Source organism: Aegilops tauschii, chromosome 5 (assembly GCF_002575655.3).
Source record: "Aegilops tauschii subsp. strangulata cultivar AL8/78 chromosome 5, Aet v6.0, whole genome shotgun sequence".
Lineage (NCBI taxonomy): Eukaryota > Viridiplantae > Streptophyta > Magnoliopsida > Poales > Poaceae > Aegilops > Aegilops tauschii.
In genome coordinates this window covers 226,028,947-226,101,035 of record NC_053039.3, presented here as the reverse complement: position 1 = coordinate 226,101,035, position 72,089 = coordinate 226,028,947, and the positions used below count along the sequence as shown (strand labels likewise).

Below are 72,089 nucleotides of genomic sequence, written 5' to 3'. Positions count from 1 at the left end.
GATGACGATGAGGATTATGAGCCTTCTGGGACAGAGCCCTCTTGGGCAAAGAAGATCAAGCGCAAGATGAAGAAGCTCTTCTGCATGGAGTCTCATGGTCAGTACATGACTCATGTGGCTGAGAAGAAGGCCAGGGGGCGTCACAAGGAGCTCATGCATCAGCTCGGTGCGACCATTGTCAGTGGGTCTGAGGGCCAGATCACTGAGGAAGAGGAGTGGATTCAGCAGCACTGTCCGTGGACCGATTCCGACACCGAGCAGTTTCCGACTGAGGATGGCAGTGCAGATGACCCTGCGAGGATGTGATGAGAGAGCTCCTCAGTTTGCTTTCACCTGGAGCCGTAGCATCGCTCTTTGCCCTTTTGGTGTCTCGATGCCAAAGGGGGAGAGAGCTTAGGGATTTGTGCTTTATGGTGTCGTCGTTTCGTCGTTTTCTTTGTAGTGTCGTTGTGTTTTCTCGCCATTTGCTTTGTTTGGTTTTGTGCCAGTGAGACCTAAGTTCCAGACATATGGCGTAAGACATATGCTACCTTATCTTTATCTATGTCTTTCTAGTACTTTGGTATCTTATGAGTTGCTCGTCTATCCTGTTATATTACCTGCTCTCATGTATCCTATGCTTAGGTTGTTGGACTATAAAATATAGGGGGAGTGTTGATCCTAATGTGTGTGTCCTACATTCCAAAGGCACTACTAACTAGGTGCACACATTCAGGGGGAGCCCGTCTATATTTTTAGTTCTAAGTATCTTTTCTTTCATGATATATCCTTGTGCAAATCCCAGGTTGTCATCAATCCACCAAAAAGGGGGAGATTGTTAAGGCATATCTCTCTAGATGTAGTTTTGGTGATTGATGACAACATGTTTGCGGACTAATCGTGTGCTTTGAGCATTTCATAGATTCATCCTTTGGCATGAGACGATTTCTTTCCCCTCGGAGTGTCATTCAAGACGGTGTAGCTCTTTCGCTTCTTTTTGGTGGACTAGTTTCGTAGGAGTCACCGCACTATCAAGAGGGGGTCCGCTTTGGTAAGGCTAGGGTGGAATCAACACGTACACATCCTCTTTACACCCTCTGAGCCTTTCCGCTTCATTGGAGATCTTTTCCCCCTTTCTTTGGGCTGTGTCTGGTCCCAGCGGTAGTAGCGCTTAGGGGTCACAGGCGACAGTACCGCTCCGCAGCGGTAGTACCGCCAGTGGGTCCTCAGCAGTACTACCGCTGCGGTACCAGGCCCCTACCGCGTCGACTCGAGGGGTCATTTATCATGTCGGATTGTGCGGTACTTTGCAGCGGTAGTAGAGCGGCAGTGCCGCTCATGAGCGGTAGTACCGCCCTACCACCGCGGTAGTACCGCTCAGGTCCGTCTCTCTCCTGCCCTCCAATCTTCACGGTAGTACCGCCCGGGGGAGCGGTAGTACCGCTGTTCTCAGCGGTAGTGCCGCTGCCTCCTGCGGTAGTACCGCCCTCTGCGGGGCTGTTTTGGGGGTAACGGTTGGATTTGTTCCCCCCACTATATAAGGAGGTCTTCTTCCCCAAAGTTGACCTACCTCTTCCCCCAAAAGCTCCATTGTTGCTCCAAGCTCCATTTTCGCCCGATCTCTCTCGCTAGCCAATCAAACTTGTTGATTTGCTCGGGATTGGTTGAGAAGGCCCCGATCTACACTTCCACCAAGAGAAATTTGATTCCCCCCCTTATCCCTAGCGGATCTTGTTGCTCTTGGGTGTTTGAGCACCCTAGATGGTTGAGGTCACCGCGGAGCCATAGTCCATTGTGGTGAAGCTTTGTGGTGTCGTTGGGAGCCTCCAATTAAGTTGTGGAGATTGCCCCAACCTTGTTTGTAAAGGTCCGGTCGCCGCCTTCAAGGGCACCAATAGTGGAATCATGGCATCTCGCATTGTGTGAGGGCGTGAGGAGAACACGGTGGCCCTAGTGGCTTCTTGGGGAGCATTGTGCCTCCACACCGCTCCAACGGAGACGTACTTCCCCTCAAAAGGAAGGAACTTCGGTAACACATCCTCGTCTCCACCGGCTCCACTCTTGGTTATCTCGTCCCTTTACTTTCGCAAGCTTACTTGTGTTAAATCCCTTTCTTGCTTGTGTGCTTGTTGTCATTGCATCATATAGGTTGCTCACTTAGTTGCATATCTAGACAACCTACTTTGATGCAAAGTTTAAATTGGTAAAGAAAAGCTAAAAATTGTTAGTTGCCTATTCACCCCCCCTCTAGTCAACTATATCGATCCTTTCACTTTGGAATTGACAGCTTCCATAATCACAACACAACGATACTTGCCAAAGACAACAACCATATCAAGATCACAAAGCATTGAGACAGACATGAGGTTGTATCCTAAGGACTCGACAAGCATGACTTTGTCCATGTGTCGATCCTTTGAGATCGCAACCTTACCTAGGCCCAATACCTAACTTTTGCCTTTGTCAACGAAGATGATATGCTTCAGATGCGATGGAGATAAGGGAGCATCCATCAATAGATTCTTGTCACCAGTCATGTGATTTCTACATCCACTATCGAGGAACCACTCAGTGGCTTTGGGTTGATCATCCTGCAGATGAATTAGTGCATCTTACGAACTCATATACTTCATCAGTGAAGAATATGACATCACAATTCATCAGATCAATTTCATCAAGTAATAGAGCAGATAAAGCAATATGAGGACGTGAGAAATGAAAGTTCATTTCTTCATGATTAGCCTGCGTCCTTTCAGGCATACTCAGGTCTCCAGTAAATTCTTCAGACGTTTACGTACGTCTGGAGACCTGACCCTGCAGAAGAAATTAGTTCTTTTTCTTCACCACCCACATCTGAAGGGGTGGCAAAGAGTTCATCACTCTGCGAGCTCCATACGAGAAGGGTGCAATAGAAGCCAGTCCACTTCGTTTCACATAAGAGGAGTTAGGGTAAGCATATGAATAAGCAGAGAAATTCTTCGAGGACTTATGAACATAATGGTTAGAAGAATAATTCTCATATTCATAGCCCTTAGCTCTTCCCTGCGAAACAGAGGGGTTAGCACGATGATGATCATATGAGGACTTTGATCCTTTTGAGGAATTTGATCCACGTCAGGAATTTGGTCCGTATGAGGACTTGGATCCATATAGATCTGGGGTTCCTATTCTTCACAGGTGGTGTCATGAGGACATTCACCTGAAGACTTTCAAGGCACCGTTTGGGAACCCAGATTTTCTTCATAGGGGAACCATTCCTGTAGTTAGTGCCAACATATCTAGCAAATACTTCACCATTCTGATTTTTGAACAGTTTATAGTTGGAGTCAAATGACTCATCAGAAGAATGAGGAGATTCACATGTAAAGCCAGATAAAGTAGATGGATCTACTGGAGGTCCCTTCGCAGCAACCCATGAGGTTTTGGGGTACTGCTCAGGCTTCAAATATGTACCATCAGCATTGAGTTTCCTCTCAAAGGCAATACCCTCTTTCCTAGGGTTCCTGTTGAGGATCTGCTTTTTAAGCACATCACAAAGAGTCTGATGCCCTTTGAGGCTTTTGTACATGCCTGTCATATAAAATTCCTTCAGCCCTGCATCATCAGTGATACTAGGAATGTCCTCAGATGAGGAATTAGTGATAGCAGAGACAGTTGAAGAATTTGTAGCATTGGAAGCATTTGAACATTCAGGTGAAGAATTAGCAGATTCACGTTCAATGCACTTCAAACTTGGAGGAACAAATTCTTCCTGAGAAGCGCTGATTTGTTGAGCAAGTAATGAATCGCGCTCCTTCTGAGGATCTTCATAACTCACTCTTAGCTTCTCAAGATCTTGCTTTCTTTGAAGAAATTCATAAGAAAGCTTCTCATGATCAGATAAGAGAGTGTTATGATGACCTTAAAGGTTGTCAAACCTAGACTGAAGTCTCTGAAGATTTTCAGTCAAGGTTTTAGTGCGATCCATTTCTTTACCCAACATATCATCGCTCTTATTTAGCATGTATTGAACTTTTTCCAAAGCTCTTTGTTGTTTAGTAGCAAGGGAAGCAAGTTTAACATAGCTGGGTCCAAATTCATCACCAGATTCATCATCACTGGATTCAGATAGATAGCATTCAGTTACCGTTGCATCTTATGCCATAAGGCATGGTGTGGAAGGTGATGATTCTGGTTTGAATGTCATCGCTTTGAGAGATTCCTTGAAGTCCTCAAACCAAGGATCATGACGAGTTCGATGACCTTCATAGACCTCAAAGAGACGGTCCTAGATAAGCTTCGCATGATCGAGATGCATGATGTTCCTAAACTGATTTTGAGACAAACAGGAGCAGATGACGTCCTCCGCTGTGAGGTTGAGAAGAGTGAACTTGCGAATGTCATCAGCTTCGGCCATCTCAGTGACGGTCCATAGCTCACTGTTCATCGCCATGAGACGCTTCTTCATCATGGCCTTCCACTTGGGATACTCGTGACCGTCAAAGATGGGGCATGACACGGTCTTCATTCCTGTGGTCGACATAACTAAAACTCCAGGCGGTTAAACCAAAATCACACAGAACAAGGGAGTACCTTGCTCTGATACCAATTGAAAGTGCGTTATATCGACTAGAGGGGGGTGAATAGGCGATTTTTATGAATTATTCACTGAGGAATTTGCAGGTGAGGAAATTCCTTAGCGAAGAACTACTTGCAGCGGAATAAGTACTCAGAAGTAAGCATAACAGAACACAAACATGGTCATCATGATGAAATGAAGACAAGCACAGAGTACAGAAAGCGTAAACACAGGATAGCACATGATGAAGACAAACAGACTGAAGAAATTGAACCAAGGAAATTGAGAAAGTCTTCGGTCAAAGTCTTCAAACACAGATATGAACAAGTGCACAACACAGTAATGAGGAAATGAAAGAGTCAAGGAAATAGAACCAGTAAGCTTGGTGAAGACAATGATTTGGTAGACCAGTTCCAACTATTGTCTCAGTTGTACATCTGGTTGGAGCGGCTAGGTATTTAAACCTGAGGACACTCAGTCCCGGACACACAGTCCTCACCATATTCTCCTTGGCTAAGGTCACACAGACCTCGCCCAATCACTCGTGGTAAGTCTTCAGGTGACTTCCAAACCTTCACAGACTCGGTCACTCGGCGATCCATAATTTCCTCTTGGATGCTCTAGACCATGACGCCTAACCGTCTGGAAGAAGCACAGTCTTCAAAGGTAACAAGCATCAGATCCACGCAGGATCAATCTCTTCAGTGATGCTCAATCACTTTGGGTTTGTAGGTGTTTGGGTTTGGGTTTTCCTCACTTGATGATTTTCGCTCAAAGTCCTCGGAGGATTGGATGCTCTCAAATGACAAGTGTCAGTTTCTCTCAGAGCAGCCAACCAGCTAGTGGTTGTAGGGGGGGCGGCTATTTATAGCCTAGGGAGCAATCCGACATGATAAGACATAAATGCCCTTCAATGATATGACCGTTAGGTGCGTAGATAATTTGGGACAGCTGGCACAAGGCACAGCAACGGTCAGAAATTTGAGTATCAAATTCCCCAGGGCTATCATGTTCCTCACTGTGTAGGCTATCCGCACTGGCGAGTTCCTAACTCCTCAGTCAGAACAAATTCCTCAGAGACCAGAAGAACTTCGTCTCTGTCACTGAAGAATATGACTGAACTGTATGAGATTTCCAATGGCTTCACTCGAAGGGATTGGTAGGTGTAGGATTTTGAGTTGAGCATCACTTGGAAATTTTTCCTTAGTATTTCCTTGACCCCCTTTAACAGTACGGTGTTTCCTATGACTCAAGAAAGAGAAAATGAAACTACGAAAACAAAAGTCTTCACGCTCCATGTTCCTCGAATGAATGCCAAGTCTTCAAGGTCACACCAATTTCTTCACTTTCAAAGTCTTCAGAAAGTCTTCAGAAATCCAAAGTCTTCAGTCGAAGAACTTCATTTTTAGGGGTCGACTTTCTCTATAAATATCAAACTCCTCATAGACTTATAGACATGTGTACACTCATAAACACATTAGTCCCTTAACCTATTAGTCTTCAATACACCAAAATCACTAAGGGGCACTAGATGCACTTACACTATATTTTCATTCGTTACATGATATATGTTTTACTTGGAGCGTCATTTTATTTTGTTATGATTTGCTTGATGTTAATTAGAATAATGTTTTGCATCTTTCTTTTCAATAAAAATGTCAAGGATAGCCTTTACCTTGCTTATTTTGCAAGTCTATTAGTTGCTGTTTCAAAACAGAAAGTTTATCGTTGTTGCAAAAATTCCCTAGAAAGGTAAGAATGTGATAAAATTCTGAAACTTTTTGCACAATAAGATCTGATAAATTTTCTACGGTGTGGTAAATTTTCATAATTTTTGGAGTTAAATAAGTATAGATATTGTTGCATTCTTTACAGACTGTACTGTTTTGACAGATTGTTGTTATGGTTGCATTGTTTGCATATGTTTGCTTTTTTAATGATTCTATTTGCGGATAGGAGTATTAAATATGCAGAGGCATTTAGTATGAAATGTTAAATAATAATTTAGTACTTTTCTACAGTAGAGAATGGTAAGGTTATTGCATTGATTTATACTAACTTATCTCACGAGTTCTTGTTGAGTTTTGTGCGGATGAAGTTCTTAAGATTTAGGAAACCATGATATAAAAAGAATTAAGGAGACACGAAAGCTCAAGCTTGAGGATGCCATGGGCATCCCAAGATAATATTTCAAGAAGTCTCAAGCATCTAAGCTTGGGGATGCCCCGGTGGGCATCCCACCTTTCTTCATCAACAATTATCGGTTAGTATCGGTCGAGCCTAAGTTTTTGCTTCTTCACATGAGTGTGCTGTTCTTGGAATGTCATTTTATTTTGTTTTGCTTGCTGTTTTAATAAAATACTTAGATCTGAAAGTTTTAAATAAGAGAGAGTCCTCAATTAGCTACCTATTTACTTAACTACTCGCTTGATCTTCACTTATATCTTTTTTGGAGTAGTTTGCCATTTACTCTTGTGCTTCACTTATATCCTATGGAGGAAACGGTGCGCCCCAGATGTCAGGGGGAGGAATCATTTTTTGGGCGGCTGAAGCAAGAATATCCGAGATTGAAGAAGAAGCACGACATCCGTTGGATGGACATGCAACGGCCACAGCTGCCAGAACCGTGTGCTGTTGTCAAAGCCTTGCATACGTGTCAACTTAGTTTTTTTAGGGGACGCATCAACTTAGAAGGCCCACAAGTGTGTGGCAGAGAACATAGCCCATTTGCGATTTGTAAGAATGTACAGCCCATTTTTTAATTCTAATGGAATTTACTACAGCCCATTTACAGTTTGTTAAAAGTACAACCCATTTTCTAGCTAGGACAACGATTAATAATTTCAACCAACCGCTCAAAACAGAATTCAAAAAAATTCCCACATTTTTATGGGATCCGAAATATTTTTATCCGAAATTTCTAGTCAGATTAGATATAATTTCAAAATAAAGTTATATTACGTTAAAATCCAACGAAATATTGCGCGCGCAACAAGTAATGAAATTAAAATTTTCAAATTCCGAAAATAATATATTTTTTAAACTAATTACGCGTTTGGTGCATTTTTTATAGTTACTGCCCAGTTATTATAATTACATCCCATTTATTATTTTTTAAAGTCCATTTTCTTGTTAAGCCTAATGCATACCTCCTAGGAAAGTTTGCAGCCTAGCGGGGCGGAGAATAACAAGTTGACCTGGATATTGTGTACAACTGTCGTCCCAGTTGCATTGCTCATGTTGAAAAAAAGGCATGTGTAGTACAGTACAACCTAACATGGCTACTCATCCCACATTCAGTGACGCCGGAAAGGCCCAAACAAGGCTTCTGTACAACTTTTTGAAGTCACCGAGCTCAATTAATAACTTAAGAAAAAAGTTAGATTACAGTGGAACCTAATTAAAAGCTGTCACGAGCAAAGAAATAATTCAACGGGTCCCATTTGTGCGTGTGCGTGTGTGTGTGAGAGAGAGAGAGACCCATCGGTCGATGCTCGTAAATACATCTTTCAGCCATATGCATTGCTGATGCTGAGTAAAAACTTATATAGTTAACACAATCATATAGAACATCATAGCACACTGAACTTGCATACAAAAATTTCACGCAGGCGGCACAATCAGGATGGAAGCAGTGGATCGCTATGGCTAGGGCTTGTTGAAACCAACGAACTCCACATAACGGTTCATCGTCTTTATCAATGACAGGGAAATATCTTGAATGCTGTGCAAAGAAAACAGACAGACAACACAATAAGTTCTGCTAGCACATTAAGTTGACGTACAACCCTTTCTAAAAAAAGTTCAGGTACAAAATTAGGACAGGTCACAATCAAATGTACTGGCACATCAGTGCTTCACACCCATAGCTCGGATTTAACTAGTATCTGACAAGACTCAGTTGTTACCTCAAATTAGAGCACATCCAGGCGGCCAGCCCTGCCTCTTCTCCCAAAGAAGCAGTGGCCTCCGCCGCGCGATGGAGTAGGCCCTGTGCCATCCATCGTTCCGAGCAACACGGGGAAAGTCTGACGTTGACTCCTGTAATGGACGTCGTCGACGGACCCTGGCACCAACGGCGGCAGCATGACTTCGATTGATGGATTGACCACTTCTTCGACATGCACGAACACTCGATACAGGTACATCCCTAACGTGGTCCGCGGCGGCCTTGGTGGCGATGAATAGTACAACCCCGGTTCCTGCACCGGTATCTCAGCACCAATCACTTTCGGTATGGTGGACGGCTTCTTCATCCATGCCATAACCGTCAGAGCCCAGCTGTCTGGAGGAACAAACATACTTACGAGCTCACCTCCAAGGTCGTTGATAAGCTCATTCATGGACTCGTTGTTCCAAGCACGTCGAGGCATGCCGTGGAAGGTAAGCTTTGTTAAAAACTCAAGCTCAGAGGGCACCGAGCCCCATCCTGGGTGCCACCGATCAAAGCTCACCAGCGCGCCATCACAGAACAAATGCCGGGAAGATTTGAACACACGACTGCAGTCGAAAGTTGTCCGGAACCTGACGAAGAAATCAACCGGTGGCGGACAGACTTCGACGAGAAAGTCACTTATTTGGATGCCGTGCACAATGCCAAGAGCTTTGACAAGGTCGTCCGGCGAGACGGGAGGCCGGTCGCCGTTGATGGTTACCATCAGCACTTTGCCGGCAAACTGGTCGTCAAGCGCCGCCATGCCACTGTTGAGCGACGGCACGTAGCGACCGAAAGCAGGACGGACCTCAGGATCTCCGGCTCGGAGATCCGCGTTGACCGGTGATATGATAGTGAGCTTGAGTACAGGGAGTACAGGAGGGGGATTTGGGGTAACTAGAGGTGGGGGAGGGGTGGGAGATTGGGGATGAAAAGGTAGCTTGAATTTCGAACACGCGCCAATATGCTCTCGGCGCGCAAGCGCACGAAAACACCGGTGGTGCCCACATGTCGGCCTAAGAATCCTTATTCTTTCTTTTTTGGAGAGCCCGACCTTTTTTTAGGATCTTTTGAGAACCCGGCCTGAGAGTCATAATTGACCTGTTTGGCATTGCGTTACTACTTGGCCATATTCAATGACACCTCACTGGCCCAAACAAGTGTACATCATCGAAAAGACACTGAGCTCAAATTATATAACTTGAAAAAAGGAGATACACTCTGAACACTAGAGAATGGTGATGCACTCATTTAGCCCACCAGTAGTTCGAGACAATAAACAGTTCGAAACAATGATATATACAACATTCAAACACTGACTAGTGACTACTACTGACATAAACAGCAAGACATGATAGTTCATAAGAAGTCTTGCTACACCACCAAAACGCACCCATCTGCAGCGCTCAGACTCTCGTGATCCATACGAGAATGACATTCTAAACAGAGCCAACTATTACCTAGTAAGAGTGACATAGACGAGGATGACGAAAGACAAGGAATATGCATAACAAAAGAAAGAACTACCCATCCAGAACAAGCAGCAAAGACAACAAAGTCATTCGAAGAGATGATCCAACACCATCATAATTTGCAGCCCCGCTTCAGCGACCAATGATCCGGAGACACCAGTACTCCACCCTTTTGACGCAACAGCCCAATTACCTATCAACCTGAAGGCTTGAACCACATCACTACCTGTCGTAATTGAGACATCCAAGGATCAAAGTTAATCCGGATGCCTTTGTCATTCTCACCTTCTTTTGGCTGCAGGCTGTATCGTTGACAATCAGGGGAGTTTGCTCCCGAACTCCTAGGACTCGCCGTGTAGACACAGTTTTCCATAGCAAACAGAGCCTCTCTGCCATCAAGATCCTTGCCAACAGTGATCTCCTAGTCAATCGGATAATTGAGTCTGAGAAACAGAGAGTGTGAACCAAGGCTGTTTACCCGCCTCCAGCTAAAAAGTCCTGAAGGCCCCAACAAGCTGGTATCCTGCTCATAGACGTAACAGCCACTGTTCGGACACTCACGTATTTCACGGTGCTTGTATACAGTGGGGTTTTTGCAATATAACTTTTCCGGCTCATGTGTCCGAATGATCATCAGTCTTTTGCCGTCGTCTGATCGAGCGAGGAACCAGTTGTGCTTCCCTGTTTTTGGCAAAGGTGGAGTGATTACAAAGGGCAGTAACTGTAGGGACGCTGCATCATATCAAAAAGGACAGGCATTGTTAATGTAAAATCAGCATTGTTCAGAGTATGAGTAGGATAATGCAAGAAACAACATTGATATGTCCCTGTTGGAACTGGGAGGAAAATACAGGGAAATGTATACTGGGTTCGAAAATATAGAAGTGCCATGCATGGTTATACTCATATTATCTCGCAATCGATTCTTCACAGGAAACTACCATGTCATGCATGTTATGGAATCATGTTCTGTCCTCACAAAAAAATTCTTCAAGGTAACTAACAGACCATGCATTGTTATATACTCGTGTTCTGTGGGCAAAAATTTTGTGAGGATATTATTCTAGCCATTGATTGCTGAAGGGCGAATATAGGTATGTACACATGTAAGCATTACAGGATTTCACTACTTCCAAATATAGAGTTCTCCATATGCAATTTACTTCCCTAATGTATGGTTAGATGAAACCAACAGTGTGGTGCATGTTTCTACATCATGAAAATGAGGAAACTAACATGGCCATTGATACACACTCATATTTAGTAGTAGTATATAGATTACTGTAAAATAAGGAGAATATCCATATATTCCTAACCGTTTGATTATTCAGGGTTACAAATTGGCTGTAATGATATGATCACAATCGCATGAATTAACTCATTCCAAATATAGTTGATTTACGGCGTCTCTAATACACTGCCATAGTTCTACTCAAATTCTGCTCAAACAGGGATATGCCAATCATCACAAAAAGTTCAAACAGTGTCATGGCGTCATCATTAACATGAGAAGGAAACAACTTACACGCGTCGTCCCAGCAATACGTGGTGCCATCTGCTTTGTCGATCGCGTAGAAGATGCCATTGTGTTCAATAGCATCACAAAAGTGTGTATCAGCTTTGACGATGATCCACTGCGAGCTGAGTTGTCTCCAGCTAAAGAAGGCACCGGCGTAAAGATAGGCGGGTCCGCGGTCGAACAAGGCAATTAGCTTGAAGTCTGCGTAATTCGCATGTCATGTGGGCACTTGGCAGATTACAATCTTCTGCAAAACAAGGTCCGTCCAACTGACATGGTAATCTAGATGACTAGGACCACGATGGTAAAACTCTATATAATCCAACGGAGGAAGGATAATCTCATGGGAGGTCTGGAAGTTCACGAGCACCAACTTTTTACCGTCTTCTCTGAAGGCAGCCATCCAGTGGGAGTTCATGCCGACCCAGTACATACCTGCCAAGAAGTTTCAGGCGATGCTGATCGGATCGAAGTCGAGGGAAATGATGTACGGCGACCCACTACATACCTGCAAAAAAGTTTCGGCTAATGGAGATCAGATTGAAGTCGAGGGGCATCATGTACGCCTCCGTATCATGGTGAGCCAATCTAGCAAGACCAGATAGCAGCAAGCAGGGTGTCTTGAAAAGCTTTGGCCTCGCTTCGATGATGGTTGTGTGCATGTCCCTCGAGCATGCAGCCAGCCGCAGGGCGCTCAACATATCCATACACTAACAACAGAGGTCGAGGACGTCACTGGGGAGATTGTTCCAATCACGGCTCATATGGATCCTGCGCGGTTCGTGTTCGGACATGGTGGAGTTTGGAAGGTGGGGTTTTGGGGGGCTTGATTTATGGGGGAGAAGGCCGTCGGTGCTGGAGAGGCTAGCGAGGGAATAGTGGTACTGGGGGAGGCGAGCGAGGCGAGGGTATGAGGGGGCACAGTGAGATAATGAAGAGTGACCTCAGGATCTCCGGCGAGACGGAGATGGAGATGGAGTGGTGCTAGGGAGAGGGAGACGAGGCGAGGCGAGGCATGCTATACAGCGGCGGTGACAGTGACTGCACAGTGCACAAGGTGAGGCTGACTTTGGTAACCCGGACACGCCGCCTGGACTGGTGTCACCTCGGGCGCAGGGTCTTGTCACTTCACTGTGAGGACCGGATGAATAATAGTATTTTGACCATCAAGTGTACCACAGTTGTACTACTACTACTAGTAGGAGTAGTAGGAACATGAGTACACTCCCGTGCTAGCATGCCTATGGGTTCACTTCATCCTCCAGCTATCATCCATATTGCGAGCAGAACCAAATTCTCGTGCATGCGGATGCGCGAAGAAGGACTTTTCTTTTTTGAGGATAACCGCATATTCCTTAATCGTAGTAGGAACATGAGTAGTACTCTCTCCGGTCCTCTTTTGTCTGCACATAAATTTTTTCAGTATTTCTCTAATTAGTCTGCGTATATACCCTTTTGCATGCGCCCATTTCCCTCCATGCCCCGCATTCACAACACTAATTAGCGTACGCATGAGCAGCTGCAGCCAGACTCCAACCAATAAACTGCAGCATGCAAGTGGGCCACTCTGTGTGTGTGGGAGAGAGAAAAGGCAACCGAAGAGCCCGTCCAATCCATTGCATGCAGAAGTCAAACCACCGCACCTCTCCTCATGCATGCGCATAACTTCTCCCACTTACTTCTCCATCGGGAACCGATTTTCCTCGGCTTTTTCACTACTCCTTGATCTTCATTTGCATCCAAACCACACTGCATTCACATTGTTTTAACCTCTTCACATCCTCCTGGAGTAATTCCGAAGCCCCTATAAATAATCAACTTCTTCAGTTAGACTAGCCTTCTAATCCTAATTCTCCAAACAATAGCCCTCCGGTCCAGCGGTTCCAAATGGCGAAAGAGATCGAGATGCAGGTTTTTAGCATCCAACATGTCCTTGTCGAAGGCTCGTTGAGCATAGTTGCTACAGTCATCGACCACCCAAGGGTTGTTCGGAAGTGGATCAACAATGTATCCAACTCCCTCCAAAAGGTGGAGATGAATGTCATCGGTCTCGACGCAGAGTACATGGAGCGCGCCACTGGGAAGATCCAACGCGCCGCTGTCCTTCAGTTGTGCCTCAAAGATGATGTTTTGGTGTACCACATCATACACGCGCCCTCCATACCAGGTGAGCTTCACGATTTCTTATCTCGGGAGGACATATACTTCTGTGGGGCAGCCATCGCATGGGACAAATAGAAGTTGGAGCCGTACAACCTTGATTTGAAAAGCATCGCTGACCTACAACCAGAATAAAAATTCCTGTAGAAGATTGTGATAAACCGACGCCATCCCTATTCGATGTAGCAAATTTTGTGCTAGGAACAAATCTTCAGAAGAGTGACAAGACACTGGCATTAAGGTCGTTTGGATGGGAGAATTATCCCTTGACGTACGAGCAGATAAAATATGCTGCCCTCGATGCCCGTGTGAGTTTCGAGATAGCTGCAAGGTACAAAGAGCTTGTTGCGAAGCCGTCTCCCACAGAAAATGAGAACAAGAAGAAGAAGAAGAAGAAGAAGAAGAAGAAGAAGAAGAAGAAGAAGAAGATGCTGCACCAGCAGCAGAGCATTATGGATGGATGAACTATTTCCTCTCTTGTAAAAAAAATATTCCCTCTCTATGTATAGTGATATAGATGGACTATTTCGATGGTGTGCATGTCTTTGGAACAACTAGTAGCGTGGGTCCGCTTGACTATAAGGAACTATTTATCCGCCTAGCTTTCTCTACTACTCCTTCCAGTGATCGGTATGCAATGCATATGTCCGTAGACATGACAGCTTGTCCATGGAAGTTCAACTACGGCGACCATCATGTTTCATCCACTGCCACTCGCGATTCCCACGACGCCGCTCCAACCCACGGCACCACGTCCCCCGACGTGCGCCTCACCCCTCTCGGCCGCACCGCCCCTCTGCCTTTGTGTGCATGACATGTGGGCCACCTTAAATGCGGCGAGCATCAAGTTTCTACCACAGCCACACGTGATTCCCACAACACCGCACGAACCCATGTCACCACACGTCCCGCACCATCGAATTTTCATCCAGCGGCTGTGACACATTTCGTCCCGGGCATCAATCCTCAGCTGGAGTACTTCTGTACTACAGGTAGTACCCGCCGGTGTGGCCATCTACGCCTCATAATGCCCCGACGCCCAGCTGTGGCACCGTCGCCACGGCCACGCCATCACCGGCCGGTTCATCTCGAACGAGTGAGTCGCGAACCACGCCACCACCATGAGAATGACATGTGCGCCAGCCATATTTAAGGTCCGCATGTCATTGACTCATAGGCCGGGCACTAAGCCACTGAAGTTCGGTCCCGTGGGCCTCGAGAGGGAAATGTAACTCCTGCGGCAGGCCTTGTGGTGCTCCCGCAGTACGAGCTCATGCCAAACCCAGAATTTGTTTCTTACTACTACCAACTACTAGTAAGGTACACGTGCATTGCACGCATGAGATTCTGGTGGTTTGTGCATTATGCTTCTACATGTGAAGTCTTCTAGATTCTACATGTGGCAAAATCTGGTGGAATGTAGATGATATCCAACGGCCAGTAGTGCTTGGATTTTCCATCTTTGTATCGTCGGATTGGCTTCATCCAACGACCAACTTTCAAAGTTATGGTTTGGTTTGCAGCCTAAGGTTGCCACGCCTAAGCTTAGGCGTGCCGGCATGTGTTTGGTTCATTGCTACACTTGTGGCTTGCCACACTTTTCTAGCTAGATGGTCCACATGGCATAGACTCAACTTCTTCCCAAATCTTACCACACTTGTGGTGGCCATTTTGTTAGCCACATTTTTTGTGGCAGACGCACTTTGCCTAAGCTTAGTTGTGGCAAAGTTAGTCATGAATGAAGTTTAACCATGGAGTCTTCTAGATTCTACATGTGGCAGAATCTGGTGGAATGTAGATGATATCCAACAGCCAGTAGTGCTCGGATTTGCCATCTTTGTACCGTCGGATTGGCTTCATCCAACGACCAACTTTCAAAGTTATGGTTTGGTTTGGAGCCTAAGGTTGCCACGCCTAAGCTTAGGCGTGCCACAAGTGTGTTTGGTTGCGTTCTCGTCTCAGCATAGTTGTTCCCTCTTCATGCATGCTCAACTCAACACCCCTCTTCATGTATGCTCTCTTCATGCATGCTTCTAGTGTATTTGTGCTAATCTAGTGTGGACTCATGCACCCTCCATACACTCTACCAAACACCCAAAAATGGGTCGAGAAGGGAACTCTTGGGATCATGCACCCTTCATACACCCTACCAAACACACCAGACATGTGTTTGGTTCATTGCTACACTTGTGGCTTGCCACACTTTTCTAGCTACATGGTCCACATGTCATAGACTCAACTTCTTGCCAAATCTTGCCACACTTGTGGTGGCCATTTTTTTAGCCACATTTTTTGTGGCAGACACACTTTGCCCAAGCTTAGTTGTGGCAAAGTTAGTCATGAATGAAGTTCAACCATGGAGTCTTCTAGATTCTACATGTGGCAGAATCTGGTGGAATGTAGATGATATCCAACGGCCAGTAGTGCTTGGATTTGCCATCTTTGTACCGTCGGATTGGCTTCATCCAACGACCAACTTTCAAAGTTATTCACACACTATATAGGGGGTATAGATATAGATGTGTCGGCCCGTTGCAATGGATCCAAAGTATATATGTTTAGTGGAGTGCACCCTAAACACATTATCTATTTATTTTTCTCTAACCTTTCGTAGCCATGCAACCAAGCCACATAAGCTTCATGGGTGCCCCCCACATCATATTATTCATACTACGTTGACAGAAAAAAGATAAATCACCCAAAACAAGATCTTCCCGTTTTTTGTTCCTACAATGCTGTGCCGTGCACGTACCTACTAGTTGTATAGTGGTAGTACTAGTTGTATAGTACAAACTTGGTACTAGTAGGAGTAGAGTAGTACGGAATGCTCCTACTCTATCAACGAGCCCCATCTGACACCAAATTTCTTGGCTTCCGTGCTACAGCTAGATCTTCCCCTCGTTTATGTTTTCCAGCCCTGCGGCGGGCGGGGTGCGGTTTGCCAATAGTCGGTTTGCTCAACGACGGTCCCACATGAAAGTGAAAACGCTAGGAAACACGCCTTCCCTAAGCTATGTGTCGTGCCGGACGGGCCGTGGAGTACTCCCGATTCCCGGGCATGTGGGGGGGGGGAGTGCGACGCGAACGCGGCAGGCCTTTTCCTTTTACTAGCAATGTGGCCGTGCGTTGCGACGGATCCAAAGTAGTAGAATAGTAGTACTTGTTCACAAACTTGAAAGAAATCACTCTTGTTTTGATATACTCCTAATATATTACTCCCTCCGTTCCTAAATATTTGACTTTTTAGAGATTTCAAATGGACTATCACATACGGATTATATAGACATATTTTGAAGTGTAGATTCACTCATTTTGCTCCGTATGTAGTCACTTATTGAAATCTCTAGAAAGACAAATATTTAGGAACGGAGGGAGTACTTTTCACTCAAAATATATTTCTCAGGTTGTTTTGATGAGGTGAGGGAGGGATGTGGTTGCTTTCAAGATAATAAGGGGTTTTCTGCAAATTGGAGCAGAGAAGTGGGCTATTGTTGCAAAAAATGCCACAACTTACCTCACAGCCGTTAGATGCAGATCTAATGGTCAGAAACGACGGATGGCAGACACACCACCATCAGCAACTGAGTCTTTTCTAGGAGTATATATTTCTCAGGCTGTTTTGATGAGGTGAGGGAGGGATGTGGTTGCTTTCAAGATAATAAGGGGTTTTCTGCAAATTGGAGCAGAGAAGTGGGCTATTGTTGCAAAAATGCCACAACTTACCTCACAACCATTAGATGCAGATCTAATGGTCAGAAATGATGGATGGCAGACACACCACCATCACCAACTGAGTCTTTTATAGGAGTAGGAGTAGAGAAACACGTATAAATTGTAACATTTTCGTTCTGCTCCTTGGCACGATCGATAGATAGAAATAACGATTGGAAATGCTAGGGTGGGGCTATTTCTGCCAGATAAGCAGGGTACGTAGTAGCTAGGTTGGCGCATCGTCGGTTTGGTCACACACGGTCCGACATGTTCTAGTGTTTCTAGCAAGATGCCCGCGCGTTGCACGAAGTTGATGGAAAAGGTAAGCACAACTTATAAATTGACGGATGGAGTACTAGTTACAGTGATGCATATAATTAAGCAAAGGGATCGCACATGTCGGTATTGACTGGAACGAGAATGCAACATCACAATAAGAATTAAGGCCATGATGATGATGCGATTGCAGTGGTGGTTACAGAAGGCAAGAAGAAAGATGCATCCATCAACGTACGGCCTCCTCCTCCTCAACTTAGTGCGCCGGGCCACCGACCAGCGGCTAAGGAGCGGCGGCTTTTGTGGCGAGGTCGAGGTGCTTCTCAGTAAAGGCATCCAAGGCTTCCAGCCGGTTGAGGAAGGCCAACGTCGTAGCGTCCTCACTGGCCTTGTAGATACCTATGTACACGATTTGCTCGTACACGTGGATATGTAGGTCGAAAAATTCTTGCAGGGCGAGGCACCTCACGGCGAGCGCGACCTCCAGGTGGATATTCTTCGTGGCGTCGGCGGGCAGTCGCAGGGCCACCAGTGCTTGAAAGAGGTTCCGGCCATGGAGGCCGATTAGGGTGGCAGGCAATGAGGAGCCCGGGCGCGCGGGCTGGAGGAGTACGGCGATGTTGTCCACGAGCTTCTTGAGGACGGTGAACTTGTTGGTGGTGGCAACGATCATCTGGTCCAACTGAGAGTCGTAGTTGGCGTCGACGGTGGCCATCCACCAGCCGGTCTCCAACACCGTGTGGAGACGATCCTCGACGCCATGCCGCAGGCCGACGTCGTGGACCATCTGGCACAGCCGCTGGCCGCTCGCGCGCATCGCCGCCATGGGTCTGGAGTGAGCTCTTTTGCGCTTAGTGTACGTGCTTAGGCAAATGCTTAGGTGCGTACGATGTGGTAGATGCATTGGAATGGAGGGGCGCCTTTATATGAGGGCAAACTGCGTTGCATTCACATCGTGCAGCCTCTTTTCCCGGTCCTCCTCCCATTACTTGCCTCATGCATTAATTGAAGGAGGATGCATTGGCCGTTCAACATTTCGGGAACCGCTACTCCCTCCCTCGTCTGCATTAAAGCCGTATCGGGAACTGCGCCGCCCGCTGTCAAATCGAATAGTACTGCGCCGCCCGCTGCATGCCCGGTTGAACATGCCTCCTCGCCTCCATCAAACCCCTCCGTTAAACCTGCATGCAAACCGAGAAACCTACTCCAAGCCACACATCCGTTCATGAGCGGGCCGGAATTAAACGCAACACCGGCCGAGCTCCTCCCGTCCGCCCTCAGTTTAAACGAGGCCAGACGCCGGCCAAGCTCCTACCGTCCGCCCTCTATTTACACGAGGCCAGACAGACAGCGGGCAAGATTCGCACCCCTCCGCCACTCCCCCATCTCCTCCTTCACCATTTTCTCCACTCTTCTGATGGCATCCGAGGAGCCGTTCTCCGGCATATTACCCGGCTGGGTGGCCCGCCGAGCCCTCCGGATACGGGCGAGGCCGCTCGGTGCTTCACCAACCTCGCTTGGCCTAATGGAGCCAGTTGCCGCCCCAAGCAGGGGCGTGGTTCAGCAACTCGCCACTCCAGTTCAGCTCGATGAGGAGTGGCGAGTTGCTCCATGCTGGCACGGCGGCGAGCACACCGGTACGGGCGTCATTGTTGCCGTGTTGTACCGCGCCTCCCGTGTCTGTGGGCGCGCCTCCCGTGCCTGCGGCAGCGCCATGCAGGCAGAGACAGAAGCTGGGTGCGTGGACAGCAACAAGTCGGTGGCCAGCTTCTCCGTGTCCGCCGCCATCATCGAGGAGAAGTAGAACACGGGAGGCCGCCGCCACTTGGGTCCCATGAAGGCCACCGCCGAGGCGACGACTGCGCATTCAGGTGGTTTCTTTGCTTCTTCGTCTCTTCCGAGGACCTTCTTCGACCCCGCAAAGTGTCTGCTGGACATGAGGAAGACAAAGGGATCCGCGGGCGGCCATTTAGATTATGTACTCCCTCTCCAGCTGGCGGGAAATTTTTGTTCTAAGAATGGATAAATTGTATGTATCTATGACTAAAATAAGTCTAGATGCATCCATTTCTAGGACAAGTATTTCCGAACGGAGGGAGTATTAATTATACCAAGAGAGCCGGCTTGGCACCGCTTAGTTCATGTAAATGTAATGAAATCCATCATGTTTATATGAAGATCCGGCTTTTTTATACGAAAACCTTCATGCTTATATGAAATCAGTCCGTGTTTGCACGAATTTCATCTAGTTGGTTAGAGTTGTGAAAATGTATGCCGTTGGCGTTTGATGTCGTCCTCCGCGGAAGGAAGCAGGAGGAAATTTGCCGGCTGCCGTTGGAGATGCTCTTATGCTGGAAATAATAGAGTGACATCCAATCCATTTGAGTTATTTGCGTGTATGATTGTCCCTCTATAAAAAGTTAATTGCATGTACAGTGTACACGTGACTTGCAGGGTGGCTACAGCTTCGTACAGAAAGTTAAAAAGAAACAAGTCCATCCTTAATCTTGTATTCTAAGTACTCTATGGGTTCCACTGTCAGTACAGTAGCGAAAGAAGTATATATTAAATAAGTAACATATAATATAAAAATCTAAAGTTAAAGACAGAATTCGAACTCATGTCATCGCGTTGTGAGCATCCGGCGCTAACCAGTCCAGCACATTTTTGTTGTAGACCATGCTGGAGATATATCTCCATGTCTACTCTTATACTCCATCTGTTCCTAAATATTTGTCTTTTTCAGATTTCAAATGGACTACCACATACGGATGTGTATGTAGACATATTTTAGAGTGTAGATTCACTCATTTTGCTCCATATGTAGTCACTTGTTGAAATCTCTAAAAAGACAAATATTTAGGAACGGAGGGAGTAGAAAACAGAGTTGGTGATGATGGTGTGCGTACCATCCTGCAATATAGGCCGTCGAATTTATATCTAACGGATAGGAAGAAAACTATGGCAATTTTGCAAAAATATACCCACACCCCTCTCCACGTTCGCAAATACGGCCTTCCCTCGTTCATCCTTTTCTCTCACAAGATAAACTACTCATACAAATGCATCTTGATGTTCCGTGCAACGCACGGGCATCTAGCTAGTTTCTTTTAAAATAGTTACTGCGATAATTGGGTTGAAGTGATATATTTTATGTCTGCCCCGAATGATTTCAGATTCACTAGTAGTAACAAAGAAAAGGTTGCCTTGTTAATTAACAGAAAACAGGGTGAAAACTATCACATGAGGCCGGTAAAAACGAGGCACACTGGGTTCAGCGTCATTGTCACTACAGCTGTGCACGCACGAGAAGTCTACATATCGAGGGGGCTACTGAGCGAGGCACAGAGACACAATGTTCAAGAGAGAAACCAATTGACAGATTACGATCAGATCGACTTGTCACCCTTCTGCTGTCATTGTTGGGGTGGGGGGGAGGGGAGGGAGAGAAAGACGTATCGAGAGTGTGCGCCGTAGGCACAGAGGCACAACTAGCGAGTGTGTGTGTGTATGTGTGTGTGTGTTTGAAAGAGGAGTAGATAGATTACTATCAAGATCGAGGTGCCGCCCTACTCCTTCGGTGTCGGGTACTCTGTGTGCGTGTGTGTGTGTTTGAGAGAGAAGCCAGTCGATAGATTAGTATCAAGATCGAGGTGTCACCCTACTCCTTCGGTGTTGGGAAGTGTGTGTGTGTGGTTGTGTGGGTGTGGGTGGGTGTCTCGGGGGGGCAGTGACACTTACATATCCCTACTCTTATAAAAAAACAGAGTTGGTGATGATGGTGTTCCTGCCATCCTGCAATATAGGCCATCCGATTTATACCCGACGGATAGGAAGGAAACTGTGGCAATTTTGCAAAAAGATACCCACACCCATCTCCGCATTTGCAAATAAGGCATTCCCTCGTTCATCCATTTCTCCCACAAGATAAACTACTCATACAAATGCATCTTGATGTTCGGTGCAACGCATGGGCATCTTGCTAGTAGGGAGAAGGAGTTTGTGTGACACATATCTCGCTATATTAAGGGATAGGTAGATAGCATTTGTGCGAGGCATACTTAAAGCATCACGAAGATAAACAAAATTGTGTGCATGCAAGTGCCGGAAAAAATGAAATGACAAACAATGTGTGTGTGTGAGAGAGAGAGGGAGAGAGAGAGAGAGCAAAATCTCAAAACAAAAGGTGCTCTGTTGGAATCCCATTGTATGTATTCATATGGTTCCGGACTCGAGTTAACCTTAGGCATATGTGTGAGAGACATTATTATACTTTGAGACATTAGTGGATGTGGGTGGGCGGAATTAAAGGGGTGGGCGTGTTCGACATAGAGAGCGTGTGTGTTTCTGTGTGAGAGACTTGTAGGACGGGGTAGAAAGACGAATTCTTACCTTGACGGAGGGAGAGAAATACACGAAGTGCGCGTGTGATTCCGATGCCCACAGGGAAATGAGATATGTATGCGTGTGAGAGAGATTGCACAATTCATTCACGTATCACTATCTAGCGATCGTGGACGTGCATCGCTTGAACATAAATCAATATCTACTTCATATCGTGGCCAAAGGTACAATATCGATTCAACGCTATAAAGATTGTACACTCACATATCACATTTTTTCTATTTAAATAAACCTTTTCAGTTGTGCATGCCAAAGTTATAGTGATGTTTCTTTCAAACAACCAATGTAGCTATCATGTACATGCACCATTGTTACTCTTGCATTCAAAATCATTAGTCTTGGATGATTTAAGGTTCTATTATGAAGTAATATATGTAATATTCATATATGAATTCAACGCGTACGCAATTTATGAAATGGAGGCTATGTAGTCATATGAGGTAACGCTTTTAAGTAGCGGACTACAATATCCATTTCTTTTTGTGCGCCTCTACACTAACACGTCAATGCATTATGTTTAAAGTAAATAACCAATTGCACTAAATTATCTATTTACACGAGAAATACATAGGCTGAGCGTTTGATCCCTTTTTTGTGAACGCGCCACTACACCCGTACGATTGGCCGCCCCCGTGTGAACGTCCAAGTTATCAGCGCATCATCCCGAGTTATTGTCTTTTTTTCTGGGGTGGACTTCACATCAGTTATTAACTGCTGACGTGTGCCCCGTGTACATAGTCTCGCATGACCTTCCCGCTAGCACGGTCCAAAATTAGTTGAAACTGGATACGAACGATCCCGCGGGCGGCAAAATCTCCCGCCTCCTTCTAAAATTTCCGCCACCTTAGTCTTTAGCATGCGAAATTCCCCTTTTGTCCTTGGTGCACGGAGACCAACAGTTACAATACCGCCCTCATCTACATAATAGGTCGGGGCTGCTTTGGTAACTTCTGGTTCCCCCCACTACACGGCACCCCCATTTCCTCTCCCCCTCCCGCAAAAACGACTAACTCCACAGCACCAGAGCATCTCACATCACGCCGTCCGTACTTCATCGGCCTTTCTCCCCTCCCCTCTCGAAATCCTAGACTGCTCATCCACCGGCGTACCAGAGCCCATTCACTGCCAGCGGCATCCACCTCGCCGGATCTGCTTCTGCGGCCACATCTACCCCTCCCACCTCCACTAGAAACAAGTAGACTGCTCATCCACCACTGTACCACAACCCATTCAGTGTCGGCCTTGTCCACGGCGCCGGATCTGCTTTGCCAGTACTCTCGTCAACCGCAGCGCATCTACAGCAGCTCATTCATACTCCCCGCCGGAGACGCTTCGTCCACACCCCCCGGAGCCGCCCCACCGACGCCCCGGTCGACGGCCTCTGATCCTCTTCGCCGACACCTTCCTCAACCGTACCGGAGCCACTTCGCCGACACCATCGTCAACCCCACCGGAGTAGCTTCGCCTATACCATTTTCAACCCTACCGGGGCCGCTTTGCCAACTCACAAGTCTACGACCTCAGATCCGCTTCCTCGCACCCTCATCCAACCTACCGGAGCAGCTTCTGACGCCCCATCCATGGCCGCAGATCCGCATCATCGACACCATCCTTAACCCAACCACCGGATCAGCTTCACCTACGCCCTCGTCCACGGCCACGGATCCGCTTCGCCCACACCGTAGTCCACCCTACCGGAGCCGCTCCACAAACACCCTACTCGACGGTTCTAGATCTCCTTACCGGACCCCGACAGCCAGTGTAGCATCATCACCCTTGACATTTCTAACCTGATTCCCACCGTCTGGCAAGATGCCAAGCACCCGCCACGACCTAGGTACTTGTCACCTTTAAACCCGTCCAGCATCACCTGCCCGATGTACTTCAAATATACTAACAGGTCGCTGTCACCTGTTATGCAGCTGGCAAAAACTACAAGGATGATGTTTCTTCTGGATCTAACAGCTTGGCCAACCAAGATTCTGGACCGGGGCATTGCTATGATCTTGTAAGCATGTCTCTCTGTCTTGTATTGTTTTGTGCCTGCCAGTGTGCTTTGCTAGGATTTTCGACCAGTAATCCCTTTGTGCAGACAATGATTTCTACTACTGGCTGCTAAATTAGATATGTAGATGTCATACATGATACTACCTCATACCTCCGTTCCTAAATATAAGTCTTTCTAGAGATTCCACTATAGGCTACATACGGAGCAAAATGAGTGAATCTACACTCGAAAATGCATCTATATACATCTGTATGTGGTCCATACTGGAATCTCTACATAGACATATATTTAGGAACAGAGGCAGTACATTACACAAAATCGTAGGTGGCATGTAGGAATTCCAGTACACTACATTAGGCTCCCTTAGAGTGCCTGCTAGTCCAGCACACAGAATCATGGCTAGTTTCTGCTACACACACAATCATTAATTGGTGGTTTAAATATGCGCAAGGGATATGCAATGTATTATCATGTAGAGATGTCTGAAATTAGCCATGTCAACTTGCAGATAGGGATGAAAAAGTACAAGATGTATGTGGCAATTTCATAGAACATCGCAAAAAAAGGAGAGCCAGCGGTGAGCCTATACAGTGTGCTATGGTACGTCACTTCTCCATTGCAATCATCGTGACATGTTATTTGTATGTCAGTTCTATTGGCCAAGTTTCCTAGGGACAGTTGTTACGAGTTATCCTAAGAAAATAAGCACCTGTGAATATAAGCTCCATGTAATAAGCCAACCAGTTCTTTTCATTGCGTTTTCAGCTTATCTTTGGTATGATCAGTGAAAAGTCTAGATTGCATTATATTTTTCATTTTGCTGCCCATATGAAAATTAATTTGACTTGCAAACATCGCAAATTGAACCCAGTGCAGTAATTAATATGATAGGAAAACAGACCATCACTATTTGCTCAAAATGCAAATACAAAGATACCATCTACTTGGGACAATCTACTTTGGTCAATGTTTTCCATAGAGATCCCATTGCCTAATTTAAACGAAAAACGCATGACCCACATTTAAATGACGAACAATTATTTATTGAAATTCGATGGTCCAAGTGGCTGGTTATTATCATATAGCAGCACCCCCTGAAAGCATCATATAGCAGCAGCAGCTCATAGCAACTCATCATATAGCAGCAGCAGCAACAGTGTGCAATTCATCATATACCAGCAGCAGCTCATAGCAATTCATCATATAGCAGCAGCAGGAGCAGCTCATAGCAATTCATCATATAGCAGCAGCAGGAGCAGATCATAGCAATTCATCATATAGCAGGAGCAGCTCATAGCAATTCATCATACAGCAGCAGCAGGAGCAGCTTATAGCAACTCATCATATAGCAGCAGCAACAACTCATAGCAATTCATCATATAGCAGCAGCAACAGCTCATAGCAATTCATCATATAGCAGCAGCAGCTCATAGCAATTCATCATATAGCAGCAGCAGGAGCAGCTCATAGCAATGCATCATATAGTAACAGCAGAAGCAGCTCATAGCAATTCATCGTATAGTGGATCAGAATGAAAATTTGGCAAAAAATCAGAGGATATCCTCACCTTGTTGGATGAGCTCATCCTTCAACAGCACCTCAAGGCCGCGGCCTGGGAGGTGGGGAGGGGGAATAAGGTGCCTTCTGCCGCAGTGTGGCATCAGCCGTAGTTGTGCAGCGCCTGCCTTAGTAGTGTGTTGGACGAACCACAGTGGAGCAGCTGCTGGAGACCATGAGAATGAGGGGGAGATTTGCCCCTGCCCGCCGGCCATGTAGCCTAGCTGGACAGAGCATCGTTGAGGACCAGGCCAGATGGGACCAGTGGCGACGGCTTGCTGGAGGAACCCTAGTGCTGCAGGCAGGGGATCGAGGTAGAGGGAAAGGGGAGAGGAGGTGCAAGCGGGTAGGGCAATGAACCCTTGCGTGTTTGTTTTTACTTGAGGGTGAGGTGTGACGCGGGCGTCACCAGTTGCATTTTGAGTGTAATATAGGCAGACAACAGAGTCATTTCACTATTCCCCTTCCCTTCAATTTTTAGTGAGGTTCTACCCGAAACACCCCCCCCTCCAAAGCGAAATTAGTTAAGCCCAAGCCCATAACTCAAAAATGACTTCTTTACATCTTTTATGGCTTATTTTGACAATAAGCCCTGAAAAGGCGGAATAGAACTGGCCCTTAACCTGCAATTCAATTGTGCGTGCAATGATGAATCACTCCTGCCTGCTATAGTGTACATTTAGGCATCATCATACATGGCATAACCTAATACATGTGCATTCCATTGTAGAATCTGGAATATGCAATGTTTATGTTAGTTCATACGTTGCACATGATGTTTAAATGCCCCTTAAATCTGGTCAGTCAAGTGATGGTCTTTAAGCCTCCTTCTTTGCTTCTTTTCTTGATATGTAAGATTTGCTCACACATCTGTTCAATTGCTTGTTTGCATCAGCCAACCATACTATGACTGTTTGCTTTGATTACTTGTTGTTCTTGACCTAACACTCTAACAGAGCTTGTCAACAATTTAAACACTAAGGGCTGCTGTAGTGGGGCCTTTTCTAACTCATAGGTGACATAAAGGTTTGGCTGTACACTAAAGTAGGCTCTCCAAGAGTACCTGGAGATCCAGTTCGAAGGTATCCCTAGTTTTTACATAGTGCAGACATAGTAAATGCTCATTTCATTGCGTGCAAGTCCAAGAGATGCGGCATGTTTCATTATGTGGTGTTGTTTTGTTATATTCTCATCCTTTTGTGTTCACAGACTGGAAACTATGCATATTTATCTTCCAAGGAGACGAGTAACTAGTTTGTGTCACCTTGCAGAGGGGGTGCAATGAAGATAAGATTGAGGATTTCCATGTACAAGATGTTAGGAAGGAGCCTTGCAAGAGAAGTAGGAGCTGCGCTGAGCCTCTTCAACCTGTTAAGGTAAGTCACTATATCCAACTCAACAGTTCAATTCCTTGTTTGTTTCAGGCATAGTTAATTTGCTCTTTTCAATTGCTTTATTTGTCCTCAGTTAATGAGATGCCCAAAGAATGATGCCTGATGTTGGGTACCTGTATAACTATTAGTTGACATAATTAAAGGCCTTACCATTTAATTACTCTGCCGAAGTGTGCCTGAAGCTTTGAAGTCTATTAACCAACTATTATTGAATGAGGCTCACAATCTAGTTTATACTAGGCTAATGATTGCATAGTTTTGCTTGCTGTAGTATGTTTGTATGAAATACTCTGCTGTTCATTATGCTCCCTAAGACTTTAATTGAGCTATAGAATGGCCAACTGCTTGCTTACTTCTACGCAACGTGCTGTCTAAATTTGTAACTTGTCTGTGTTTTGGATTGGGCCCCAACATCATGCTCCTCTGGTGAGCTAAGAGAGATTTCTGTATGCAGGCTGCACAGACTACCTTTTTATAATTTTTAAAATATCACCTGCTTATGCTTCATGACGTGTAACATTATTGTTAGTCCTATTTTGCCATGTAGAAAATAGTCTGTCTTGCTCGCTTCACTGTTGTAACTCTATTTTTGCCCTAATCATGTGTACTTACAGAAACATTTCCGGATGAAGTGACATCAACACAAAGATCTGCGAGCAGTGCGGCATGGCCGTTACCGAATGATTATGGATTGGAATTGGAATGTGCTAATGTTCTCGAGCATCAACTAGAGGTGGCAACACAACATGTACATGATTCTGAACGTACAATCAACAAGTTGAGACTGGACATGCAGGTATTAGATGCAGGAGTAAAAAAAAAAGAAACAAGACACTGAGGTAACAACGAAGGAATTGGAGATTTTGCAGACTGAAATTTGTGCTATCTAAATCCGGCCAATCCTATTTTCTGAAGAGATTATAGTTCAAATGGTAAGTTATGTTGATGCGCGTCCATGATGTATGAGGTGTATTTGCCTAGTGTATGTAATTTGCTGTTTGTGTATGCTTTATTATCGCTGGTGCCGAACCATAATGTCGAGTGGGTATAATCGGCTGTAATTTCTTTATTGTATAGTGTAGGATTATTCTACGTTTCTATGCCTTAATCTCTTTATTGTATAGTTTATGTTTTTTAGAGGTGATAGTATAGAGTAGGATAATTCTTTGAATATGCTATATCGTTCAAACGGGGGCCAACTCGCCCAAACGTTGTAGTGACCATGGCCCTCCACAGGCCGTATGATCCATGGGCCATCTACGGGACGGACGATCCATGGCCTTCTATGGCCGTCGGATTCGTGGGCCTTCTATGGGCTGTCGGATCCATGGGCCTTCTATCGGCTGTCGGATCCATGGGCCTTCTATGGGCCAGCGGATCCATGGGCCTTCTATAGGCCGTCGGTTCAATAGGCCTTCTATGGGCCGTCGGGTCAATGGGCCTTCTATGTCCCGTAGGATCCATGGGCCTTCTACGGGCCGTCTCATCTATGGGCCTTGTACGGGCCATATAAGGGGTCGTAAACGGGCTAGAGTGGAAATCGTACGTTTTATGGGCTGACCATAACGGGCCGTTAATAGGCCGTATTTGATGATGCTATGAAAATGGCCCAACAGATTAACGGGCCACAAACGGGCCGACTGTATCCACGGGCTGAATTTGGCCCACAAGCAGAAAAGGCCAGTAACGGGCCGTAAGTAACCGAATGCTGGAAATGAGCCCAAGAATAAATGGGCCCTCAGAAGGCCGAAAGGTAACACGGGCTGGAAACGACCCAATGGAATAATGGGCCGCTAATGGGTATAAAGCGATACACTGTTCATTACGGGCCAATTTCACCACGGGCCATTAATGGGCCAAGAGTTACAAAGGGACTCATATGGGCCGAAATATGTCATGGGCCATACATGGGCCGGAAGTTAAAACGGGCTGGAATTATATTGGACGGCCCAGATGACGCTACTGGGCCTAATTCGGATAGGCCGTAAACAGGCCCTGGGTTAGCGCTGTAAATGGGCTATATGCGAACAGGCCGTTAACAGGCTTGCCGTGGGCCGGCCCGCCACCTTTTGACCAAGTCAGACGGGCTGGCCTTTTCACAGGAATGGGCCTCTGTTGGGCCGTGCCACATGTCGACGTATCATAGGCGCTTTGGGTCCAATGAGTGGATGACATCTGTCCCAACGGTGAGCCAACACGTGTTTCCTCCAGCCAATGATGATTTTACACAGGGGAAATCCCCATTGGTCGGGGCTGTTAACGGGTTATCGAATCCAAAACCGGACCCGATAGCTTAACGGCGTTCCATTACGGTGGATGCCACATGTCGGTCACCCTTGACGAAAGCACTTCTGTGACGCGCGATTTAACGTCATGGAAGTGGACATTTCCGTGATGATAATTTTGGTAATGTCATGGAACACTTCTACGACAGCATAGGTATGACTATCTTAATTCTGTCATAAATTTGTCATGGATGTACATGCATGACAGAAAACGTGACCTACTGTGAGAAACACGTATCATCACGGAAGTGTATTTTTTTGTAGTGTATGAATCTAAAATTATTTGGTGTTATTTTAGTACGAAATCTTGGATAGATTGATCGGAAAGAATAGCTTCGAGGTGGTTTCGTACCCTACAAACAATTTCTTCTTATGTTCTCCGCTAGATAGGAACTTTGGAGTGATTCTTCATCGCACTTCGAGGGATGGTTATATGATCCAATTATATCAGTATTGTTGAGAGATTGCATGTCAGGACCCTGATTCCAAGTCACTCGATCTAGCCGGTAACACCTCATATCACTTTGCGGCCTCACGCACGGTATTCCCATGGGTGTGGCCTTACCATGGCCCGGGACCGTTTGCGCCTTTTGGCTCACGTATATGATAGTGTCGCTAGCATCCATATGACAGAGAACCCGGGACGACATGACTAGTCGTGAACCCAAAGTGGCACTAACTTACGGGGACAGGCATACATGAATCAACATCGAGCATGTCGGTCAGCAGCGTGCGAATCCGGGCTGTAACACTGGGCTAACAGGACTCCGGTGAACCGGGCTGTAGCAAGCTAGACAGGACTCCGGATGTCACCGCGTGACATTTCCCCGAAGGGACAGACACAGGAACGAAGTGAATCACATGCCGGCCAGTCAAGTGTTCCGGAGCAGTAGTGCTGGGCTAGCGGGACTCCGGTGAACCGGGCTGTAGCGGACTACTATGGCTCATGGAAGCACAAGACTACATTTCCCCATAAGAGAGGCTACCAAGGATAAACAACTAGGTTGTCGGATCCCACACATACCAAGCATTTCAATCATACACACAATATGCTCGATATGTGTAAATACAACATGGCATCACAACAAAACTCTACGACTCAAAGTATTTATTCATTAGGCTCCGAGGAGCAAGATATTACAAACATGGGTCTCATGACCCAACATTCAGAGCATACAAGTCAAAGCACATGCGGAAGTTTAACATGTCTGAGTACAGACATCTACAAATGAAAAAGGCTGAGAAGCCTGACTATCTACCAGATCCTGCCGAGGGCACAAGATCGTAGCTGAGGTATCAAGCTAAACGTCGAAGTCCACACGGAACTACTAGCGAGACTGACGTCTCTCTGCAAAACATAAAATAGGCAAACGTGAGTACAAATGTACCCAGCAAGACTTACATCAGAACTAGCTACATGTGCATCAGTATCAACAAAGGGGGTGGTGGAGTTTGACTGCAGCAAGCCAGCTTTGACTCAGTGACTATCCTAAACTATGACTGCAAGTAACTCTTTTGAGGTGGCGCACACAAGTCCACATATTCACCATATCAATACACCACTATGGATCCGCTCCCGTCTCCCTACGAGAAGGCCATCCATAGCACTCACGCTTATCTTGCGAGTTCTAGAGTATCCACTTTCACTTGTCTATGAACTGTACAGGCAACCCAGAAGTCCTTTACCGCAGACACAGCTATTCGAATAGATGATGTTAACCCTGCAGGGGTGTACTTCTTCACACACGCTCTCGCCACTTACCGCCATGTACACGTCATGTATCTCAGCAACCTTCAAGCGGAAGCATGGCGAGGGTGTCGGCCACGGCCTACCTAAACACTCAAGTCTCTAGTCCAGGTTTATCGCCTATTCAGGTTCCATCCGCAGGGAGTCCGGCCGAAGATTCCACATACGGCCCCGAACGATGTGAGCAGGGTTCCTGAGACACCAAACGGGCGCCCGGTACACCGTGTCACGTGCCTACCGCATCACAGCCCACCCCGCGGGTCAGCGCTACGCATGGCCGCCAGCATACTACAAACACCAGAAACTACTTGCAACTCCTGGACAGAGGACAACGGTGGTTAAGAAGCCGAGAGAGTCAATTAAGGATCCCAATGTGTGGTAGTAGCTGTTCATGGACCACAAACACAGAACTCAGTTCCTGAGGACGGTTTCAATGAGACAACCCACCATGTACTCCTACATGGCCTCTCACCGCTACCTTTACCAGATCGTGTTCACACACTTAGCTCTCAATAGTAGGACATGTTCACCACATTCCAATTCATCCCCGATGAATCGGACCTGACTCAACTTTAAGCAGTAGCAGGCATGACAAACAAGCATGAATGAGTAGGGACATCAGGTCTCAAACAACTCCTACTCATGCTAGTGCGTTTCATCTATTTACTGTGGCAATGACAGGTCATGCATAGGAAAGGGGTTCAACTACCGCAACATGTAACAGTTGAATCGTTGTTGTCCTAATGCAGTAAAAGAGAGCAGGAGCGAGAGAGTGGGATTGTATCGGAATGAACAAGGGGGTTTTACTTGCCTGGCACTTTTGAAGATAGCATTGAGTGTTCATCAGTGTCAACGATCACAACTCGGAACAACGTCTACCGAGGGGGAACAACACCGGCAAACAAAGAAGAAACACGATCAATGCAATGCACAATATGATGCATGATCATGACATGGCGATATGTTGTGATTTGAGCTAATGCAGCTAAGAACAGAAGGGTTTGAGCTTATTTGAACCAAAGATTCAAATTCAAAGTCAAACTATGAATTTATAAAGTGCATTATCATGTTTTGATATGAACAGCACGGTTAAGTTGCTTTGTCATGCATGAAACCAGTACCGATGGATAGATTGGATTTTTCTGATCATTTTTCATATATAAATTATTTGATTTGGAGCTACGGTTGAATTACTATGATTTTTAGAGGTTTAGGCAATTTTTTGGATTTTCTAATTATTTAGAAATAAACTAATTCCAGAAAATGCATTACTGCGTTAGCACTATGTCAACATGATGTAAGCGAGTCAATGGGGCAGCCCAGGTCAAACTGACCAGTGGGACCCATTGGTCAGTGACCCAGCGTCAGTTAGTGCCACAGACAGGTGGGTCCGGTCAACGGCCACGTCAGCGAGGTCAACACCGACGCGTGGGGCCACTGTGATTAACTTAAACTAACCAGGAAATAAACTATGGTTAATTAAGGGCGTGGGGCCCATATGTAAGTGGGTCAGGGGGTAATTAGCAGGGTCATTAGTGGCTAAGTAAGTGCGCCACGTCGGCGTCACCGGAGTTCAGCCGGCGGCGACCAAAACCGTGGCGGCAACTCGCCGGAGTTGCTCGGGTTTCGCGCACAGGCCGCGGTTTGAACCGCTGTTGGTCTCTACGGGTAGCTGGCGTTGCAGCGCGTCGGCTGGTGGCAGTAGCCGGGCCTGGGGTGGCCGGAGTCGACGACGGCGTGCTCTTTTGCGGCCGCCAGGAGCAGCGGGTGGTCGTGTTCGACTTGTGGGGATGTACTGAGTGCAGTGGTGAGCTCGGGTGCAAGCTTGCACGGCCGTGGCCACGGTGGCGACATGGACGGCGGCGTGGAGCGCTCGACTCCGGTGGTAGCACAGTCTAGAGAGAGCAAAAGAGCGCGGGGAGGGAGGGGTTCGGTCCGTGAGCTCACAGCGGTTGCAGCACAGGCTACGGCGAGCTTGGAGGAGGTCCGAAGCAAGCGGGGCGGCGGATGCGATCTCGGCGACCCAAGGAAGAAGAAGGCGTCGGGGCGGCGCTTCGAGGCGTCCGGCGTTGTGTAGCACAGCGAGGGGGTCGAGGACGAAGTGGCGGAGCTTCTGGGCGCGTCGGTGAGGCGAGGGGAGCACGGTGGTCGCGGCTATGGTGGCAGCGAGCTCGCGGGCGTCTCGGCCATGGTGGAGAGGACGAGAGGGAGGCGAGGGGGAGAGTGGCGGGGCGGTCAGAGCGATCCAGACGGCTCTCGCGGGTCTGTCCGCGGGGCCACGCAAGCTAGCATGCAGGAGGTGGCACGGGCGCGTGTGTGTGCACGGCGAGCACGCGCTCGGCGTCCTTCTGGCGCGGTGGAGACGACGACTGGCGTCGGCCAGCTGGGCAGGGCCGTGCTGGGCCAGGCCAGGTAAGCGCCAGGTAAGGTCCCTCTCTCTCACTCTCTCTGTTTCCTATTTTTGTTCTGTTTTGTTTATTACTTTGCCATTCTTTTAAATCTAAGCAAGATTCAAAACCAGTGCCAAACTTCACTGAAATATTTATGTTGCCAAAATGGACCCATCCAAATGCACATAAATTATTTCAGGGTATTTTGAAATATATTCTACATTATGAATATAATTCCAAATGCAAATACAATAATGATTTAAATTCAATGCCCAAAATATTCCACAAAAATGTTCACTATTTTTGGTTTGGACCCGAAGCCTTGCCAAAATTACCAAACATTGATGAAAGCATTTTGGGTTCATTGAATGCATTTTTTTAAACTGGACCTATTTGGATTTCAAAATGCTATGGTTTGATCATCCCCATTTCAAATTTCAAATAAATTTAGACATGATGCAACAACTAAGCTAGTCCAAGTGCATAGCAAGGTTAGGGATGTTACATTGCACTAGCGAAAGTACGGACCCTAGGCCTCATTTTCTAGCATTGCAATACCGTTTGTGCTCTGTTTTATCAATTGCTATCTTGCTAGTTTTTTTATTGTTCTTATTACAAAAATCAATATCTACTATTCATATTACACTTGTATCACCATCTCTTCGCCAAACTAGTGCACCTATACAAATTACCATTGTACTTGGTGTGTTGGGGACATAAGAGACTTTTTATTATTTGGTTGCAGGGTTGTTTGAGAGAGACCATCTTCATCCTACGTCTCCCACGGATTAATAAACCTTAGGTCATCCGCTTGAGGAAAATTGCTAATGTTCTACAAAACTCTGCGCTTGGAGGCCCAACACGTGTCTACAAGAATAAAGTTGCGTAGTAGACAACACCCACCCTTGTGGACAGGTGGTGGGTCCCCTCTGGTTGATTCTTTCGCCAATATTTTTATTTATTCCAAAAATAATCTCCATGAAGTTTCATGTCATTCTGAGAACTTTTATTTCTGCACAAAAATAACACCATGGCAATTCTGCTGAAAACAGCACCAGTCCAGGTTAGTTCCATTCAAATCATGCAAATTAGAGTCCAAAATAAGGGCAAAAGAGTTTGGAAAAGTAGATACAATGGAGACGTATCATCTAGCGTGTGGCGCATCAGGCCGGCACCGCGCTGGTGGCGTGACCGACGACCGTGGATCAGGACCGGTTAAACGCAACTTGGCGGACGGCGCCGTGACGTGCAAATGTAGCGCCTTACGGCCCGGTGCGAATGGGGTCAGGCGATGAAATAAGTTTTTTGGGGCGGGAGGGGGGGTCAGTGGGCGAAATAAGGTCGCTCAGGGTCATTTAGTAAAAGTAATACCAGAGGCAGCGAGCACGGATGTGAGAAAACCGAGAGCGCACAATCTGATCGCATCTGACGACGTGCACAAGACCGCCGGAAGTTTGGGCGGGTCGGCCGTCAGGAATCATTTTCCTTTTAAGGCCTCCTTTGGTTTGGAGGAATTTTATAGGAATTTCATAGGATAGGATTTCTATAGGAAAATTTCCTGTAGAGCCCTTTGGTTTGTAGGAGTAGAATCATATTCCTATGAAGGAATTCTTCCTATCCTTCACATTTCATAGGAAAATAAACATTAGGCTTGACTCAATGGAAAAAATCCTATGATGTGAATCAAAGGACATCTCCTTTCTTATTCCTACTCTTAGGATTTGAGATGCATTTTTTTGGAAAAGGAGGTTAAACCCCCGGCCTCTGCATGAATCGATGCATGCAGCCATCTTTATTAATTATTTCACAAAGGTCTGACAAGAACATACATTAATCCACCCAAAGCCACCACTAACACCTACAAACTCGATAATATGGAGTGCTCTCATTCCCCATATCTAAAACCGGTGTCGTCACCGATCCATCCACATAACGTATCGGGACCAATAGCCTGTGCAGCCTACCTAAAGCGCGCACCACATGCACACGTTTAGAAGCCGCCATCATCATCGGACCACTGACCCATCTTCAGGAGAGAGATCTGCATCATCCATGCGAGGCCAGACATCCATCGACGCCACCACGGCGCTCAACGGCGCCACGGCCCTACGCTCGTCCACCCAGACGCGAAGAATCAGGAAGATCTGTCATGCGTAGCACCTGCCAATCAGGCATGACTCAGCGTAGCAGCTGTCGGCTAGGCATGACTTGACAACTCCACCGAAGCTTCGTGCAAGACGAAGCCGCTCCACCTCCTGCATCTGTCTTCCAGCGCTGCTCCATAGACGATGCTCCCAAGAGATAAACGACACCGTAGTACCGCCATCGTCCGATCTAGAAGACCAGATCCTAGAGTTTCCCCCGAAGCAGCACGAGTGGGTCGACAGAAGTTACACGACAATGCCTTCATCAAGGTAACGACGCAAAACGCCGTCATCGCCCGCCATCGGCTCGGTTTTCACCAGCAACTCTGTCTCTGATAACCCACAAGTATAGGGGATCGTTTGTAGCCTTCTTCGATAAATAAGAGTGTCGAACACAACGAGGATCTAAAGGTAGAACAAATATTCCCTCATATTCTATCGACCACCGATACAACTCTATGCACACCTGACGTTTGCTTTACCAAAAACAAGTATGAAACTATTTTGCAAGAATAAAACTATGAGTACTTTGCGAGAATAAAACTACAAATAAATTGCAAGGTAATAAAAGTGGATAGCTTTTGTCAATAAGAAAGTCATTTGTCCCTAGGCAATTGATAACAAGTATCGGTAATCATTCTTGCAATTTTATATGAGGGAGAGGCATGAGCTAACATACTTTCTCTACTTGTATGGTATGCACTTATGATTGGAACTCTAGCAAGCATCCGCAACTACTAAAGATCATTAAGGTCGTGAAACTCAACCATAGCATTAAGTATCAAGTCCTCTTTACTCCCATACGCAACAACCCACCTACTCGGGTTTAAACTTCTATCACTCTCGCAACCCACCATAAGCGAATCATGAACGTATTGCAACACCCTACAGCGGGGGGCCCTCACGTTTGCGCGAGCCGGAGGGCACCGTAGGACAGCACCATAAATAAAATATACAATCATACCAACCAAGATCACGATTAACCCATAGGACAAAATGGATCTACTCAAACATCATAGGATAGCCAAATATCATTGAGAAATAATATATGGAGTTGAGCACCATGTTTGAGTAGAGATTACAGCGGGGAGAAGAGGTGTTACACCGCTGCATAGAGGGAGAGAGAGTTGGTGTTGACGGTAGCAAGATTGTTGATGTAGATCGTCGTCCCGATGCTTGCCCCGGCGGCACTCCGGCGCCACCGGGAGAGAGGGGGAGAGAGCCCCCTCCTCCTTCTTCTTCCTTGGCCTCTCCCTCTAGATGGGAGGAGAGTCCCCCCTCTGGTCCATGGCCTCCATGGCGGTGGAGGGGCGGGAGCCCCTCCGAGATTGGATCTCCCTCTCTGTTCTCTTCTATTTTGCGCTCCCCAGATCTGGCCGAAAACCGTTTCTTATATTCCCGGAGACCCGTAACTCCGATTGCGCTGAGATTTTAACACGATTTTTTTCCGGATATAAGATTCCTTGCGCCCGAAGTAGAGCCCCAACCAACGTACGAGATGAGCACAACCCACCACCACGCGCCCGGCTCCGGGGTCGCGCCCTGGTGTCTTGTGGGGTGTGTGGGCCTCTATTTGCGGTGATTCCAACTCCCAAAAATCACATATATTCCAAAATAATTCTCCGTAAAGTTTTATTGCATTTGGACTTCGTTTGATATGGATTTTCTGCGATACAAAAAACATGCAAAAAACAGGAACTGGCACTGGGTAGTGGATCAATAGGTTAGTCCAATAAATCATATAAAAAGTTGCCAAAAATATGTAAAAGTTGTATAACATTGGCATAAAACAATCAAAAATTATAGATACGACGGAGTCGTATCAGTCTCCCCAACTCGCAGCCGGGACTATATGACGGATCTGAAACTCCGACCACCTAGCCTCAGGCCGACCATCTCCGGCGAAGGAGGTGGCCACCACCGCCACGCCTAGGGCCGGAGCCCGCGACGTCCTCGAGTTGCGGGTCTATCACAGAGGCAGCAAGCCATTAATGGGATGGTAGACGAGATCAGCAAGTGCGGCCCGCGGAAGCCCATCTAGGCCCAGATCGGGTGCCCAAGCCGCCGCCGCTGCACCTGTCGTCGTCCGCCGCCACCTGCCTGGCCACCGCCGCCCCGCACCAACTGCCGTAGATCCGACCATCGTGGGTCGCCGCCGTCCTGACCGACCGTTGGCCGAGGAGAAACGCCGCCGCCGCCGCTGCGGCGCACAGGCTTTGCCTGCGACGACCTCGGTGGCAGCGGCGGGAGGAGGAGATGCGCTGGAGTGAAACGGGAGGCGGTAGGCAGGGGCGCTCCGGTGCGGCGCGGCGGCACCGCACAGGAGCGGGGTAGGGTTAGGACCACTTACCCCGAAGTGGCCGCCGGAGACGACCGCTCGCGAGACCTAGATCGCCTCATGTTTCGCGAGAGCTCGAGTACGTACCGGTTCGCGAGACCTGGATCACTTCTGGATTTGAGATGCATATCATCTCATTTCCTATGATTTTTATATTCCTATGATTTTCTTACCATATGAACCAAATGAGATATAAGATTTGTCTTGTGGCCGTGCCGGCAGTTGAGCCACACCAAAAAAAATCAAAAAAGAAAAAGAAAACTTGAACACACATCAGTTGCATCGTGGTGTTCTTGTAGCCATCGCAGCAACATACATCCCGATGGAACAAATGACATTTTCAATTCCATCCACCATTAGTCGTCCGGTGCTCAGCTTCTCCGAAGTCCATTCTTGCAAGCTACGCCCAATTTTCTTCTGAAGCCCCGCCTATTTATGGATTCGGGTTCTGTTGGCCTCCTCGTCAGCAACCCCTTGGTTTAGATAGGCAAATGGCGTCGACCCAGCGCCAGGGGTCCCTCGGGCACTGTTTGGTCCTGTTTGCCCTTCTCTCCGGCTGCTCTCTGGCAGCAACTTCCCCGCGCTACCTCTCCGTCGGCCTCGACGAGCTCATCAGTTCCAAGGCTCGAGTCAGCTGCCATGATCCCGACACGCATACAGGTAGGAGTATAGAACATATTACCCTACTACCGATGTTATCCGTTTGAGCGACAGTTATTTCCGGATACTGAATTACTGATGACACTGCTTGCAAACGATCCACAGTTGCGCCGTCTGGAAACAAGCTTGCCATCCATCCCGCTTGCAGCAGCGGGTCCGACTTCCAGCAGGCAGGGCTCCAGAACGACATCCTCCTCCACGACAGTGCCCGTCTGACCACCCTGCTCCAGCGGTCAGCCTTCGCTTCTTCAAACGACATGGTCATGACTCCAGCTCCCGACATCAGCCATATTCCGTGGCCATCTGTCGCGGCACCAGCAGAGGCGCCATCCGTGACCATCCCGGACCGAACGGGAACTTCCCTCGACACGCTGGAGTTCGTAGTGGTTGTCGGTTTCGGGACGCCGGCGCGGTCGTCCGCCATAATGTTCGACACCGGCAGCGACGTATCATGGATCCAGTGCCAGCCCTGCTCCGGCCACTGCTACCCACAGCACGACCCCATCTTCGACCCCACCAAGTCGACCACCTACAAGGCCGTGCCCTGCGGAACGCCGGAGTGCACGGCCGCCGGCGGCCAGTGCAACGCCACCACCTGCCTGTTTTCCGTCCTCTACGGCGATGGCTCGTCCACGTCCGGCGTCCTCTCCCAAGAGACGCTGTCCTTCTCCTCCTCTCGCACGTTCCCCAGCTTCGCTTTTGGATGCAGCGAGCAAAACGACGGCGGGTTCGGCGAGGTGGACGGGCTCCTCGGCCTTGGCCGTGGCCAGCTCTCCCTACCCTCACAGGCCGCTCCGTCGTTTGGCGGCACCTTCTCATACTGCCTCCCGTCGTTCAACACCACGCCTGGGTACCTCAGCATCGGCTCCACGCCGGTCTCCGGTAACAAGCAGGTCCAGTACACGGCGATGGTAAAGAAGCCAGAGTACCCGTCCTTCTATTTCGTCGAGCTCGTGTCCATCAACATCGGCGGCTACGTCCTGCCGGTGCCGCCGTCCCTGTTCACGAACGGGGGCACCCTCCTCGACTCCGGCACGATCCTTACGTACCTCCCCGCGGCGGCCTACACCTCGCTCCGCGACCGGTTCAAGTTCACCATGAAGGGGAACAAGCCGGCGCCGGCATACGACATCCTCGACACGTGCTATGACTTCACCGGCCAGAGCGCCATCTTCATACCAGCGGTGTCCTTCATATTCAAAGACGGCGCCGTGTTCGACCTTAACTTCTACGGGATCATGATCTTCCCAGACCCAAGCAAGCCGGCCATCGGGTGCCTCGCGTTCGTCTCGAGGCCGACGGCCATGTCATTCAGCATTGTCGGCAACACACAGCAGCGGTCGACGGAGGTGATCTACGATGTTACAGCGCAGAAGATCGGTTTTGTCCCGTTCAGTTGCTGATAGTTATGTTGAACTTCTGGTTGGTAAATAAGTGAAGAGTACATTTCATATAAAAATAATAAGTGAAGAGTATTTTTTTAAAGGTTGCTCACCACATTTTCCATGCAATAATAAGTGAAGAGTATACATAGTTCAGGCCGTGCGTACTCGCCGACACGGATGTGTTTAGGCAAGAACTAGCTACTGCGACGGCTCTAAGTTGGTGAGGCATGGTTGATGTTGAAGATATGTATGTTTTCCTTTTGATTTGCAAACTTTATGCAAAATGTGAGGCTTTTCTTTGTATAAAATCTATAGAGATACTTTTTTTTGAGGGGGGGAGAATCTATACAGATACTAAGCTCCCTTGAATTGAAGCGCTCCTATGCTTCGAGGGTTGTGGGGTCACTAGGGCCCCATGCGTAAGTGTGTGTTGTTTAGTTTCATTTCTTCTTCTCTTTTTCCTTTTATTTTTTTTCACGTTTTAATTCATAAGCACTTATTAAAAATTGTGTACTTTCAAAAACATAAAGATATTTTTAAAAATTAAACTTGTTAATATTGATGAAATTTGGGGATATTTGTAAAGTTCACGTCCATTTAAATTTGTGAACATTTTTTAAACCATGAATATATATTAAATTCATGAATGTTTCTAAAGTTCATGGTTTTTGAAAGTCATAATATTTTTAAATTTCATTAAACATCATTTAATTTAACTAACATTTTCAGGTAAAAAAAGATAGACGATTTTTTCTGAGCTAGCAGTGGGGTGAGCGAAAAAAAATAAACGAGTGAGAGGGGCAGGGAGTTAGTTGAGCGAGCCAGAGCTTCGTGTGCCGACCCATGTGAATGTCATAGTAACAATTCCATGGTTTTAGTGTGAAAATAGAGCTTCCAAGAGGCTCAAACAATCACCACCGGGCTGACACTAGGGCCAAAATATGAAAAGACTTCACAACCACGCATCAAATAACTCCGCTCTTCTCTTGCAAAAGAATGCTCCAACAGCAACCCCACATGATATACGAACAAGAAAACACCACCAATAAAAAATTAAAACACATAGCAAACACAAATAAAATCAAAACAAAACAACTTATCATAATAATCTATAGATATAAAATAGTTAATTTCATGAGTGAAGAACGGCATAGTGAAGCGCGCGTTAGCCTCTAGTATGTGAAACTTCATACTCACGCCATAATCTAGATTGTCATGTTTGTTTTAAATTTTACATAATTATTCCGTCTGCAAAAAATATGGCATCCGCCCTTAATAATGCTCTCTGTACATGCTGAAATCATTACTTTAAACAAAAAAAACAGAACCGCAAGGAAACTAAACGGGTCATTGCATTCACCAACTTGATCGAGCCTAGCTCTTTCCCTCTTTCATGCCACATCTGAAATTAGTCGATCAGCAGGAGAAGCTAACAAACCAAATAGTTTGGGCACCTCCTATATGACCCGAATTGCGTCCAATAGGCGCCCGACGCACATGGCCCGCATTGACTAGGCAGGACCATTAGTCCAGTAGCGGCAATTACTAGAGCGCTTTTTTGGGGAGGGGGGCGGGGGCGATCGTTTTGTCTAAAATGCAAATTTGTTAAACTGCGATGCAAAAAAATGAACACGAATATTTCCCGTAAATTTGTACATATTTCAAAAGCTCAGAACATTTTTATGGAAAAATAACCTTTTTAAAAACACGAGCAGTTTTTGAATTTTTAAAGAAAATCGGAAAAGGCAAAAAAAATGAAAACTGAACAAAAAAATTAGAATCTGAACAATTTTTTAAATATAAATAACAATTTATGAAAAATTGGAAATTCTGCACATTTTTTAAATTTTCCGAACAGTTTTCATCAAGTATGAAGATTTTTAAATTTTTTATTAAAAAACAAACACAATTTTATTTTTCTGGAAATTCCAAATAAAGAGTAATTTGGACAAAGTCTGAATTTTTGAACTTTTTCTGGAAAAAATGAACATTTTTTGAATTTGAGAATAACATTTTAAACATGACCACTTATTCAAATTCCAAATATTTATTTGAAAATCCCAGAACTTTTTTTGAATTTGTGAACAAATTTTTACAACAGTAACATTTTTAGAAATTCCAATCATATTTTTAAAACGCAAACAATGTTGAATATCCTGGACATTTTTTGAAAAAGTAAACAGAAAACACATAACAGAAAGCAACAAAGAATAGAAAAAAAGATAGGAAGCTTCCGTAAAACCAACGAGACCGCCTTGGAACCTTCTAGAAGGCCCTCCAAACCGGTAAAAACTGGCTTCGAACCTCCCAAAACCAGAACCAAAACGCCCTCTGCTTAATGCAGAAATGGGCCAGGGTCGCATGCCCACACATCCTGGGCAAAGCGTCGACAGTTGGACGCATTGTGCGTTATATAGAAAATTCCAACCGTTCGCTCGCTCCAGGATTTCTGGTGAGAAGCTAGTTGGTGGCTGCTGGCAATGAGAGTTGGGAAGTTCGTGGAGAGCTCCTCTTCGGCGCCCGTTGCACCAGGTAATCTCGCTGGCGCACACTAGGAATGGTTCTGGCCCTCGACCCATTTAGTGCTCCCTTCGCTCGTTCACCTTTTGACCCATAGAGTTTACGGACTTAAAAACTGAGAAATCAAAACAGTTTTATGGATTTTAAAATGGTTCGTGAATTTGAAATTGTTCATGGATTTGAAAACAATTCATGGATCTGAAAAAAAGTTCACAGATCTATAAAATGACTAATTTGAAGAAAGTTCATGAGTTTGAAAAAAGTTCATGGATTAAAAAAAAGACTATGAATCCAAATAAGCTCACCAACTTTAAGAAGTGCGTGAATTTAAAAAAGTTCATGAAATTTTATAATAAGTTCACGAATTTCACAAAATTTGAAAAAAACATGACATTTCAAAATTTTCATGAAAGTTGAAAACAGTTCATAGCTTTTGAAAAAAAATGTTCATGAATTTGAAACAAGTTCACGTATTTGGAAAAAAGGTCGCGGATCCAGAAAAACATCATGCATTTCAAAAAATTCACGGATTTGATAAAAAAAGTTCATGAATTTAATAAAATGTTCATGTATTTAAAAAAAGTGCACTGATTTTAGAAAATGTTCACACATTTAAGAAAAGTTTTTGATTTTTAAAGAAAGTTCACCGAATTAAAAAAGGAAAATGAAAGAAGAAAGCGAAAGATAAAATTATATAAGTAGAAAAACAGCCAAAGGAAATCTGAAAAAATAGAAAACAAGGCGTTGTCTTTTTTTCTAACGTCAAATTTGACGCACAAGAAGTGGAGAAAGAAGTAGTAGTAAGCACAGCTGTCGAGCTGTCCTAGCTGGTTACTATGGCTGAAATTTTTGTAGGTTAAGGAAAAGTAAATGGGGCGAGCCCAGGACGCGGGAGGGGGTGCCCGGCTTGTGGAGAAGCTTGTAACCGGTGCTAAGGGAGTTCATGGTTGTGGAGAGCTAACAAACATACCCTCAACATACACATTTGTCTTGCAACTCAAATGGACCTTTGACATTTTAGAATTTTAACTAGATGGAGATACAAAATTTAGGGTGTTAAAATCCATGAAATCTAACGGTAAACATTCATGTATACAGAAAATGAAGAGACTTCGACGAAATGACCACAATTGTGCCCCACACAAAAATCTCCAGCAGAGGCCATACAGCTGCGGGTCCCAATCTCACATGCATGGTCGCTCAGTATGTGTGTCCCTTTCTTGAGGCCAATACAGATTTAGAGCATCTCTAGCACACTCCTTATATCACCCCGGCCCGCAAAATAACCGTCAGTTTACGGTTTTGGACGAAAAAAGTGACCCGAACGGAAACCTTAAACGCGCTCAACCCTTAAAAACTTTTGAGGGTGTGGTAAATTCTCCTCTCTGACCCGCGAAAACCCAGCCCCCCCCCCTCCGCCCCGTCGGTGCCCTGCATGAAGGAAATATGCCCTAGAGGCAATATTAAAGTTGTTATTTATATTTCCTTATATCATGATAAATGTTTATTATTCATGCTAGAATTGTATTAACCGGAAACTTGATACATGTGTGAATACATAGACAAAACAAAGTGTCCCTAATATGCCTCTACTAGACTAGCTCGTTAATCAAAGATGGTTAAGTTTCCTGACCATAGACATGTGTTGTCATTTGATGAACGGTATCACATCATTAGGAGAATGATGTGACGGACAAGACCCATCCGTTAGCTTAGCATAATGATCCTTAAGTTTTATTGCTATTGCTTTCTTCATGACTTATACATATCCCTCTGACTATGAGATTATGCAACTCCTGAATACCGGAGGAATACCTTGTGTGCTATCAAACGTCACAACGTAACTGGGTGATTATAAAGATGCTCTACATGTGTCTCCGAAGGTGTTTGTTGGGTTGGCATAGATCAAGATTAGGATTTGTCACTCCGAGTATTGGAGAGGTATCTCTGGGCCCTCTCGGTAATGCACATCACTATAAGCCTTGCAAGCAATGTGACTAATGAGTTAGTTACGGGATGATGCATTAGGGAACGAGTAAAGAGACTTGCGAGTAACGATATTGAACTAGGTATGAGGATACCGGCGATCGAATCTCGGGCAACTAACATACCGATGACAAAGGGAATAACGTATGTTGTTATTGCGGTTTGACCGATAAAGATCTTCGTAGAATATGTAGGAACCAATATGAGCATCCAGGTTCCGCTGTTGGTTACTGATCGGAGATGTGTCTCGATCATGTCTACATAGTTCTCGAACCCGTAGGGTCCGCACGCTTAACGTTCGATGACGATTTGTATTATGAGTTATGTATTTTGGTGACCGAATATTGTTCGGAGTCCTGGATGAGATCACAGACACGACGAGGAGTCTCAAAATAGTCTAGAGGTAAAGATTGATATATTGGACGATGATATTCGGCCACCGGAATGGTTCGAGTATTTTTCGGAGTACCGAGGGGTTACCGGAACCCCCCGGGGGAAGTATTGGGCCTACATGGGCCACAGGGGAGAGGGAGGCAGCCCACAAGGGGTGGCCGCACCCCCATCCCATGGGGAGTCCGAATTCGATTAGGGGAGAGGGTGCGCCCCCCTTTCCTTCTCCTCTTCCCTCTCCCTTCCCCCTTTTCCCCCTCCATGAGAAGGAATAAGAGGGGGGGTGAATCCTACTAGGACTAGGAGTCCTAGTAGGAATCCCCCCCTTGGCGCGCCCCCTAGGGCCAACCTCTTCCCTCTACCTCCTTCATATACGTGAGCAAGGAACCCCTTGGAGACACACCAATTGTTCCAAGCCGTGTGCGGCGTCTCTCTCCACGGTTTACTCCTCCGGTCATATTCACGTAGTGCTTAGGCGAAGCCCTGCGCGGATCACATCACCATCACCGTCACCATGTCGTCGTGCTAACGAAACTCTCCCTCGACCATCTGATGGATCAAGAGTTCGAGGGACGTCATCGAGCTGAACATGTGCAGAACTCGGAGGTGTTGTACGTTGGTACTTGATCGGTTGAAACGCGAAGACGTTCGACTACATCAACCGCGTTAATCTAACGCCTCTGCTTTCGGTCTACGAGGGTACGTGGACACACTCTCCCCCTCTCATTGCTATGCATCTCCTAGATAGATCTTGCGTGATCGTAGGATTTTTTTTTTTGAAATTACATGCTACGTTCCCAACAGTGGTATCAGAGCCAGGTCTATGCGTAGATGATATGCACGAATAGAACACAAAGAGTTGTGGGTGATCATAGTCATATTGCTTACCACCAACGTCTTATTTTGATTCAGCGGTATTGTTGGATGAAGCGGCCCGGACCAACCTTACATGACCATGTTCATGAGACCGGTTCCACCGATAGACATGCAACTTGTTTTGCATAAAGGTGGCTGGCGGATGTCTGTTTCTCCAACTTTAGTTGAATCTAATTTGACTACGGCCGGTCCTTGTTGAAGGTTAAAACAGCACACTTGACGAAAAATCGTTGTGATTTTGATGTGTAGGTAAGAACAGTTCTTGCTAGAAGCCCGTAGCAGCCACGTAAAACTTGCAACAACAAAGTAGAGGACGTCTAACTTATTTTTGCAGGGCATGTTGTGATGTGATATGGTCAAGGCATAATGTGATATACGTTATTGTATGAGATGATCATGTTTTTGTAAAAGTCATCGGCAACTAGCAGGAGCCTTATGGTTGTCGCTTTATTGTATGAAATGCAATCGCCATGTAATTGCTTTACTTTATCACTATGCGGTGGCGATAGTTGTATAAGCAATAGTTGGCGAGATGACAACGACACTACGATGGAGATCAAGGTATCAAGCCGGTGACGATGGAGATCATGATGGTGCTTTGGAGATGGAGATCAAAGGCACAAGATGATGATGGCCATATCATGTCACATATTTTGATTGCATGTAATGTTTATCTTTTATGCATCTTATTTTGCTTAGTACGGCGGTAGCATTATAAGATGATCCCTCACTAAATTTCAAGGTATAAGTGTTCTCCCTGAGTATGCACCGTTGCGACAGTTCGTCGTGCCGAGACACCACGTGATGATCGGGTGTGATAAGCTCTACGTTCACATACAACGGGTTTCTACCTCTTGAGCACTGCGTTGGTTTTCCCTTGAAGCGGAAAGGGTGATGCAGCAAAGTAGCGTAAGTATTTTCCTCAGTTTTGAGAACCAAGGTATCAATCCAGTAGGAGGTTACGCACAAGTCGCCTCGTACCTACACAAACAAATAAGAACCTTGCAACCAACGCGATAAAGGGGTTGTCAATCCCTTCACGGCCACTTGCAAAAGTGAGATCTGATAGAGATAATAAGATAAATATTTTTGGTATTTTTATGATATAGATTGGAAAGTAAAGACTGCAAAATAAAAGACGGAAGGAAAAGTAATTTGAGAGGAAGATAATATGATGAAAGATAGACCCCGGGGCCATAGGTTTCACTAGTGGCTTCTCTCAAGATAGCATAATTTACGGTGGGTGAACGAATTACTGTCGAGCAATTGATAGAAAAGCGCATAGTTATGAGAATATCTAGGCATGATCATGTATATAGGCATCACGTCCGCGACAAGTAGACCGAAATGATTCTGCATCTACTACTATTACTCCACACATCAACCGCTATCCAGCATGCATCTAGAGTATTAAGTTCATAAGAACAAAGTAACACATTAGGCAAGATGACATGATGTAGAGGGATAAACTCAAGCAATATGATATAAACCCCATCTTTTTATCCTCGATGGCAACAATACAATACGTGCCTTGCTGCCCCTGCTGTCACTGGGAAAGGACGCCGCAAGATTGAACCCAAAGCTAAGCACTTCTCCCATTGCAAGAAAGATCAATCTAGTAGGCCAAACCAAACTGATAATTCGAAGAGACTTGCAAAGATAATTAAATCATGCATAAAAGAATTCAGAGAAGATTCAAATATTGTTCATAGATAATCTTGATCATAAACCCACAATTCATCGCTCGACAAACACACCACAAAAAGAATTACGTCGAATAGATCTCCAAGAAGATCGAGGAGAACTTTGTATTGAGATCCAAAGAGAGATAAGAAGCCATCTAGCTAATAACTATGGACCCGAAGGCCTGAGGTAAACTACTCACACATCATCGGAGAGGCTATGGTGTTGATGTAGAAGCCCTCCGTGATCGATTCCCCCTCCGGCGGAGTGCCGGAAAAGGCCCCAAGATGGGATCTCACGGGTATAGAAGGTTGCGGCGGTAGAAATAGGGTTTCGTGGTGCTCTCGGATGTTTTCAGGGTATATGAGTATATATAGGCGAAAGAAGTAGGTCGGTGGAGCCAGGAGGGGCCCACGAGGGTGGGGGGCGCGCCTACCCCCCTGGGTGCGCCTCCCTGCCTCGTGGCTTCCTCGTTGCTTCCTTGTCGTCCACTCCAAGTCTCCTGGATTGCGTTTGTTCCAAAAATAACTCTCCCGAAGGTTTCATTCCGTTTGGATTTTGTTTGATATTCATTTTCTGCGAAACACTGAAATAGGAAAAAAACAGAAATTTGCACTGGGCCTTCGGTTAATAGGTTAGTCCCAAAAATAATATATAAGTGCATAGTAAAGCCCATTAAACATCCAAAACAGATAATATAATAGCATGGAACAATCAAAAATTATAGATACGTTGGAGACGTATCAAGCATCCCCAAGCTTAATTCCTGCTCGTCCTCGAGTAGGTAAATGATAAAAACAGAATTTTTGATGTGGAATGCTACCTAGCATAATTCTCAATGTAATTTTCTTTATTGCGGCATGAATATTCAGATCCGAATGATTCAAGATAAAAATTTAATATTGATATAAAAATAATAATACTTCAAGCATACTAACAAAGCAATCATGTCTTCTCAAAATAACATGGCCAAAGAAAGTTATCCCTACAAAATCATATAGTCTGGCTATGCTCTATCTTCATCACACAAAATATTTAAATCATGCACAACCCCGATGACAAGCCAAGCAATTGTTTCATACTTTTGATGTTCTCAATCTTTTTCAATCTTCACACAATACATGAGCGTGAGCCATGGACATAGCACTATATGTGGAGTAGAAGGGTGGTTGTGGAGAATACAAAAATGGGAGAAGATAATCTCACATCAACTAGGCATATCAATGGGCTATGGAGATGCCCATCGATATATATCAATGTGAGTGAGTAGGGATTTCCATGCAACGGATGCACTAGAGCTATAAGTGTATGAAAGCTCAACAAAAGAAACTAAGTGGGCGTGCATCCAACTTGCTTGCTCACGAAGACCTAGGGCATTTTGAGGAAGCCCATATTGGAATATACAATCCAAGTTCTATAATGTAAAATTCCCACTAGTATATGAAAGTGACAACATAGGAGACTCTCTATCATTAAGATCATGGTGCTACTTTGAAGCACAAGTGTGGTAAAAGGATAGTAACATTGTCCCTTCTCTCTTTTTCTCTCATTTTTTTGTTTGGGCCCTTTTCTCTTTTTTTATGGCCTCTTTTTCTTTTCTTTTTTCTTTTCGTCCGGAGTCTCATCCCGACTTGTGGGTGAATCATAGTCTCCATCATCCTTTCCTCACTTGGGACAATGCTCTAATAATGATGATCATCACACTTTTATTTACTTGCAACTCAAAAATTACAACTCAATACTTGGAACAAAATATGACTCTATGTGAATGCCTCCGGTAGTGTACCGGGATATGCAATGAATCAAGAGTGATATGTATGAAATAATTATAAAGGTGGCTTTGCCACAAATACGATGTCAACTACATGATCATGCAAAGCAATATGACAATGATGGAACGTGTCATAATAAACGGAACGGTGGTAAGTTGCATGGCAATATATCTCGGAATGACTATGGAAATGCCATAATAGGTAGGTATGGTGTCTATTTTGAGGAAGGTATATGGTGGGTGTAAGATACCGGCGAAAGGTGCGCGGTATTAGAGAGGCTAGCAATGGTGGAAGGGTGAGAGTGCGTATAATCCATGGACTCAACATTAGTCATAAAGAACTCACATACTTATTGCAAAAATCTAGTAGTTATTGAAACAAAGTACTACGCGCATGCTCCTAGGGGCATAGATTGGTAGGAAAAGACCATCGCTCATCCCCGACCGCCACTCATAAGGAAGACAATCAAAAAATAAATCATGCTCCGACTTCATCACATAACGGTTCACCATACGTGCATGCTACGGGAATCACAAACTTTAGAACAAGTATTTCTCAAATTCACAACTACTCAACTAGCATGACTCTAATATCACCATCTTCATATCTCAAAACAATTATCAAGTATCAAACTTCTCATAGTATTCGATGCACTTTATATGATAGTTTTTATTGTACCTATCTTGGATGTTCATCATATCAGGACTAATTTTATAGCCAAAGCAAACTACCATGCTGTTCTAAAAGACTCTCAAAATAATATAAGTGAAGCATCAGAGATCAATTATTACTATAAAATAAAACCACCACCGTGCTCTAAAAAGATATAAGTGAAGCACTAGAGCAAAATTATCTAGCTCAAAAGATATAAGTGAAGCACATAGAGTATTTTAGTAAATTCTGATTCATGTGTGTATCTCCCAAAAGGTGTGTACAACAAGGATGATTGTGGTAAACTAGAAAGCAAAGACTCAAATCATACAAGCCGCTCCAAGCAAAACACATATCATGTGGTGAATAAAAATATAGCTCCAAGTAAGGTTACCGATGAACGGAGACGAAAGAGGGGATGCCATCCGGGGCATCCCCAAGCTTAGATGCTTAGTTTTACTTGAATATCATCTTGGGGTGCCTTGGGCATCCCCAAGCTTAGTCTCTTGCCACTCCTTATTCCATAGTGCATCGAATCTTTACCCAAAACTTGAAAACTTCACAACACAAAACTCAACAGAAAATCTCATGAGCTCCGTTAGTATAAGAAAACAAATCACAACCATAAGGTAATGTAATGAACTCATTCTTTATTTATATTGGTGTTAAACCTACTGTATTCCAATTTCTCTATGGTTCATACCCCCCGGTACTAGCCATAGATTCATCAAAATAAGCAAACAACACACGAAAAACAGAATCTGTCAAAAACAGAACAATCTGTAGTAATCAGATTTGTTCGAATACTTATGGAACTCCAAAAATTCTTAAAAACTAGGAAAACCTGGAAAATATGTATAAAAATCTACTTCAAAAAGAATTGGTATTTTATCATGTTCTTCTGAATTTTAACAATTATATTCGTGAGCGCAAAGTTTCTGTCTTTTTCAGCAAGATCAAACAACTATCACCCAAGAAGATCCTATTGGTTCTACTTGGCACAAACACTAATTTAAAACATGAAAACACATCTTAACAGAAGCTAGATGAATTATTTTTTACTAAACAGAACCAAAAGGCAAGAAACAAAAATAAAATTGGGTTGCCTCCCAACAAGCGCTATCGTTTAATGCCCCTAGCTAGGCATAAAGGCAAGAATAGATCTAGGTATTATCATCTTTGGTATGCAATCCATAAGTGGATCTTATAATAGATTCATAAGGTAATTTAATTTTCTTCCTAGGAAAGTGTTCCATGCCTTTCCTTGACGGAAATTGGAATCTAGTATTTCCTTCTTTCATATCAATAATTGCACCAATCGTTCTAACGAAAGGTCTACCGAGAATAATAGGACATGTAGGATTGCAATCTATATCAAGAACAATGAAATCTACGGGCACATAATTCCTATTTGCAACAATAAGAACATCATTAATTCTTCACATAGGTTTCTTAATGGTGGAATCCGCAAGATGCAAATTTAAAGAACAATCATCAAATTCACGGAAACCTAACACATCACATAATGTTTTTGGAATCGTGGAAACACTAGCACCCAAATCACATAAAGCATAATACTCATGATATTTAATCTTAATTTTAATAAGGTTCCCACTCATCATAAAGTTTTCTAGGGATAGAAACTTCTTATTCAAGCTTTTCTTCATAGGATTGCATTAAAGCATCAACGATATGTTTGGTAAAAGCTTTATTTTGACTAAAGCATGAGGAGAATTTAACATGGATTGCAACAAGGAAATACAATCTATTAAAGAACAATTATCATAATTAAATTCCTTGAAATCCAAAATAGTGGGTTCATTGCTATGTAAAGTTTTGACCTCTTCAATCCCACTTTTACCATTCTTTGCATCAAGATATAAAAACTCCGAATCATTGGGACGCCTTTTAACTAAAGTTGACTCATCTCCAGTCCCATCATTAACAAGATTCATATTGCAAAACAAAGATTTAATAGGAGACACACCAATCACTTTTAGATCTTCATCCCTATTGTCATGAAAACTAGAAGAACACGCTTTTACAAAGCAATCTTTCTTGGCAGGCATCCTAGCGGTTCTTTCCTTGCACTCATCAATGGAAATTCTCATAGATTTGAGAGACTCATTGACATCATGCTTAGGTGGAATAGATCTAAGTTTCAAAGAATCAACATCAAGAGAAATTCTATCCATGTTCCTAGCCAATTCATCAATCTTAGGCAATTTTTCTTCAAGCAAAGCATTGAAATTCTGATGAGAAATCATAAATTCTTTAACACTAGTCTCAAAATCAGAGGGCATCTTATTAAAATTTCCATAAGACTTGTAGGAATTACCATAATATTAGTAGCTTCTCCTAGAGTGATTTCCATAAAAGTGCCTCCCGCGGCCGAATCTAAAAGATTTCTAGAAGCAAAATTCAATTCGGCATAAAAAATTTGTATGATCATCCATAAATTTAATCCATGTGTAGGGCAATTGCGAATCATTAATTTCATCCTCTCCCAAGATTGTGCAACATGCTCATGATCAAGTTGCTTAAAATTCATAATATCATTTCTAAGAGAGATGATCTTAGCGGGGGGAAAATACTTAGAGATAAAAGCATCTTTGCACTTATTCCATGAATCAATACTATTTTTAGGCAAAGACGAAAACCAAGTTTTAGCATGATCTCTAAGCGAAAACGGAAATAGCTTCAATTTAACAATATCATTATCCACGTCTTTCTTCTTTTGCATATCACACAAATCAACAAGGTTGTTTAGATGAGTAGCGGCATCTTCACTAGGAAGGCCGGAGAATTGATATTTCATGACAAGATTCGACAAAGCAACATTAATTTCACAAGATTCAGCATCGGTAAGAGGAGCAATCGGAGTGCTAAGAAAATCATTATTGTTGGTATTGGAAAGATCACACAATTTAGTATTGTCTTGAGCCATCGTGACAAACAATCCAACACACAAGCACACAAGAAGCAAGCGAAAAAAAGACGAACGAAAAAAGAGGGCGAATAAAACGGCAAGGGTGAAGTGGGGGAGAGGAAAACGAGAGGCAAATGGCAAATAATGTAATGCGAGGGATAAGAGTTGTGATGGGTACTTGGTATGTCTTGACTTGGCGTTAGCCTCCCCGGCAACGGCGCTAGAAATCCTTCTTGCTACCTCTTGAGCAGTGCGTTGGTTTTCCCTTGAGGAGGAAAGGATGATGCAGCAAAGTAGCGTAAGTATTTCCCTTAGTTTTGAGAACCAAGGTATCAATCCAGTAGGAGGTTACGCACAAGTCGCCTCGTACCTACACAAACAAATAAGAACCTTGCAACCAATGCGATAAAGGGGTTGTCAATCCCTTCACGGCCACTTGCAAAAGTGAGATCTGATAGAGATAATAAGATAAATATTTTTGGTATTTTTATGATATAGATTGGAAAGTAAAGATTGCAAAATAAAAGACGGAAGGAATAGTAAATTGATAGGAAGATAATATGATGAAAGATAGACCCGGGGGCCATAGGTTTCACTAGTGGCTTCTCTCAAGATAGCGTAATTTACGGTGGGTGAACGAATTACTGTTGAGCAATTGATAGAAAAGTGCATAGTTATGAGAATATCTATGCATGATCATGTATATAGGCATCACGTCCGCGACAAGTAGACCAAAACGATTATGCATCTACTACTAATACTCCACACATCGACCGCTATCCAGCATGCATCTAGAGTATTAAGTTCATAAGAACAGAGTAACACATTAGGCAAGATGACATGATGTAGAGGGATAAACTCAAGCAATATGATATAAACCTCATCTTTTTATCCTCGATGGCAACAATACGATACGTGCCTTGCTGCCCCTGCTGTCACTGGGAAAGGACACCGCAAGATTGAACCCAAAGCTAAGCACTTCTCCCATCAATCTAGTAGGCCAAACCAAACTGATAATTCAAAGAGACTTGCAAAGATAATTAAATCATGCATAAAAGAATTCAGAGAAGATTCAAATATTGTTCATAGATAATCTTGATCATAAACCCACAATTCACGGATCTCGACAAACACACCGCAAAAAGAATTACATCGAATAGATCTCCAAGAAGATCGAGGAGAACTTTGTATTGTGATCCAAAGAGAGAGAAGAAGTCATCTAGCTAATAACTATGGACCCGAAGGTCTGTGGTAAACTACTCACACATCATCGGCGAGGCTATGGTGTTGATGTAGAAGCCCTCCGTGATCGATTCCCCCTCTGGCAGAGCGCCGGAAAAGGCCCGAAGATGGGATCTCATGGGTACAGAAGGTTGCGGCGGTGGAAATAGGGTTTCGTGGTGCTCTCGGATGTTTTCAGGGTATATGAGTATATATAGGCGAAAGAAGTAGGTCGGTGGAGCCAGGAGGGGCCCACGAGGGTGGGGGCGCGCCTCCCTGCCTCGTGGCTTCCTCGTTGCTTCCTTGACGTCCATTCCAAATCTCCTGGATTGTGTTTGTTCCAAAACTAACTCTCCCGAAGGTTTCATTCCGTTTGGATTTTGTTTGATATTCCTTTTCTGCGAAACACTGAAATAGGCAAAAAACAACAATTTGCACTGGGCCTTCGGTTAATAGGTTAGTCCCAAAAATAATATAAAAGTGCATAGTAAAGCCCATTAAACATCCAAAACAGATAATATAATAGCATGGAACAATCAAAAATTATAGATACGTTGGAGACGTATCACGGGTGCAAGACTGTTTTGCACGTGCCGAATACTCGGGTTAAACTTGACGAGCCTAGCATATGCAGATATGGCCTCGGAACACTGAGACCGAAAGGTCGAACTACATGAAATATGCCCTAGAGGCAATAATAAAGTTGTTATTTATATTTCTTTATATCATGATAAATGTTTCTTATTCATGCTAGAATTGTATTAACCGGAAACTTGATAAATGTGTGAATACATCGACAAAACAGAGTGTCCCTAGTATGCCTCTACTTGACTAGCTCGTTAATCAAAGATGGTTAAGTTTCCTGATCATAGACATGTGTTGTCATTTGATGAACGGGATCACATCATTAGGAGAATGATGTGATGGACAAGACCCATCTGTTAGCTGATGTCTACTACACAACCTTCTTCTTGTAGACGTTGTTGGGCCTCCAAGTGCAGAGGTTTGTAGGACAGTAGCAAATTTCTCTCAAGTGGATGACCTAAGGTTTATCAGTCCGTGGGAGGCGTAGGATGAAGATGGTCTCTCTCAAACAACCCTGCAACCAATTAACAAGGAGTCTCTTGTGTACCCAACACACCCAATACAATAGTAAATTGTATAGGTGCACTAGTTCGGCGAAGAGATGGTGATACAAGTGCAATATGGATGGTAGATAAAGGTTTTTATAATCTGAAAACATAAAAACAGCAAGGTAGCAAGTGATAAAGGTGAGCGAAAATGGTATTGCAATGCTTCGAAACAAGGCCTAGGGTTCATACTTTCACTAGTGCAAGTTCTCTCAACAATGATAACATAATTAGATGATATAACAATCCCTCAACATGCAACAAAGAGGCACTCCAAAGTCACTAATAGCAGAGAACAAACGAAGAGATTATTGTAGGGTACGAAACTACCTCAAAGTTATTCTTTCCGATCAATCCATTGGGCTATTCCTATAAGTGTCACAAACAGCCCTAGAGTTTGTAGGAAAATAAACCTTAAGACACACATCAACCAAAAACCTAATGTCACCTAGATAATCCAATGTCACCTCAAGTATCCGCGGGTATTATTATACGATATGCATCACACAATCTCAAATTCATCTATTCAAACCAACACAAAAACTTCAAAGAGTGCCCCAAAGTTTATACCGGAGAGTCAAGATGAAAACGTGTGCCAAACCCTATGCATAGATTCCCAAGGTCATGGAACCCGCAAGTTGATCACCAAAACATACATCAACTGAATCAATAGAATACCCCATTGTCACCACGGGTATCCCACACAAGACATACATCAAGTGTTCTCAAATCCTTAAAGACTAAATCTGATAAGATAACTTCAAAGGGAAAACTCAATCCATTACAAGAAGATAGAGGGGGAGAAACATCATAAGATCCAACTATAATAGCAAAGCTCGCGGTACATCAAGATCGTGCCAAATCAAGAACACGAGAGAGAGAGAGAGATCAAACACATAGCTACTGGTACATACCCTCAGCCCCGAGGGTGAACTACTCCCTCCTTGTCATGGAGAGCGCCGGGATGATGAAGATGGCCACCGGTGATGGATCCCCCCTCCGGCAGGGTGCCGGAACAGGGTCTCGATTGGTTTTTGGTGGCTATAGAGGCTTGCGGTGGCGGAACTCTCGATCTAGGTTTCTTTTTGGGGGTTTCTGTATTTATAGGAATTTTTGGCGTCGGTCTCACGTCAGGGGGGTCTTCGAGTCATCCACGAGGCAGGGGGCGCTCCTATGGGGGTAGGGCGCGCCCTCCATCCTCGTGGATGGCTCGGGATTCTTCTGGCCCAACTCTTTTACTTCGGGGGCTTCTTTTGGTCCATAAAAAATCCACAAAAATTGGTAGGTTAATTGGACTCCGTTTGGTATTCCTTTTGTGTAAAACTCAAAAACAAGGAAAAAACAGAAATTGGCACTGGGCTCTAGGTTAATAGGTTAGTCCCACAAATCATATAAAACAGCATATAAATGCATATAAAACATCCAAGATGGATAATATAATAGCATGGAACAATAAAAAATTATAGATACGTTGGAGACGTATCAAGCATCCCCAAGCTTAATTCCTGCTCGTCCTCGAGTTGGTAAATGATAAAAACAGAATTTTTGATGTGGAATGCTACCTAACATATTTATCAATGTAATCTTCTTTATTGTGGCAAGAATATTCAGATCTATAAGATTCAAAACAAAAGTTTAATATTGACATAAGAATGATAATACTTCAAGCATACTAATAAACTAATCATGTCTTCTCAAAATAACATGGCCAAAGCAAGCTATCCCTAGAAAATCATATAGTCTGGCTATGCTCTATCTTCATCCACAAAATATTTAAATTATGCACAACCCCGATGACAAGCCAAGAAATTGTTCCATACTTTTGATGTTCTCAAACTTTTTCAATCTTCACGCAATACATGAGCGTGAGCCATGGACATAGCACTATAGGTGGAATAGAAGGGCGGTTGTGGAGAAGACAAAAAGGAGAATATAGTCTCACATCAACTAGGCGTATCGATGGGCTATGGAGATGCCCATCAATAGATATCAATGTGAGTGAGTAGGGATTGCCATGCAATGGATGCACTAGAGCTATAAGTTTATGAAAGCTCAAAAAGAAACTAAGTGGGTGTGCATCCAACTTGCTTGCTGATGAAGACCTAGGGCATTTGAGGAAGCCCATCATTGGAATATACAAACCAAGTTCTATAATGAAAAATTCCCACTAGTATATGAAAGTGACAACATATGAGACTCTCTATCATGAAGATCATGGTGCTACTTTGAAGCACAAGTGTGGTAAAAGGATAGTAGCATTGCCCCTTCTCTCTTTTTCTCTCATTTTTTTGGGCCCTCTCTTTTTTTGGCCTCTTTTTTTATAATTATTATTTTTCATTTGGAGTCTCATCCCGACTTGTGGGGGAATCATAGTCTCCATCATTCTTTCCTCACTGGGACAATGCTCTAATAATGAAGATCATCACACTTTTATTTACTTTACAACTCAAGAATTACAACTCGATACTTAGAACAAAAATATGACTCTATGTGAATGCCTCCGGCGGTATACCGGGATGTGCAATGATCCAAGAGTGACATGTATGAAAGAATTATGAAGGTGGCTTTGCCACAAATACGATGTCAACTACATGATCAATCAAAGCAATATGACAATGATGAAGCGTGTCATAATAAACGGAACGGTGGAAAGTTGCATGGCAATATATCTCGGAATGGCTATGGAAATGCCATAATAGGTAGGTATGGTGGCTTTTTTGAGGAAGGTATATGGTGGGTGTATGGTACTGGCGAGAGTTGCGCGGCACAAAAGAGGCTAGCAATGGTGGAAGGGTGAGAGTGCGTATAATCCATGGACTCAACATTAGTCATAAAGAACTCACATACTTATTGCAAAAATCTATTAGTTATCGAAACGAAGTACTACGCGCATGCTCCTAGGGGGATAGATTGGTGTGAAAAGACCATCGCTCGTCCCCGACCGCCACTCATAAGGAAGACAATCAAAAAATAAATCATGCTCCGACTTCATCACATAACGGTTCACCATACGTGCATGCTACGGGAATCACAAACTTTAACACAAGTATCTCTCAAATTCACAACTACTCAACTAGCATGACTCTAAGATCACCATCTTCATATCTCAAAACAATCATAAGGAATCAAACTTCTCATAGTATTCAATGCACTTTATATGAAAGTTTTTATTATATCCCTCTTGGATACCCATCATATTAGGTGTAGTTTTATAACCCAAGAAAATTACCATGATGTTTAAGACTCTCAAAATAATATAAGTGAAGCATGATAGTTCATTAATTTATTCAAAATAAAACCACCATCGTGCTCTAAAAAGATATAAGTGAAGCACTAGAGCAAACGACAAACTACTCCAAAAGATATAAGTGAAGATCAATGAGTAGTCGAATAATTATGCAACTATGTGAAGACTCTCTAACATTTAAGAATTTCAGATCTTAATATTTTATTCAAACAGCAAGAAAAATAAAACATAATGACGCTCCAAGCAAAACACATATCATGTGGTGAATAAAAATATAGCTCCAAGTAAAGTTACCGATGAACGAAGACTAAAGAGGGGATGCCATCCGGGGCATCCCCAAGCTTAGGCTCTTGGTTGTCCTTGAAAATTGACTTGGGGTGCCTTGGGCATCCCCAAGCTTAGTCTCTTGCCACTCCTTATTCCATAGTCCATCGAATCTTTACCCAAAAGTTGAAAACTTCACAATACAAAACATAACAGAAAACTTGTAAGCTCCGTTAGTATAAGAAAATAAAGCACCACTTAGGTACTGTTGTGAACTCATTCTAAATTCATATTGGTGTTATATCTACTGTGTTCCAACTTCTATATGGTTCATACCCTCCGATACTACTCATAGATTCATCAAAATAAGCAAACAACACAATGAAAACAGAATCTGTCAAAAACATAACAGTCTGTAGTAATCTGTAACTCCGAATACTTCTGTAACTCCAAAAATTCTGAAATAAATTGGTGGACCTGAGAATTTGTCTATTAATCTTGTGCAGAAAGAATCAACTTACAATCACTCTTCTGTAAAAAATGACAGCTAATCTTGTGAGCGCAAAGTTTCTGTTTTTTACAGCAAGATCACATTAACTTTCACCCAAGTCTTCCCAAAGGTTCTACTTGGCACTTTATTGAAACAAAAGCTAACACGATTACTACAGTAGCTTAATCATGTGAACACACAAAAACAGTAGGGGTAAATATTGGGTTGTCTCCCAACAAGCACTTTTCATTAATGCCTTTTAGCTAGGCATGATGATTTCAATGATGCTCACATAAAAGATAAGAATTGAAACACAAAGAGAGCATCATGAAGAAGATGACTAGCACATTTAAGTCTAACCCAGTTCCTATGCATAGGGATTTTGTGAGCAAACAACTTATGGGAACAAGAAACAACTAGCATAGGAAGGTAAAACAAGCAAATCTTCAAGATTTTCAACACATAGAGAGGAAACTTGATATTATTGCAATTCCTACAAGCATATATTCCTCCCTTATAATAAATTTCAGTAGAATCATGAATCAATTCAACAATATAGCTATCACATAAAGCATTCTTTTCATGATCTACAAGCATATAAATTTTATTACTCTCCACATAAGCAAATTTCTTCTCATTCGGAATAGTGGGAATATCATAAAAAACTCGAATACTATAAATTGTTTCCACATTAAAAGAATAATGTTCAGAAAAAGGGTAATCATAATAATGACAAGTTTTGTAAATATAATTATCACTATTTTTTATAACATAAGTATCATCACAATAATCATCATAAGTAGCAACTTTGTTCTCATCATAATCAATTGAAACCTCTTCCAAGATAGTGGAATCATTACTAAATAAAGTCACGACCTCTCCAAATCCACTTTCATCAATATAATCATCATAAATAGGGGGCATGCTATCATCATAATAAATTTGCTCATCAAAACTTGGGAGACCAAAAATATCATCTTCATTAAACATAGCATCCCCAAGCTTGGGACAAACATTAATTGCAGCAAATAAATTCTCAAACATGCCATTCTCATCAAACATAGCATCCCCAAGCTTGGGCCTTTTAATATCATAAGCATAATCACTCTCATCATTAATAGTATGGATGGCACCAATAGTATAGCAATTATCATCATCACAATGAGTAATAGGAGCAACATCATTTGGGAGGGATACCTTTTTACCTTTGCTTCTACGTCTTGACTTTTTCTTCTTCGCATCATGTGTGGGTTTAATCCTCTTTTTGGAGCTCCTTATTAATGAGATTGGTTGAATAGAAAGCTCCTCCTCATTACCTGATTCATCATAAGAAAGAATAGGCGGATATTGGGAAATCTCTTCCCTTTCATTAGTATTCTCTTCATCTTCTATTTGTTTTCTTGTCTTTATGTAATTGGCAATATAAGGATTTTCAATGCAATTCACTGCACAATACATATAAATTTCCTCTAGATCAAAATCAAGAACTTTATCCAGGACAAATTCTGGAAGATCATTAGTTATACGTTTCATTTGTTCATAACCCACAAGCAAACTAAGTTCATTATGATGCGCAAGGGAAATCAAGTCATCACAATTTTTGGACACGATTCGATAATGAAACAATTTGCATTGGAGATTTAAATGATCACATTCATTGCAAAGGTCACAAGGATGGCAAAGAAATTTTAAATTTTCAGCACAAGCATCTAGCCTCTCTTGCAACCATTTAGTTTCTAAATACTTATGCCTCTTGCAAAATCTATCTTCCCTATTTGGTGTGTGCTTGCAAGCTCTATGCACTCCACAAAAATTGACATGCTTATAAGAGACATTTTTATCATTACTAGTGCAATCATCATTAGTACTATGGATATTCAAAGAGTTCATACTACAATATTGCAATCATGCTCATCATTCAAAAATTGTATGCCAAACATTTTATTGCATTCTTCTTTTAACACTTTGGCACAATTATCGGAATCCTTATTTTCACGGAAGACATTAAAAAGATGAAGCATATGAGGCAACCTCAATTCCATTTTTTTTGTAGTTTTCTTTTATAGAGTAAACTAGTGATAAAACAAGAAACAAAAAAATTCGATTGCAAGATCTAAAGATATACCTTCAAGCACTAACCTCACCGGCAACGGCGCCAGAAAAGAGCTTGATGTCTACTACACAACCTTCTTCTTGTAGACGTTGTTGGGCCTCCAAGTGCAGAGGTTTGTAGGACAGTAACAAATTTCTCTCAAGTGGATGACCTAAGGTTTATCAATCCGTGGGAGGCGTAGGATGAAGATGGTCTCACTCAAACAACCCTGCAACCAAATAACAAAGAGTCTCTTGTGTCCCCAACACACCCAATACAATAGTAAATTGTATAGGTGCACTAGTTCGGCAAAGAGATGGTGATACAAGTGCAATATGGATGGTAGATAAAGGTTTTTATAATCTGAAAACATAAAAACAGCAAGATAGCAAGTGGTAAAGGTGAGCAAAAACGGTATTGCAATGCTTCGAAACAAGGCCTAGGGTTCATACTTTCACTAGTGCAAGTTCTCTCAACAATGATAACATAATTAGAACATATACCAATCCCTCAACAGGCAACAAAGAGTCACTCCAAAGTCACTAATAGCGGAGAACAAACGAAGAGATTATTGTAGGGTACGGAACCACCTCAAAGTTATTCTTTCCGATCAATCCATTGGGCTATTCCTATAAGTGTCACAAACAGCCCTAGAGTTTGTAGGAAAATAACACCTTAAGACACACATCAACCAAAACCCTAATGTCACCTAGATACTCCAATGTCACCTCAAGTATCCGCGGGTATGATTATACGATATGCATCACACAATCTCAGATTCATCTATTCAAACCAACACAAAGAACTTCAAAGAGTGCCCCAAAGTTTCTACCAGAGAGTCAAGATGAAAACGTGTGCCAACCCCTATGCATAGATTCCCAAGGTCACAGAACCCGCAAGTTGATCACCAAAACATACATCAAGTGAATCAATAGAATACCCCATTGTCACAACGGGTATCCCACGCAATACATACATCAAGTGTTCTCAAATCCTTAAAGACTCAATCCGATAAGATAACTTCAAAGGGAAAACTCAATCCATTACAAGAAGATAGAGGGGGAGAAACATCATAAGATCCAACTATAATAGCAAAGCTCGCAGTACATCAAGATCGTGCCAAATCAAGAACACGAGAGGGAGAGAGAGAGAGAGAGAAAGAGAGAGATCGAACGCATAGCTACTGGTACATACCCTCAGCCCCGAGGGTGAACTACTCCCTCCTCGTCATGGAGAGCGCCGGGATGATGAAGATGGCCACCGGTGATGGATCCCCCCTCCGGCAGGGTGCCGGAATAGGGTCCCGATTGGTTTTTGGTGGCTACAAAGGCTTGCGGCGGCGGAACTCACGATCTAGGTTTCTTTTCAGGGGTTTCTGTATTTATAGGAATTTTTGGCGTCGGTCTCACGTTAGGGGGGGGGGTCTCCAAGTCATCCACGAGGTAGGGGGCGCTCCCAGGGGGTAGGGCGCGCCCTCCACCCTCGTGGATGGCTCGGGACTCTTTTGGCCCAACTCTTTTACTTCGGGGGCTTCTTTTGGTCCATAAAAAATCCACAAAAATTGGCAGGTCAATTGGACTCCGTTTGGTATTCCTTTTCTGTAGAACTCAAAAACAAGGAAAAAACAGAAACTGGCACTGGGCTCTAGGATAATAAGTTAGTCCCAAAAATCATATAAAACAACATATAAATGCATATAAAACATCCAAGATGGATAATATAATAGCATGGAACAATAAAAAATTATAGATATGTTGGAGACGTATCATTAGCTTAGCATAATGATCGTTAATTTTTATTGCTATTGCTTTCTTCATGACTTATAGATATTCCTTTGACTGTGAGATTATGCAACTCCCAAATACCGGAGGAACACCTTGTGTGCTATCAAACGTCACAACATAAATGGGTGATTATAAAGATGCTCTACAGGTGTCTCCAAAGGTGTTTGTTGGGTTGGGTTAGATCAAGATTAGGATTTGTCACTCAGAGTATCGGAGAGGTACCTCTGGGCCCTCTCGGTAATGCACATCACAATAAGCCTTGCAAGCAATGTGAATAATGAGTTAGTTGCGGGATTATGCATTACAGAACGAGTAAAGAGACTTGTCGGTAACGAGATTGAACTAGGTATGAAGGTACTGACGATCGAATCTCGGGCAAGTAACATACCAATGACAAAGGGAATAATGTATCTTGTTATTGTGGTTTGACCGATAAAGATCTTCGTAGAATATGTAGGAACCAATATGAGCATCCAGGTTCCGCAATTGGTTATTGACCGGAGATGTGTCTCGGTCATGTCTACATAGTTCTTGAACCCGTAGGGTCTGCACGCTTAACGTTCGATGACGATTTGTATTGAGTTATGTATTTTGGTGACCGAAGATTGTTCGGAGTCCCAGATGAGATCACGAACATGACGAGGAGTCTCGAAATGGTCGAGAGGTAAAGATTGATATATTGGACGATGATATTCGGACACTGGAATGGTTCCGGAATCGTTCGGGTATATTTGGGAGTACCGAGGGGTTACCGAAACTCCCCGGGGAATGGTTGGGCCTACATGGGCCATAGGGGAGAGGGGAGGCAGCCCACAAGGGGTGGCCACACCCCCCTCCCATGGGGAGTCCGGATTGGACTAGGGGAGGGGGCGCAACCCCCTTTCCTTCTCCTCTTCCCTCTCCTTCCCCCTTTTCCCCTCCGTAAGAAGGAAAAGAGGGGGGTGAATCGTACTAGGAGTGGGGTCCTAGTAGGACTCCCCCCTTAGCGCGCCCCTCCTGGCCAGCTGCCTCCTCCCCTCCTCCTTTATATACGGGGGCAAGGGGCACCCCAAAGCACAACAGTCATTCTCTTAGCCGTGTGCGGTGCCCCCTCCACAGTTTACTCCTTCGGTCATAGCGCTGTCGTGCTTAGGCGAAGCCCTACGCTGATCACATCACATCACCATCACCACGCCGCTGTGCTGACGAAACTCTCCCTCGCCCCTCTGTTGGATCAAGAGTTCGAGGGACGTCATCGAGCTGAACGTGTGCAGAACTCGAAGGTGTCGTACGTTCGGTACTAGATTGGTTGGATCGTGAAGACGTTCGACTACTTCAACCGCGTTAACCTAACGCTTCCGCTTTCGGCCTACAATGGTATGTGGACTCACTCTCCCCCACTCGTTGCTATGCATCTCCTAGATAGGTCTTGCGCGAGCTTAGGAATTTTTTTGAAATTGCATGCTATGTTACCCAACAGTGGCATCCGAGCCAGGTCTATGCGTAGATGATATGCACGAGTAGAGCGCAGAGAGTTGTGGGCGATAATAGTCATACTGCTTACCACCAACGTCTTATTTTGATTCGGAGGTATTGTTGGATGAAGCGGCTCATACGTCTCCGTCGTATCTATAATTTTTGATTGTTCCATGCCAATATTATACAACTTTCATATACTTTTGGCAACTTTTTATACTATTTTTGGGACTACCATATTGATCCAGTGCCCAGTGCCAGTTCCTGTTTCTTGCATATTTTTTGTTCCGCAGAAAATCCATATCAAACGGAGTCCAAACGGGATAAAAACTGGTGGAGATTATTTTTGGAATATATGTAAATTTTTGGAAGAAGAATCAACGCGTGACGATGCCTGAGGGGGCCACGAGGCAGGGAGCGCGCCCCAGGGGGTCAGGCGTGCCCTGGGCCCTCGTGGCCACCCCATAAGGCGGTTGGTGCCCTTCTTTCACGGCAAGAAAGCCAATATCTGGATAAAAATTGTGTCCAAATTTCAGCCCAATCAGAGTTACGGATCTCGGGGAATTTAAGAAACGGTGAAAGGGCAGAATCAGGGAGCGAAGAAACAGAGACAGACAGAGAGACAGATCCAATCTCGGAGGGGCTCTCGCCCCTCCGCCGCCATGGAGGCCATGGACCAGAGGGGAAACCCTTCTCCCATCTAGGGGGCAGGTCAAGGAAGAAGAATAATGAGGGGGGGCCCTCTCCCCCTCTCTTCCGGTGGCGCCGGAACGCCGCCGGGGCCATCATCGTCATTGCAATCTACACCAACACCTCCGTCATCTTCACCAACATCTTCATCACCTTCCCCCATCTATCTACAACGGTCCACTCTCCCGCAACCCGTTGTACCCTCTACTTGAACATGGTGCTTTATGCTTCATATTATTATCCAATGATGCGTTGCCATCCTATGATGTCTGAGTAGATTTTCGTTGTCCTATCGATAATTGGCGAATTGCTATGATTGGTTTAATTTGCTCGTGGTTATGTTGCTGTCCTTTGGTGCCCATCATATGAGCGCGCGTGTGGATCACACCATAGGGTTAGTTGTATGTTGATAGGACTATGTATTGGAGGGCAAGAGTGACAGAAGGTTCAACCTAGCATAGAAATTGATGCATACGGGATTGAAGGGGGACCAATATATCTTAATGCTATGGTTGGGTTTTACCTTAATGAACGTTAGTAGTTGCGGATGCTTGCTAATAGTCCCAATCATAAGTGCATAGAATTCCAAGTCAGGGATGACATGCTAGCAGTGGCCTCTCCCACATAAAACTTGCTATCGGTCTAGTAAAGTAGTCAATTGCTTAGGGACAATTTCGCCACTCCAACCACCACTTTTCCACACTCGCTATACTAACTTTATTGTTTCTTTATCTAAACAACACCTACTTTTTATTTACGCGCTCTTTATTATCTTGCAAACCTATCCCAAAACACGTACAAAGTATTTCTAGTTTCACGCTTGTTCTAGGTAAAGCGAACGTTAAGCGTGCGTAGAGTTGTATCGGTGGTCGATAGAACTTGAGGGAATATTTGTTCTACCTTTAGCTCCTCGTTGGGTTCGACACTCTTACTTATCGAAAGAGGCTACAATTGATCCCCTATACTTGTGGGTTATCAAGACCTTTTTCTGGCACCGTTGCCGGGGAGTTATAGCGTGGGGTGAATATTCTCGCGTGTGCTTGTTTGCTTTATCACTAAGTAATTTTATTTGCTGTTCTAAGTTGTTCTCTATCTTTAGTTATGGATATGGAACACAAAATACCAAAAAAATAGGTTTACTTGCTACTCTTGGAGATGGGGAACCTCCTAAAACCCTCGATGCTCATTATGTGAAAGATATTATGTACTACTTTGATAATCCCGAGAAAACCCCATTCAATTATGTTATGGGAGACACGTTGGATCAACGTGAATACTTTAGGGATTATCGCTTGACTAAAAAAGGGAAACTATTATGGGATCAAATTTATATGCTGTATTGGTATGCTAGGCAACTATGCTTGAGATATGATTATACTTGTTGCTCTAGGATGAAGGCTCCACACCTTCCCTTTTCATGCAACTTTAATGATAATGAAACCTTAGCTTCTTATGCTAATGGTATATATGATTACTATGATGTGGAACAAATAGAAGAATTCGTTGCTTTTATGGGTGCTTATGAAATTGAATCTTTGTTTAAAGAGTTTGAAGATTTTGATGATTCAGTTTATAGACCTAAAAATTTAGCTATCCTTAAATATTGCTATGAGAATTATGAATTCAATTCTGATATTGATGATTTTATTGAGAGAGTCTCCGCTGTCCAAGAAGAGACTAATATTTTGCAGGAGTCTATGGAAGAAGAAATTGATGAAATTGTGGGCTCATTGGATGAAAAAGATGATGAGGAGAGCGAAGAACAAAAGGAGGAAGAGCGGATTAGCTACCCGTGCCCACCTTCTAATGAGAGTAACTCTTCAACTCATACATTGTTTAATTTCCCTTCGTGCTTACCAAAGGATGATTGCTATGATGATTGTTATGATCCCGTTGATTCTTTTGAAATATCCCTTTTTGATGATGCTTGCTATGCTTGTGGCCAAGAAGCCAATATGAATTATGCTTATGGAGATGAACTTGCTATAGTTCCTTATGTTAAACATGAAATTGTTGCTATTGCACCCACACATGATAGCCCTATTATCTTTTTGAATTCTCCCGACTACACGATATCGGAGAAGTTTGCCCTTATTAAGGATTATATTGATGGGTTTCTTTTTACCGTTGCACATGATGATTTTGATAGAGATAATATGCATGTGCTTGCTGCTCCTACTTGCAATTATTATGAGAGAGGAACTACATCTCCGCCTCTCCATGTTTCCAATATGATAAAATTGCAAGAAACTGTTTATACTATGCATTGGCCTTTACTATGTGTGCATGAATTGTTCTTTTATGACATGCTGATGCATAAGAAGAGAGTTAGACTTCGTTGTTGCCTGATATATGTTACTTTGTGCTCACTACTAAATCCCAAATCATTGTTAATTAAAATTGGCTTTGATATACCTTGGGATCCGGGTGGATCCATTACTTGAGCACTATATGCCTAGCTTAATGGCTTTAAAGAAAGCGCTGCTAGGGAACAACCCGGAAGTATTAGAGAGTCATTTATTTCTGCTGTGTGCTTTTATAAAGTTTAAAAACAAAAATAATGTGCCAAGATTTGCCTTTAGGATGTTTACATTGCTTGTTGGTTTGTGCGGTGCAAAACAGAAACTTTGGCTGTAGTGCGCGATTTTACGTTTTTTACTGGAATGTCAAATGGATCTGAATGTTTTTGAAATATCTTTCTATACAAATTGTTTATTTTTCGTAATTATTTCAGAATTTTTGGACAACCAGAAGTATGGTGAATGTTCATATTACTACAGACTGTCCTGTTTAAGACAGATTCTGTTTTTGATGCATAGTTTGCTTGTTTTGATGAAACTATCGATTTCTATCAGTGGATTAAGCCATGGAGAAGTTATATTACAGTATCTACAATTCAAAAAAAAAATGAATTGGTTTTCAACAGTACTTAGAGTAGTGATTTGCTTTATTATACTAACGGATCTTACCGAGCTTTCTGTTGAGTATTGTGTGGATGAAGTGTTCGAAGATCGAGGAGGTCTCCATGTGAGGAGAAGGAGGAGAGGCAAGAGCTCAATCTTGGGGATGCCCAAGGCACCCCAAGTAAATATTCAAGGAGACTCAAGCGTCTAAGCTTGGGGATGCCCCGGAAGGCATCCCATCTTTCTTCAACAAGTATCGGTATGTTTTCGGATTCGTTTCGTTCATGTGATATGTGCAAATCTTGGAGCGTCTTTTGCATTTAGTTTTCACTTTTCTTTTATGCACCATGCTGGTATAAGATAGTCCTTGGTTGATTTATAGAATTATCATTGCACTTCACTTATATCTTTTGAGTATGGCCTTATAGAATGCTTCATGTGCTTCACTTATATCATTTGAAGTTTGGATTGCCTGTTTCTCTTCATATAGAAAACCGCAATTTGTAGAATGCTCTTGCTTCACTTATATTTGTTAGAGCATGGGAATATCTTTTGTAAAAAGAATTAAACTCTCTTGCTTCACTTATATCTATTTAGAGAGTTGACAGGAATTGGTCATTCACATGGTTAGTCATAAAATCCTACATAAAACTTGTAGATCACTGAATATGATATGTTAGATTCCTTGCAATAGTTTTGCGATATAAAGATGGTGATATTAGAGTCATGCTAGTGGGTAGTTGTGGATTGTAGAAATACTTGTGTTGAAGTTTGTGATTCCCGTAGCATGCACGTATGGTGAACCGTTATGTAACGAAGTTGGAGCATGAGGTATTTATTGATTGTCTTCCTTATGAGTGGCGGTCGGGGACGAGCGATGGTCTTTTCCTACCAATCTATCCCCCTAGGAGCATGCGCGTAGTACTTTGTTTCAATGACTAATAGATTTTTGCAATAAGTATGTGACTTCTTTATGACTAATGTTGAGTTCATGGATTATACGCACTCTCACCCTTCCATCATTGCTAGCCTCTTCGGTACCATGCATTGCCCTTTCTCACCTCGAGAGTTGGTGCAAACTTCGCCGGTGCATCCAAACCCCGTGATATGATACGCTCTATCACACATAAGCCTCCTTATATCTTCCTCAAAATAACCACCATACCTACCTATCATGGCATTTCCATAGCCATTCCGAGATACATTGCCATGCAACTTCCATCATCATCATATACATGACTTGAGAATTTATCACAAGATAGCTAGCATGATGTTTTCATGGCTTGTCCGTTTTTTGATGTCAGTGCTACGCTAGATCATTGCACATCCCGGTACACCGCCGAAGGCATTCATATAGAGTCATATCTTTGTTCTAGTATCGAGTTGTAATATTGAGTTGTAAGTAACTAAAAGTGTGATGATCATCATTATTAGAACATTGTCCCATGTGAGGTTATCAAAATAAAAGTGGCCAAAGAAGCTCCCCCTCAAAAAAGAGAGGCCAAAGAAGCCTACAAAAAAGAAAAAAATAACAAAAAAATGGGAGAAAAGAGAGAAGGGACAATGTTACTATCCTTTTACCACACTTGTGCTTTAGAGTAGCACCATGTTCTTCATATAGAGAGTCTCTTGAGTTATCACTTTCATATACTAGTGGGAATTTTCATTATAGAACTTGGCTTGTATATTCCAACGATGGGCTTCCTCAAATGCCCTAGGTCTTTATGAGCAAGCAAGTTGGATGCACACCCGCTTAGCTTTAGTTTGAGCTTTCGTACACTTATAGCTCTAGTGCATCCATTGCATGGCAATCCCTACTCCTCACATTGACATCAATTGATGGGCACCTCCATAGCCCATTGATTTTCCGCGTCGATGTGAGCCTTTCTCCTTTTTGTCTTCTCCACACAACCTCCACCATCATATTCTATTCCACCTATAGTGCTATGTCCATGGCTCACGCTCATGTATTGCGTGAAAGTTGAAAAGGTTTGAGAACGTCAAAAGTATGAAACAATTGCTTGGCTTGTCATCGGGGTTGTGCATGATTTGAATATTTTGTGTGGTGAAGATGGAGCATAGCCATACCATATGATTTTGTAGGGATACCTTTCTTTGGCCATGTTATTTTCAAAAGACATGATTGCTTTATTAGTATGCTTGAAGTATTATTGTCTTAATGTCAAATGATAGACTATTGCTTTGAATCACTCGTGTCTTAATATTCATGCCATGATTAGATTACATGATCAAGATTATGCTAGGTAGCATTCCACATAAAAAATTATCTTTTTTATCATTTGCCTACTCGAGGACGAGCAGGAATTAAGCTTGGGGATGCTGATACGTCTCCGTCGTATCTATAATTTTTTATTGTTCCATGCCCATATTATACAACTTTCATATACTTTTGGCAACTTTTTATACTATTTTTGGGACTAACATATTGATCCAGTGCCTAGTGCCAGTTCCTGTTTGTTGCATGTTTTTTGTTTCGCAGAAAATCCATATCAAACGGAGTCCAAAGGGGATAAAAACCGACGGAGATTATTTTTGGAATATATGTGAATTTTTGGAAGAAGAATCAACGCGAGACGAAGCCCGAGGGGGCCACAAGGCAGGGGGCCCGCCCTAGGGGGTCAGGCGCGCCCTTGGCCCACATGGCCACCCCGTAAGGCGGTTGGTGCCCTCCTTTCGCTGCAAGAAAGCCAATATCCGGATAAAAATCGTGTCCAAATTTCAGCCCAATCGGAGTTACGGATCTCCGGGAATTTAAGAAACGGTGAAAGGGCAGAATCAAGGAGCGCAGAAACAGAGAGACAGATCCAATCTCGGAGGTGCTCCGCCCCTCCGCCACCATGGAGGCCATGGACCAGAGGGGAAACCCTTCTCCCATCTAGGGGGAAGGTCAAGGAAGAAGAAGAAGGAGGGGCCCCCTCTCCCCCTCTCTTCCGGTGGCGCCGGAACGCCGCCGGGGCCATCATCGTCACCGCAATCTACACCAACACCTTCGTCATCTTCACCAACATCTTCATCACCTTCCCCCATCTATCTACAGCGGTCCACTCTCCCGCAACCCGTTGTACCCTCTACTTGAACATGGTGCTTTATGCTTCATATTATTATCCAATGATGTGTTGCCATCCTATGGTGTCTGAGTAGATTTTCTTTGTCCTATTGGTAATTGGTGAATTGCTATGATTGGTTTAATTTGCTTGTGGTTATGTTGCTGTCCTTTGGTGCCCATCATATGAGCGCGCGCGTGGATCACACCATAGGGTTAGTTGTATGTTGATAGGACTATGTATTTTTTTTTTGAATATTTACTGTGAGGCAAAGCCCCACAGCCCTTTATTATAAAAAGTACCACTGTACAAGGAAAACAAACTATACAAAGAAGAAAAACAAAAGGGGAAAGAGTCTACCTATTTGCTAACTAACTGGACTTGCTTTACAACAAAGAAGCAATCCAAGCCAAAAGCTTGGACTTGTTACAGACCTTCACCCTGTGAGCAAGCAAAGAAATATCATGGATGAAATTACACTTCCAAGCACTGAAAGTAGCTCTCTCAGCTCTGAAAATTCTGCCATTTCGCATAATCCAAATATTCCATGCTGCTGTTAGTATAACTTCAACGAAGAAAGGGTGTGTGAAGTTGGACCTGGCGTGCAGGAGACATTGCAAAATATCTGAACCTCCAGACCAATCAATACCCAAATAGTTCCAGATTCTACAGCTGAAGGTGCAGTTAAAAATAGATGTATCCTATTCTCATACGCCAACTCACTGCAGATGAGGCAAAGATTGTCATCCTGATTTGAGCGCCAGTGTCTCCTAACCAGCATATCCTTGGTGTTAAGTCTGTCAAAGAACAAAAGCCAGCCGAACACCTTGATCTTCATGGTGCACTTACTCTGCCAAAGCCATTTGCAGGGTTGTATTGTAGGCAAGTGGGAGTGCATGATCCTGTAAAAACTTTTCGCAGTATACCCTCCTGATTGACCAGGCCATATCCAAACATCAGGTAAGGTGGGGTCTCTGTCTAACTGCATGATCCAGCTTTCCAGTATGTGCAACTCAGCAG

At 43.9% G+C, this 72,089-nt stretch overlaps 1 protein-coding gene across 1 annotated transcript; it reads left to right on the top strand.

Annotated features, from left to right (window-relative positions):
- The first annotated feature begins 38,367 nt into the window (after positions 1–38,367).
- LOC109763366 (aspartyl protease AED1-like) lies at positions 38,368–39,939 on the top strand. Its single transcript, XM_073498614.1, has 3 exons — positions 38,368–38,536; positions 38,642–39,447; positions 39,640–39,939. Exons 1-3 carry the CDS (start codon positions 38,368–38,370, stop codon positions 39,937–39,939), a joined length of 1,275 nt encoding a protein of 424 aa, XP_073354715.1.
- Positions 39,940–72,089: the final 32,150 nt, after the last annotated feature.

What these genes read in the sequence shown, in the direction of transcription:
- LOC109763366 (XM_073498614.1), top strand. Translation starts at nt 38,368, where the DNA reads ATGGCGTCGACCCAGCGCCAGGGGTCCCTCGGGCACTGTTTGGTCCTG. An exon ending in TGATCCCGACACGCATACAG is followed by an intron (nt 38,537 to 38,641) that starts GTAGGAGTATAG and finishes AACGATCCACAG; the next exon opens with TTGCGCCGTCTGGAAACAAG. An exon ending in AGGTCCAGTACACGGCGATG is followed by an intron (nt 39,448 to 39,639) that starts GTAAAGAAGCCA and finishes TTCACCATGAAG; the next exon opens with GGGAACAAGCCGGCGCCGGC.